This window comes from Lactuca virosa, chromosome 1, assembly GCF_052849685.1.
Source record: "Lactuca virosa cultivar CGN04683 chromosome 1, Lactuca_virosa_CGN04683_v6, whole genome shotgun sequence".
NCBI lineage: Eukaryota > Viridiplantae > Streptophyta > Magnoliopsida > Asterales > Asteraceae > Lactuca > Lactuca virosa.
This window is the reverse complement of record NC_136426.1, coordinates 131,838,321-131,903,778: the sequence shown is the minus strand read 5'-3', so window position 1 is coordinate 131,903,778 and position 65,458 is coordinate 131,838,321. Positions and strand designations below refer to the sequence as shown.

The 65,458-nt window shown below is 36.3% G+C and overlaps 1 protein-coding gene across 2 annotated transcripts; it reads right to left on the bottom strand.

The window, feature by feature from the left end:
* Window positions 1-27,005: 27,005 nt before the first annotated feature.
* On the bottom strand, window positions 27,006-29,912 carry LOC145158243 (translocase of chloroplast 34, chloroplastic-like). 2 transcript variants are annotated; one of them, XM_079077168.1, is made up of 8 exons: window positions 29,798-29,912; window positions 29,263-29,366; window positions 29,080-29,187; window positions 28,868-28,992; window positions 28,461-28,725; window positions 27,593-27,661; window positions 27,352-27,513; window positions 27,006-27,271 (listed from the first exon to the last, which is right to left on the bottom strand). In XM_079077168.1, the coding sequence occupies exons 2-8, from the start codon at window positions 29,359-29,361 to the stop codon at window positions 27,194-27,196; spliced, it is 906 nt and encodes a 301-aa protein (XP_078933294.1). In that variant the 5' UTR covers window positions 29,362-29,366; window positions 29,798-29,912; the 3' UTR covers window positions 27,006-27,193. The 2 variants fall into 2 exon arrangements, with proteins under 2 accessions (XP_078933294.1, XP_078933302.1); XM_079077176.1 differs by having other exon boundaries at window positions 29,263-29,369; window positions 29,798-29,902.
* Between the last annotated feature and the right edge of the window lie 35,546 nt (window positions 29,913-65,458).

Here is a 65,458-nt window from a genome sequence, read left to right as displayed (position 1 = left end):
AAAAAAAAAGTTCGTTTTTTATATATCATCATTAATCTCTATGGAAAGATGACGAAAAATCGTAAACAACGGTATATTCGGTTTTTTTTTTTTTGATAAAAAACATGGCGTAAAAAAAATTTTAATGAAAAAAAGTGGTGGGTATTTTGTAAAGGGTGGATTTTTTGGTATATTTCGGTGTGTACGTCCAATGTAAAAATGTACATCTATTTCCTTGGCCGTTGATCGTTATGATTTCCGATGCTCACTATTGGTTCATTGGTTCCTTGGTTAATTATGGTTCTCTATTGAACTTCACCCTATATATATATATATATATATATATATATATATATATATATATATATATATATATATATATATATATATATATATATATATATATATATATATATATATATAATAAATGTCAATTTAAAGGACAATAACTTAACAACAAACTGACAATAATTCGATAATAAAATAATTTTTGATTTTATACTATTTTAAATTAACTATACCTTAATAATGAATTAAGTATGACGCAATAAAACAGATTTTCGAATGAATGTAGGATTATTTTCAACGAATATAATTTTTATAATAAATTAATAGCTATCACCTAGTAACTTGTATTAAATTAAAAGGGATATTTAAATTTAAATTAAAAAATATATGGCCGCATGATCTTAGAGTAGATTGGGTAATGATCTAATTTTTTAAACATTTAAAAAAATAACTATCTTTTTGGAAATGATCATTTTGGGTTCAATTAAATATATAATATTGTTTTTTAATATACTCCTTCCCTCCTAAAATGATAGTCATAGAAAAAAAATACAGAATTAAGAAAACATTAATAATGACTAACTTTTTATTATGAATTGATAGTTTTACCATCTAGGCTACAATATAGAAGCAATTTTTTCCCACTACTTTTTCCCCCATTTTTTTTTAAAACAAAATTCTAATTTTCTCCCTCCATTTCTTTTACAAAAACTTTGTGTTATTAAAAATTGGAGCCAAAATTTTTGTTTAATCATAACACATGGAGCCAAAATTTTCTTTTAATGTGAAACAAGAAGCCAAAAGGTTACATCGGACGTATTCCGTATTTAACTTTCATCCACTCATAAGCTAAACTTATCCACCCATAAACTAAACATTATCTCTCTCTCTCTAACCGAATACTATCTCTCTCTAAGAATAAGGAGACGATTTCATAGCTTCGATCACAAAAAAAAAACTTTAAGAAAACGTGTTGGTTAGTTCTCAGATTCAATCATTCTATGTTCGATTTTTCGTTTTTAACGGAACCAACAAAACATTCATAACACTTCTGTGGGTCTTGTAGGTTCGATTCTTCGACGATTTTATGAGTTAGGTCGCAAACGGTTCATCCAATTTCAGAGATTCTGTCATTCTGTGCGCTCGATTTGTTGTTTCTCTGATTTTGATTTGCTGTTAATCTGATTATCACAAGTAAGTTCATCTGAATTTCATTTTATTGCTACTGTAGGTTTCGCTTTCAGAACATATTTTTTGTTTATCTGCTATTGTTTGGTATCACTTTTATGATTCCAATTTGGCACAAGCTAGGAATTTTTGTATGGTTGACCTCAAAGTCAAAGTTTATCTTTTGTAGTACTCCGTATGTTAGACTCTTGCATGTTGGAAATTTCTTGTTCATACTTAAAATGTTGACTCATTTACTTAATTACCTTTTGAAGCGACAAAAGAATAGTTGGTCTCTTGTATGCCACGACCAATTGTTGAAAACAATGCATCTAATTTGTTGCTCTATTGTTACTGTTGTTTATTTATTTGCTTTTAAATTTTGGTTTATTTGGAGCTGCTACTGTTAGTGTGGTTTAACTATAACTGGTTATGTTTATTCCAAGTTCGTATGGAGCATTCTGCGATTATAGTCACTAAAATAAAATACATTAGTGTTGTACAACGTCATGCTATATATGAAGCCTTATTGCAAGCAACTGATTCCGGAGAGTTAAAAAGGGGTGCCATAGGTACTATTGCTGCACATTTCTCAGTATCGAACCAGACTGTTAGTCACATTTGGCATCAAGCTAAATCTCAGTTTAACCAAGGACTACCGGTCGATCTATCTTCAAATTTGCCAATGGTTGTTGGATGAAAAAGGGTGCAAGTAAATTTAAATCAAGTTTTAGATATTCCATTACGTCGTCGAACTAATATATGGTCTCTTGCAAATTGTTTAAATGTTTCTAAATCAACTATGCATAGAGAATCAAGGAAGGTGCCCTTCGACCACACACAAATGTCATCAAGCCGACTCTTACTCATGAGAATAAGAGAGCAAGATTAGAATTTTGTTTATCTAAGCTTAGTCGGTCATTATCAAGCCAAATTCCCACATTCCATGATATGTTCAATGTTGTCCACATTGACGAGAAGTGGTTTTACATGTCAAAACCATCAAGACGTTACTACCTTGTCCCCGACGAGGATGAACCATTAAGAACATGTCAAAGCAAAAATTTTATCAACAAAGTTATGTTCCTAGCGGCTGTGGCAAGACCAATATTTGATGCATCCGGTGACGAAATTTTTTCAGGAAAAATCGGTATCAACCCGTTTACAAGATTAGAACCCGCTAAACGTTCAAGAAAAAACTGTGTTGCGGGAACGTTGGAGACAAATCCTATTTTTATCGGTGACTAAAGAAGTAACAAGGTCATGGCTGATAGAAAAACGTTTTGCCAGATATTAGAGCTAAGTGGCCGGGAAGTCAACTTGGTCCCATATTTATTCAACTAGACAACGCAAAGCCCCATATTGATGTTAATGACACCGAGTTTCTTGAAGCGGCATCTCGAGATGGATTTGATATCCGTCTAAGATTTCAACCCCCCAATAGTCTGGATTTAAATGTGTTAGACCTTGGATTCTTTCGAGCAATCTCATCACTTCAAGAGCAAGAGGTTTTGGGTACAATTGATGAGTTGGTTCATGCGGTTGAAACATCTTTTGACAGAATGGAATCTCAACACCTTAACAATGTATTTTTAACTCTACAAACATGTATGAAGGAAATCATAAAGGTTCAAGGTGGCAATAATTGCCAAATACCGCATATTTTTAAGAATAGGTTGGAACGAGAAGGTAACCTACAACTCCAATTTGAATGTGATCAAAATCTCATAGATGAAGCTCTATTGCATTTGGCTGCCTAGTTAAAAATTTGATAGATGTTGGTCTTTTGAATTTTGTGTGTTTGTAAGTGTATTGTATTTTGTGATTTGGAAAGTTAAAAAAAAATCGCATAGTAGCCTTAGTTTTCTAAAAGAGATACACGAGTAAGTTTATTGTTTAAAATAATTGAGAATTTGATTTTGATTAAAAATTCTAACAAATGTTGCAATAAATTGAAAACGGCGAAAAGCAATAACTTGAAAACAACACTGAAAAGTTAAAAAAAAAAAAAAAAAAAAAACAACAACCATTCAAGTTGTTTGGAGAAAAAGCAGCGAAGGAAAAAAATAAAGAGATTACTTTTATACTTTTTATGCATTTAATACGATTAATAAACATATTGTGTGTTAGAAGATTAATTTGGTAAAGATGCTATTTATTTATGGAAATGGACTGTCATTTTGGGACATATGAAAAAGGAAAGATGGACTATAAATTTTGGACGGAGTGAATATGTATTAAATAATTGTGTTCTTATATGTATTAAATCATTGTTAAAAACTTTGTCTATCCATTTTATGAACAGGCCATTTCGAATATATAATATTACCAATTTTTCAACAAAATGTCGAATTTTAATATTTTATGTCTTTCTATCGCATCTATTTCCTGATTATGTGTTTTCTTTATATTTTTGTTAGATTTTAGTAAAACAAAATAAAAAAAATTCTCAAAATTGTTGGGGTGTAAAGTTATTTATAGAGTGACTTTGTAATGGCTTGACTTGAAGACCCACTTGCATATTATAACGTCCTCGTTTCTGGCTAAACATTAATATTATGATATAATAGTTAGAGTCGACAAATGTAATCTATTTTGAAGTAATGAACACAAATTATTTGAGTATTATGTGGTTTATGTGCTACATATATGTCTATAACGATGTAATAAAATTATAATAAAAATATGCGTCAAAAATAAAAGTAGATAGACCCAATATCTTTAAAGGAAGTCGAAGTAGTCGTGACAAGGATTTCAAGGATATAAGGAACACTGAAATCTGACTTATAACGAAGAAGTTATGAACCGTCGAAGTTTTGCGACAAAACCGACACGACGTTGTGTATGAACCTATAAACAAGATTTATCAGCGGTTCAAAGCCGTTATACTGATTCATCTACTTACGGGAGAGGTGTATAGAACGGTTACGTTGGCTTGATTGTTGGATTTCAGAAAAGTTATATGCTGAAATAGTCTTGCCTCTCAACTGTCCTACCTAGTTAATCCTTAATTAATGATAAATCCAGACTAATAATTAGTCACAATAAATATCAGACTAAAATCTAGTAATAATGATACTAGGTTTCGTCGAAGGAAAAAAAAAATTGTTAGAAGCGAAATGCTACCCGAATTACGAGTCATCACTTTAACAAGTGAGTGCATAATTACTTTAATCTTACACATAAATATGAAGTATTTAATATAAATTATGTACTATGTGTGCATATTATCTGTGTTCTTGATATTTATGTTGGATGAACAAAATATAAATGTTTTATTCGATTTAAACTGTATATGTATTCTATACCTATAATTACAAAGTTGGAGATTCGGTATTGCTCAAAGTCTCACCATGGAAGGGACTTATAAGATTTGGAAAGAGAGGAAAGTTGAGTCTAAGATTTATTGGGCCATTCAAGGTTCTTCAAAGGATTGGGAACCAAGCATACAAGCTGGAATTACCGGAAGAACTGGATGGTATTCATAACACTTTCCATGTGTGTTATTTAAGAAAGTGCATGGGAGAAGTTCCTGATATAATTCCACTTTGGGAGTTAAGGATGGGGGATATCTCCAGAAAAGTCCCAACATTTTAGGCAAATTTTTAATAAAGTCCTAAATTTTATTTTTTGAATAAAAAAGTCCTGACATTTTCACCTTTTGAATAAAAAAGCCCAAGAAACCGGCTAATTTATTCACTTTAGCCATTTTTGACCTGTTCAGCAGGTCATGAGACCAAATTGTTAATTTTTCGAAAATAATGAGACTTTTTTGCAGATTTCGTCAAAATTTTTATATAATGTATAAACATATTTTTTACATATCTATATCTATTTTTACGTATTTTTGTACTTTTTATGTTTTTATATGTATATATTTACGTATTTTTATGTATTTTAAATGTATAAACATATTTTTTTAACTTATTTATATGTATTTTTAACCATTTTACATATTTTTTATGTATTTTTATGTGTTATTTTTTATGTATTATGTATTTTTATATATTTTTACGTATTTATGTATTTTTTAAGCTTTTTATATAGATGATTATGTATTTTAGGTGTATAAACGTATTTTTTACGTATTTATATCTATTTTTAAGTATTTTACATATTTTTTATGTATTACGTATTTATGTATTTTTTAAAAGTTTTTTATATAGATGTTTTTGTATATTTATGTATTTTAAATGTATAAACGTATTGTTTTACGTATTTATATGTATTTTTTAAGTATTTTACATATTTTTTGTGTGTTTTTATGTGTTTTTTTATATATTATGTATTTATATATATTTTTGCGTATTTATGTAATTTTTTAGTTTTCTTATATAGATGTTTATGTATTTTTATGTATATTAAATGTTTAATCACGTAAAATTAATACAATTAATCATTTAATATACATAAAAATACATAAACATCTATATATGAAAACTAAAAAAAATACATAACTACGTAAAAATACATATAAATACATAATACATAAAAAAACACATAAAAACACACAAAAAATATGTAAAATACTTAAAAAAATACATATAAATACGTAAAACAATACGTCTATACATTTAAAATACATAAATATAGAAAAACATCTATATAAACACTTAAAAAATACATAAATATGTAATACATAAAAAATATGTAAAATACTTAAAAATAGATATAAATACGTAAAAAATACGTTTATACATTTAAAATACATAAACATCTATATAAAAAACTTTAAAAAGTATATAAATACGTAAAAATACATAGAATTACATATAAATACATAATACATAAAAAACACATAAAAGTACATAAAAAATATGTAAAATGGTTAAAAATACATATAAATAAGTAAAAAAATATGTTTATATATTTAAAATACATAAAAATACGTAAATATATACATATAAAAACATAAAAAATACACAAATACGTAAAAATAGATATAGATATGTAAAAAATATGTTTATACATTATATAAAAATTATGACGAAAGCTGCAAAAAAGTCCCATTATTTTCGAAAAATTAACAATTTGGTCTCATGACCTGCTGAACAGATCAAAAATGGCTAAAGTGAATAAATTAGCCGGTTTCTTGGGCTTTTTTATTCAAAATGTGAAAATGTCAGGACTTTTTTATTCAAAAAATAAAATTTAGGACTTTATTAAAAATTTGCACAAAATATTGGGACTTTTCTAGAGATATCACTTAAGGATGGATGAAAATAAGAGGTTAATCGAAGAGCCTGAAGCAATTGTTGACCGTAAGACAAAGAAGTTGCGACGTAAGATGATCGAATTAGTGCTTCTGCGATGGAAACATACGAATGAGCCTAACCTCATCTGGGAAAAAAAGAGTGACATGATGAGTCGATATCCACATCTGTTTGCTGATGCATGATTCCGGGACGCAATCATCCTAAGAAGGAGAGAATTGTAACGCCCGCGTTTCTGGCTAAGCATTAATGTTATGATGTAATAGTTAAGGTCGACAATTATAACCTATTTTGAAGTAATGAAAATGAATTATTTGAGTATTATGTGATTTATGTGCCTATAACGATGTAATAAAACAATAATAAAAATATGCATCAAAAATAAAAATATATATACCCAATATCTTTAAAGGAAGTCGAAGTAGTCGTGACAAGGATTTCAGAGATATAAGGAACGCTGAAATCCGACTTATAACGAAGAAGTTATGAACCGTCGAAGTTTTGCGACAAAACTGACACGACGTTGTGTATTGTAAAAAGTTATGATTTTTCGTTAGAGAAAGTTATGATTTTTCATTAGAGAAAGTCATAGTATATGTTAAACTGAGAGTGTGCATATAGAGAACGTCCAAATCTGACTTCGTTAGAGAAAGTTGTGATTTTTCTAAGATTTGGCATAGCAGTGTGCAGCCCGGAAATCGAATTTTAGATCGATCGATTTGTAGCCGACACAATCTAAACGAGAATCGAATATCTCGTTAATAGGAGCTCAACGATATAAAGACAGATGAAAACGGTCGTCGGATGACAAAGTTATGAATTTTTAACGGACTGTAAATGTCTAAGCCTGTTAAAATATAACTTTCAAAATAAATTCAAAATTAGCCTACGGAGTCTAAACGAAATTTGTAGATCACGTCCCTACCTACACGTGGATATAAATAATGTCAAAAATGGAGCTCGTATGCGAAAGTTACAGATTTTAGAAGATAATTAACTTTTCAATTTAATATGGAGGTGACACGTGGCGCGATCCCAGCCACTACTTCCTCTCCACGGCTTCGCACCGGATTGCGACACCTGACACTAGTATGCCCCGCGTAGGGTTTGGTACGCCCTGTGTACGTCGGAATTGCGCCCCGCGTAATGCATTTTGTCAGCCTATAAATACTGGCGCAAATCTCTCATTTTTTCACACCATTCTTATCCCACTCTTTCCCAATACCCCCAAACCCTCTCTCCCATTCCCTAGAACTTCCTAAGTGTTAGAGGCGATTCCCGGAGTGCCAGAAGGCTCTGATAAGAAGAGCTTTCGGCTCAGAAGTTCTGCCCACACAGAGCTCGATTCCTCGCTAAACCTCCCTGTAAGTGAGTTATGCTTACCATACTTTAAGTATAACTTATGTTTAAGTTCATTATCGTTATCATGAACCTATAAACAAGATTTATCAGTGGTTCAAAGTCATTATACTTATTGATCTACTTACATGAGAGGTGTCTAGAATGGTCACGTTGGCTTGGTTGTTGGATTGTAGAAAAGTTATATGTTGAAATGGTCCTGCCTCCCAACTGCCCTACCTAGCTGATCCTTAGGCTATGTTTGGCATACTAGCTGTAAAGCTAGCTGTTAGCTGAAAAGCTAGCTGATAGCTGAAAAGATAGCTGTTAAATAAAAAGCTAGCTGATAGCTGAAAAGCTAGCTGATAAAAAATAACGTTTGGTAAAACTAGCTGAAAAACTAGCTGAAGTATATAAAATTACATAAAAGGACATGTAGGAGTATGTGTTTCTATAATTAATTAAGGGTTGTGTTTGGAAAATTTTAAAAAAGCTCCTAAAAAGCTAGTCTAAGTAGTTTTTCAAAAAGCTAGCTTATAAGCTACTTTTTGGCTTACCAAACACGACAACATAAAAAAGCTCAAAAAATAAGCTAGCTTATCAGCTAGCTGTGGCACGCCAAACACAACCTTACTTAATAGATCATGAAGTAGACCTTGAATTAATGATAAATCTAGACTAATAGTTAGTCACAATAAATATTAGACTAAAATATAGTAATAATGATACTAGGTTTCGTCGAAGGAAAAAAAATTTTGTTAGAAGCGAAGCGCTACCCGAATTACGAGTCATCACTTTAATAAGTGAGTGCATAGTTACTTTCATCTTACACATAGATATGAAGTATTTAATATAAATTACGTACTATGTGTTCATATTATCTGTGTTCTTGATATTTATGCTGGATGAACAAAATATAAATGTTTTATTCGATTTAAACTGTATATATGTATTTTATACCTATAATTATGATGGGTAAAGATGGGTAGATGATATATATATATATATATATATATATATATATATATATATATATATATATATATATATATGATGAAATAAATGATGAGAGACCTCAGATTTTAAGCTGATTTAGTCATCTAGCAGAGTATAGATGACGACCATAGACTATTCTAGATAGTCCAGTGGAACGCTGGCAGGCTCACAACCTGTAGGTGTTTTTGAACTACGTGTTCACCAGGTGTACTCCATCCCCCTCATGGTTTCCTTTTTGACATATATTGCTAAGGAATCCTCTAAGCAGTGTTGTCCATCCCGATGATAATCCTTAGGTTAGGTCCGTTAAATTAGATGCTTTATGGACATAAAGTGAGGATAACAGGAATGGGTAATTGGGTTGAATGATTTGATGAAATTAATGAACTTAATTATTGTGTGTTGAAAACCCTATGTGCTCACCAGGATCCCAAGCCCGACCCACTCAGTTTCTTGTATTACAGATAGTGGCAATAAAGCACATGAGTAACGATCTGATGAGAGATATGTGGACTACATGCCATTAGAATAATAGATGTTGTAAGGCATGTACTATTTCCGTTTATGCTTATGTACTGTATTAAGGGGCTGTTTGGCAGGATCTGAATTTTTAAGATCTAAATTTTTAAGAGATCTGAATTTCTAAGAGGGTCTGAAATTTTAAGAGCTGACTGTTTAACATGTTGTTTGGTTGGGACCTCTGAATTGTTGTGCTGAATTATTAAAAAATTTTACCCTTCTATTTTATTTTTTATTGAATTCAATTGTTTGTTTAGAAAATAACCTAATAAATTTCTTAAATATGTATCAAAAAAAAAATATAAACACCATATAAAATCCAAATTTAGCATAAATCAAAATTAAACACAAATCCAAATCAAACATAAATATTTTTAAATCCACAAAATCATACTAAAATCCCAATAAAATCCTACAAATTTAATTTTACCCCAATTGATTCGCAATCTGGTTACGCAAATTATCCATGTATTCATTGCCTTGTGAACCCCATTCCATATCGTGTATGTTTTGTCCATCATTCTCCCCCCCTTGTGCTTGAGCATTGTTCTCCTCGAACGCCATAAATAACTCATCATGAATATCACATTTCCTTATGAAATTGTGGACTGCAAAACAAGAAACGACTATATCTATTTGCACTGAAAAAGGGAAAGGAGCCATTCGCTTTAGGATTGGAAATCTCGCCTTCAAAACATCGTAAGCACGTTCAATAACATTTCTGAGTTGCACATGTGCATAATTGAATTTTTCTTCCTTAGTTAACGCATGTCGTCGTCGATAATCGGCTAACCAATACTTCTTAAGATTAAACACGTGGAAGGTATTGTGAAATTTGTTGAGTTCTTGAGGTTAATTGAGTTTGTAAGCCATCGGGCCAACCCTTTCCAGGATTTCAAAAGGTCCAATGTGACAGGGGTTTAGTTTACCTCGTTTTGCAAATCTAATGACATCTTTTCATGGTGATACCTTGAGTAGGACACGGTCTCTTACTTTGAATTCTAAGGGTTTGCATATCACGTTAGCATAACTTTTCAGCTGATTACGTGTGGCATTTAATCGTTCTCTTTTATGAACGATCTTCTCCGCTGTTTCATGAATGATCTCAGGACAATTAAGTAGGGTATCTCTTGTATGCTTTTATCTAGTTAAGTATCTCCAACTTCTGCCCAACATATCGGAGAATGACATCTATGTCCGTACAAGGCCTCGAATGGAGCGGACTTTATGCTAGTGTGATAACTATGGTTATATGAAAACTCAACTAGTGGTGAGTGAGTATCCCATGAACTACTGAAGTCTATCACCAAAGCATAAGGCATGTATTCCAATGTTTGTATCTTTATTTTACTCTGGCCATGTATCTGTGGATGATACGTAGTACTCATGTCTAGCTTAGTTCCTAGGTACATCTGCAATGATTGCCAAAATATGGAAGTGAATCTGCTATCTCGGTCTGCGATAATAGTTATTGGCACACAATGCATTCTGACTATCTCCTTGAGATAGGTCATGGTAAGTTTCTCCACCTTGTCAATTTCTTTGATGCTAGGAAATGGGCGGACTTGGTCAAACGGTCAACCACTACCCAAATGTGTAACGCCCGCGTTTCCAGGCTAGACATTATTGTTGATGTAATAGTCTAGGTTAACCCTTGTAACTCTTTTTGAAGTATTAATGATGAAATATTTGAATATTATGTGAATTAAGTGATTTACGTGTTTGTTTTCTTAATTATTATAATTTAATGGATTAAGAATAAAATAAGCGTCAAAATTAAAGTGTGAGATAAGCCCAATATCTTTTCTTGAAGATGTAGTGGTTGAAACAAGGATTCCAGAGATATAAAGAATGCCGAAATCCGAGTTATAACGAAGAAGTTATGATCTGTCGAAATTTCGCGACAGAACCGGCACGACGCTGAATGACGTAAAATATGAATTTAAGATAGAGCAAGTCCCGAAGCCCGTGAAAATAAGTACTCCCGAAGCCCCGGTATCATCTCGAGACCCGAAGCAAGTCCCGAAGCCCGAAGATCCCGAGAAGAAAAGAGTTTCCAAGCCGAAGCTCTGCCCGCGAGAAGCCCGGTGTGCGAAGTGATCCCGGTTTCACCGAAGAATACTACTTCTACAGGCCGTAGTGCTGTCCGATCATCTTCTGATCAAGTGAGTGTGTAGTCACTTTCTTCTAATACATAAATACGAAGTATTTACTATGAAATATGTGTTATGTGTTTATATATTGGTGTTGATTTGAAGGGGGTACATAATCTCTTTTAAATGCACGATTTTATACAAGTATCGATTTAACATACTAAGTATATGTGTTATGTGAGTGTATCGATGTTATCTTCTAATCTCATAGATATGATTTATTCTGTATGAAATACGTGTTATGTTTATGTGTCTCATCTTTTATCTGGAATGTGTTTTGAATGAACATACTATACAGGTTTTAAACTATGTATAAAAATGTATATTTTATCTACTAAAATGTTGGGTAGAACATGGGTAGATAGTTGTCTTGTGATAAAAAGATGAGAGGCCTCGATGTTTTTGATTTAGTCATCTAGCGGAGTTTAGATGACGACCACAGACTTTTCTAGACAGTCTTGTGGAACGCTAGCAGGTTCGCCACCTGTAGGTGTTAATGAACTTGGGTGTTCATTCGCTGTACTCCATCCCCCTCATGGTTGCCTTATTTGACTTATATTGCTGAGGAACCCCCGAAGCATGTGTTGTCGCCCCGATGAAATATTCTTAGACTAGGTCCCTTATGTTAGTTGTCTTAGGGACGTAAAGTGAGAATAACGGGAATGGGTAATCGGGTTATTGTTGGTTGGTGGAATTAAATATAATTATTTATTGTGGGTTGAAAACCCTATATGCTCACCAGGCTCCCAAGCCTGACCCACTCAGTTTTCTTTGTATTACAGGTAGTGACGCCAGAGCATAAGTTGGATGACTTGTCAAGTTATTTTTGGATTATAGACCTGTTGTTTTATATAACTGTTGTAAGGTCTGTATTGTAATGTTTATGCTTTTGGTCTGTTTATCGGAACATGACATCCCGAGTTTTGTTATATAATGAAAATACATTTCTTTATGAAATGCTTTGGTAAATCTTATTTTATCATATTTCGTTTTGGGAACAAATTCCACAACTCTTTTAATCAAAGGATTACTCTGAAATTATTTTAAAAGCATAAATTAAACTGGTCTTTTATGGCCGTGATTTTGGAGATGTCACAGTTGGTATCAAAGCATTAGTTTAAGCGAACTAGGAATTTGTAGGATTTCTAGACTTAAACTTAGAATGCTAAGTGAAATTGTGAGATGTGTGTCTGTTATATTTTAGACACGAGCACTAGTTTATTTTAGGAAAATTGCCTAAAATGCTTTTATGTGCTAAATGTTATATGTTTGCCATATATGATATTATTTGTTCGGATCTATGGTCTGTTGCCGACCGGATCTAGAAACCTTATGTGTGTAGGATTCTAAGCGTACGTCTACGATATTAGAACTAGCATGTAAACGTTTCGGAGTGATAAGGATGATTTGAATATTTATCGTGAATGAGGATCTAATTTCACCTTATTCGGTGTATAGATCAAAAATGGTGAGAACGAGGAGTGGAGTTGGAAATGCTGATGAAAACAGGAATCAAATACCAGTGATTGAGCAAATACCTGTTGTAGCAGCAGCACCTGAGCCAATGACAATGGCTGGTGTACAAATGATGATTCAAACAATGTTGGATCGTCAGATGGAGGAGACTTGGCGGTTGCTTCAATAGAATCGTGAAGAACTGTCAATTCAAGTGGAAGAGCCCGAATTAAATGAAGGGCACTCGGAAGGAGGAAACTTCAGTGGATCTGTTGGTCAAGCCAACCCACCGATAGTTAGGCAAAACAACCAGGATGGAAGGAATGATGGAATGGGGTGCAAGTACAAGGACTTTTTGACTTGCAAACCATCGACCTTCACTGGAAAGGAGGACCCGATCGGAGTCATGGATTGGATATCGGAAATGGGGCTAGCCTTCATGACGTGTGGCTGCAGAGGCAAGTTGCATACCACTTTCGCAGTACGCCAGTTCAGGGGTGGAGCTGTTCGTTGGTGGAACACTTTAGGGAAGAACCTAAGCCCTAATGAGCCACTGCAACTGACATGGGCAGAGTTCTTGGTGCAGTTCAAGCGCAAGTTCTGTTCGGCCCAAAATCTGTTGGAGTTGGAAAACAAGTTTCTGACATTGACGAAAGGTAGCATGTCAGTTGCTGAATATACTAATAACTTCACAGACAAGATGGAGTTTGCTTTGCGCATCGTCCCAGACGAGCTGACTAAAGTTGACCGGTACGCAAAGGGACTTCCATGGGAGTACGCGGTACCAGTACGTCAGGCACCTACTCTAGAGGCAACTATTTGGGCTACCAAGTCTGTTGAGGATATGATCAAGGGAAGAACCGCCAGCAAGGTTGAAGTTGGCGAGAAGAGAAAGTTTGAATGAACTTCAGGTTCCAATAAGAAAAACAAATTTTCGAAGTCTGATTCGAAAAAGTTTGGAGGAAAAGGAGGCGAAGCGAAATGGTGTGAGAAGTGCAAGAAAAAGCACTTTGGGAAATGTAGTGAGGATGTAACCTGCTACAAGTGTGGAAAAATTGGGCATTTTGCCAATGAGTGTCCGTCCAACAAAAGGATGTGTTTTGGTTGTAATGAAGAGGGGCACATTTTGAAAGACTGTCTAAAGAAGAAGGAGGCAGCTAAGCCCAACATTTCACCAAAGCCGAAGGCGAGAGCCTTTCAGATGACACTGGAAGTTGCGAAGGATGAAGCTGATGTCGCTTCAGGTACCTTTCTCGTAAACGAATTGCCTGCCCAAATCTTATTTGATTCTGGAGCCAACTACTCCTTTATTTCGCATGAATTTGGTAGAAAACTAGCTTTGCCTGTCGATAGACTAGATAATGCTTTATTTGTCGAAGTTGCTAGTGGCAAGTTTGTACCTGTTAGCCATCGTATGAAAAACATCTTAATCGACCTAAATGGGAATAAGTTTCATGAGGAACTATTACCTATCGAACTTAATGGTTTCGACATCGTGTTGGGAATGGATTGGCTTAGCGCCAATGATGCCGAAATTTTATGCAAGAAGAAGATAGTAAAAGTAAACCCGCCAGGGAAAGAGTCATTTATGGTGTATGGGGACAAACGCAGAGTAAATTCTGGAATCATTTCGCTAATGAAAGCCAGAAAGTGTTTGGCCAAGGGATGTACATCGTATCTAGCATTCGTGATTGATGCTAAGAAGGAAAAGAAGGAGGTGCAGAGTATTCCAGTGGTATGTTATTATCCGGAAGTATTTCCCGAAGATCTTCCTGGATTACCACCTGATAGACAAGTGGAGTTCAGAATAGACTTGTTACCAGGAACCACGCCAATAGCAAAAGCACCGTACTGACTAGCACCGACGGAGATGAAGGAGCTAATGATGCAACTTCAGGAGTTATTGGACAAAGGTTTCATTAGACCTAGTTCATCACCCTGGGGAGCTCCGGTGTTATATGTAAAGAAGAAAGATGGGAGCATGAGAATGTGCATCGATTACAGAGAGCTGAATAAGGCAACGATAAAGAATAGATACCCGTTGCCAAGGATTGATGACCTGTTTGATCAATTGCAAGGTTCAAGTTATATTTCAAAGATCGACCTAAGGTCAGGATATCATCAGCTGAAAGTAAGAGAGCAGGATATCGAGAAAACTGCATTCAGAACACGATATGGACACTACGAGTTTTTGGTTATGTCGTTTGGACTAACCAATGCTCCGACAGCATTCATGGATTTAATGAATCGGGTTTGTAATCCATTCCTTGATAAATCTGTGATATTGTTCATAGACGACATTCTGATTTATTCGAAAAGCCAAGAGGAGCATGGCAGACACTTGCGAGAAGTGTTAGAAGTCTTGAAGAAGGAGAAGCTGTATGCTAAGTTCTCCAAATGTGATTTTTGGATTCGAGAAGTCCAATTCTTGGGTCACGTGGTCAACCAAGAAGGGATAATGGTTGATCCAGCAAAGATTGAGGCTGTAATGAAATGGGAACAACCAAAAAGTCCGACGGAGATCCGAAGCTTTTTAGGATTAGCCGGATATTACCGAAGATTTATCCAAGGCTTTTATTCAATCGCTATTCCATTAACAGCTTTGACCCATAAAGGAGCTACTTATGCTTGGAGTGATAAACATAAGGAAGCATTCGAGTTGCTAAAGAAGAAGCTATGTGAAGCACCGATTCTTTCTCTACCCGACGGAGTTGAAGACTTAGCTGTTTATAGCGATGCGTCTGGTGTTGGATTGGGTTGTGTTTTGACCCAAAGAGAAAAGGTGATAGCATATGCGTCTCGACAGTTGAAGGGGCATGAAAAGAATTACCCGACTCATGATTTGGAGTTGGCAGCGGTAGTTTTTGCTCTGAAAATATGGAGGCATTACCTCTATGGCACGAAGTGCAAACTTTTCACTGATCATAAGAGTCTCCAATATCTCTTTAATCAGAAAGAGTTAAATATGAGGCAACGACGCTGGCTAGAATTACTCAAGGACTACGACTGTGAGATACTTTACCACCCCGGTAAAGCTAATGTTGTTGCTGATGCTCTCAGTCGGAAAGTCAATGTTGAGAGAAAAAGGCCAAGAGCGTTGAGAATAGAAGTTGTCTCGACAATTGTGGAGAGTATAAAGAAAGCTCAAGAAGAAGCTTTAGAGAAGAATGACCGAAAGGAGGAACGTTTGGGTAAAACGTTAGTGTTCGGTATAAACAGTCACAGACTGAAGGTGTTCCAAGATCGGATTTAGGTACCTAAGTCCGGAGGAATTAGAGATCTTCTGATGGAAGAAGCTCACAAAACCATGTACTCGATTCATCCTGGCAGCACTAAAATGTATAGGGACCTGAAACCCTACTACTGGTGGCCGACGATGAAGCTTGATATTGCAAAGTATGTGGCCGAGTGTGTGATCTGTGCAAGAGTTAAGGCACAACATCAGAAACCGTACGGGAGTTTAGAACCTTTTCATGTGCCTATGGGTAAATGGGAGGACATTGCTATGGATTTTGTCACTAAACTGCCCAGAACAAAGAATGGTCACGACATGATTTGGGTGGTCGTTGATCGCTTCACTAAGAGTGCGCACTTCATAGCAGCCAAGGAGAACTGGTCTATGGATAAGCTTGTGAATTCTTACGTGAAGGAAATTGTGAGGCTTCATGGTGTTCCGTTAACGATTGTGTCAGATCGTGACAGCCGTTTCACCTCAAGATTTTGGAGAAGTCTACAAGAGGAATTGGGTACCAAGTTGTGTTTGAGTACAGCTTACCATCCACAGACTGATGGTCAGAGCGAAAGAACGATACAAACACTTGAAGATATGCTGAGAGCATGTACCCTGGAATTCCAAGGTAACTGGGATGAACATTTACCTTTGGTAGAATTCTCCTACAATAATAGTTTCCACTCGAGCATAAAGATGGAACCTTATCAAGCTTTGTACGGACATAAGTGTCGTACGCCGTCTTGTTGGCTTGAGGCTGGGGAAAAGCAGTTTATGGGGCCCGAGATGGTCCATCAAACCGCTGAAAAGTTGAAAATAATTAGAGAAAGAATGTTAGCAGCTCAGGATCGTCAAAAGAGCTATGCTGACAAGAAGCGAAGGCCGATGACTTTTGAAGTTGGAGATTCGGTTTTGCATAAAGTCTCACCGTGGAAGGGACTTATATGATTTGGTAAAAGGGGAAAGTTAAGTCCAAGGTTTATTGGACCGTTTAAAGTTCTTCAGAGGGTTGGGAACCAAGCTTAGAAGCTAGAATTACCCGAAGAACTGAATGGAATTCATAACACTTTCCATGTGTGTTTTTTGAGGAAGTTCACGGGAGAAGTTCCCGACATGATTCCACTTTCGGAGTTGAGAATCGATGAGAACAAAAGGTTGATTGAAGAACCAGAGGCAATCGTTGACCGAAAGACTAAGAAGTTGCGACGCAAGATGGTCGAATTAGTGCTTGTCCGATGGAAAGATAATCGGCTAACCAATACTTCTTAAGATTAAACACGTGGAAGGTATTGTGAAATTTGTTGAGTTCTTGAGGTTAATTGAGTTTGTAAGCCATCGGGCCAACCCTTTCCAGGATTTCAAAAGGTCCAATGTGACAGGGGTTTAGTTTACCTCGTTTTGCAAATCTAATGACATCTTTTCATGGTGATACCTTGAGTAGGACACGGTCTCTTACTTTGAATTCTAAGGGTTTGCATATCACGTTAGCATAACTTTTCAGCTGATTACGTGTAGCATTTAATCGTTCTCTTTTATGAACGATCTTCTCCGCTGTTTCATGAATGATCTCAGGACCATTAAGTAGGGTATCTCTTGTATGCTTTTATCTAGTTAAGTATCTCCAACTTCTGCCCAACATATCGGAGAACGACATCTATGTCCGTACAAGGCCTCGAATGGAGCGGACTTTATGCTAGTGTGATAACTATGGTTATATGAAAACTCAACTAGTGGTGAGTGAGTATCCCATGAACTACTGAAGTCTATCACCAAAGCATAAGGCATGTATTCCAATGTTTGTATCTTTATTTTACTCTGGCCATGTATCTGTGGATGATACGTAGTACTCATGTCTAGCTTAGTTCATAGGTACATCTGCAATGATTGCCAAAATATGGAAGTGAATCTGCTATCTCGGTCTGCGATAATAGTTATTGGCACACAATGCATTCTGACTATCTCTTTGAGATAGGTCATGGTAAGTTTCTCCACCTTGTCAATTTCTTTGATGCTAGGAAATGGGCGGACTTGGTCAAACGGTCAACCACTACCCAAATGTGTAACGCCCGCGTTTCCAGGCTAGGCATTATTGTTGATGTAATAGTCTAGGTTAACCCTTGTAACTCTTTTTGAAGTATTAATGATGAAATATTTGAATATTATGTGAATTAAGTGATTTACGTGTTTGTTTTCTTAATTATTATAATTTAATGGATTAAGAATAAAATAAGCGTCAAAAGTAAAGTGTGAGATAAGCCCAATATCTTTTCTTGAAGATGTAGTGGTTGAAACAAGGATTCCAGAGATATAAAGAATGCCGAAATCCGAGTTATAACGAAGAAGTTATGATCTGTCGAAGTTTCGCGACAGAACCGGCACGACGCTGAATGACGTAAAATATGAATTTAAGATAGAGTGATATCTAGCCTTAGTGATCTAAACGGAAGTTGTAGAGTTCGTTAAACCGAGAGTGTGCATAAAAAGAACGCCCAAATCTGACTTCGTATGAGGAAGTTATGATTTTCCAAAGTTTCGACTTAGCGGTATGCAGCCCGAATACTCGATTTGAGATCGAGCGGTTTATAGCGGAAACAATCTAAACAAGAATCGAAGATCTCGTCGATAGTAGTCCAATGGTAAAAAGACAGACAAAAACAGACGTCGGACGAAGAAGTTATGTATTTCTAACGGAGTTTTCCTGTCCCGGCCTACTAAAAATAATATAATAAAAATATAATAAAAATAAATTCAAAATTAGCCGACGGAGTCTAAACGATAGTTGTAGAGCATAATCTCACCTACGCGTCGATATAAAGAATGTCGAAAACGGAGTTTGTATGCGAAAGTTATGAATTTCTGAAGTTCGGGGCGCGAAACCCCAAAACTGTCAGAGACCACGACGTGGCAACAGTGGGCACGACGTGGCAGGGCTTCTGACACCTTCTGACGCCTTCTGGAGCCTGACAGATCAAGTGGACGATGACGCATGCAATGACGTTCAAGCCCACGACGTGGGAGAAGTGCCCACGACGTGGAAAATGAGAAAACAACCCTATAAATAGATTTCAAGGGGCAGCCGTTTGTGGTTGCCAAATCTCTTCTCTCTCATCCATATTACCTCGATTTACGTGCAAAGAAGTACTCCCGAAGCCCCGGTATCATCTCGAGACCCGAAGCAAGTCCCGAAGCCCGAAGATCCCGAGAAGAAAAGAGTTTCCAAGCCGAAGCTCTGCCCGCGAGAAGCCCGGTGTGCGAAGTGATCCCGGTTTCACCGAAGAATACTACTTCTACAGGCCGTAGTGCTGTCCGATCATCTTATGATCAAGTGAGTGTGTAGTCACTTTCTTCTAATACATAAATACGAAGTATTTACTATGAAATACGTGTTATGTGTTTATATATTGGTGTTGATTTGAAGGGGGTACATAATCTCTTTCAAATGCACGATTTTATACAAGTATCGATTTAACATACTAAGTATATGTGTTATGTGAGTGTATCGATGTTATCTTCTAATCTCATAGATATGATTTATTCTGTATGAAATACGTGTTATGTTTATGTGTCTCATCTTTTATCTGGAATGTGTTTTGAATGAACATACTATACAGGTTTTAAACTATGTATAAAAATGTATATTTTATCTACTAAAATGTTGGGTAGAACATGGGTAGATAGTTGTCTTGTGATAAAAAGATGAGAGGCCTCGATGTTTTTGATTTAGTCATCTAGCGGAGTTTAGATGACGACCACAGACTTTTCTAGACAGTCTTGTGGAACGCTAGCAGGTTCGCCACCTGTAGGTGTTAATGAACTTGGGTGTTCATTCGCTGTACTCCATCCCCCTCATGGTTGCCTTATTTGACTTATATTGCTGAGGAACCCCCGAAGCATGTGTTGTCGCCCCGATGAAATATTCTTAGACTAGGTCCCTTATGTTAGTTGTCTTAGGGACGTAAAGTGAGAATAACGGGAATGGGTAATCGGGTTATTGTTGGTTGGTGGAATTAAATATAATTATTTATTGTGGGTTGAAAACCTTATATGCTCACCAGGCTCCCAAGCCTGACCCACTCAGTTTTCTTTGTATTACAGGTAGTGGCGCCAGAGCATAAGTTGGATGACTTGTCAAGTTATTTTTGGATTATAGACCTGTTGTTTTATATAACTGTTGTAAGGTCTGTATTGTAATGTTTATGCTTTTGGTCTGTTTATCGGAACATGACATCCCGAGTTTTGTTATATAATGAAAATACATTTCTTTATGAAATGCTTTGGTAAATCTTATTTTATCATATTTCGTTTTGGGAACAAATTCCGCAACTCTTTTAATCAAAGGATTACTCTGAAATTATTTTAAAAGCATAAATTAAACCGGTTTTTTCTGGCCGTGATTTTGGGGATGTCACAAAATGGTGTCATAACCGCCTGATATTTATGGCAACTTTGTTATGAAGTCCATGATTATTTGTTCCCACTTCCATTCTAGGATTGACAGTTGTCGTAGTAGTCTTGATGGCTTTTGGTACTCTTCTTTGACTTTAGAGCAAGTCAAGCATTTACCGACATAGGTGGAAATCTCTACCTTCATGTTGGGCCACCAATAAATCTTCTTGAGATCAAGATACATCTTATCCAGTCCAGGATGTATTAAATAACTCGATTTATGAGCTTCATATAAGACTACTCCTGACTTCACCAAACTTTTGGGGTCCAAATTTGGTTCATGAAATATCGTGTTCCGTCTTCCTTGAGGTCGAAACGTTTGTCCATACCTCGCAGGTTTTCTTCCATGATATTCTCGGTTGTGAGTGCTTCTAAGTGAGCATCTCGAATTTAGGTGATGAAATTGGAGTGGATGGTTAGGGTTAAGGCCTTTACACGAAGTGGTTTTGCTCGTTCTTTCCTATTTAAAGCATCTGCCACGACATTTGCTTTTCCAGGATGATAACAAATTTCACATTCGTAATCATTTAGCATTTCAAACATCATTCGTTGTCTCATGTTCAGCTCCTTTTGGTTGAAGATGTGTTGGAGGCTTTAGTGGTCGGTGAACACAACACACTTCGTTCCATAGAAGTAGTGACTCTAAATCTTTAAGGCAAACACTACAATTCCCAACTCTAAGTCATGGGTAATTTAGTTGGTCTTTTTTGGCTTAAGCTGTCTGGATGCATATGCAATGACTTTATTTCTTTGCATTAGTACGCATCCTTACCCTTGGTGTTAGGCATTGCAAAATACTACAATTTTTTTTGTTCCCTCTGGAAGAGACAAAATTGGTGCACTACACAATAATCATTTCAATTTCTAAAGGAAGACTCTTGTCTGTTTCCCCTATTGAAAATGTTGTCTTTATGGGTTAGAGTGGTTAGAGGCTTGGCTATTTTGGAGAAATTTTAGATGAATCTTCGGTAATAGCCCACAAGCCTTAAGAATTGGCATACTTCGGTTGGCTTCGTTGGTGCTTTCCAATCCTTAACTGATTCGATCTTTGCAGGACCGACATGAATCCTTTTATTGTTGACCACATGGCCGAGGAAATGCACTTAGTTAATCCAGAACTCACACTTAGAGAACATTGCATAAAGTTTCTCTTTTCTTAACAGTTCCACAATTAAATGCAAGTGTTGGCCATTTTTTCCTTGGTCCGTGAATATATCAATATGTCGTCGATAAAGACGATCACAAATTTATCCATGTAGGGTTTACACACTCGATTCATTATGTCCAAGAATACGGTTGGTGAGCTGGTCAGTTCGAATGGCATAACTAGAAACTCGTAGTAATTGTATCGAGTCCTGAATGTTGTGTTTGGAATGTTTGCTTCTTGTACTCTAAGTTGATGATACCCGAATCTTAGATCTATCTTTGAGTGGTAGCAGTATCCTTGTAGTTGGTTGAACAGGTCATCGATCCTCGGGAGTAAATACCGGTTCTTGATGGAACGTTATTCAACTCTCTATAATCGATGTACATCCTGAACGATCCATCCATCTTTTTGACAAACAATATTGGAGCTCCTCATTGAGAGAAGCTTGGTCGGATAAAGCATTCGTAGAGAATTTCTTGGAGTTGAATGGATAGTTCTTTCATTTTCAATGGAGCTAGACGATAAGGAGATCTTGCCACTGGTGCTGCACCCGGGATTAGATTGATTTGGATTTCAACATGTCTGACTAGAGGTACTCCAGGAAGATCCTCTGAAATATGTTCGGGTAATCGCACACTTGCAGAATATCTTTGATTTCCTTACCCTTGTCTTGCATATCTACCACGTAGGCCAAGAAAGTGAAGCATCTCTTCAGCAAACACCTTTTTGCCTTCATGCAAGAGATGGTTCTTGGATTCTTTCCTGATTTATCTCCGTAAATCACGTGAGCTTCATTATTGGGTAAAGGTAGTCGAACGGCCTTTTCATAACATAAGATCTTCGCTTGATGTAGTGATAACCAATCCATTCTAATGATTACATAGAAACTTCTGACAGTCATAGGTATTAGGTTAACGTGAAAAATGTGGTTATTCAGGGTGAGAAGGCAATTAGTGAGTATTTCTAAGGTGCTTTCTAACTAGTCGTTTGCTACTTCTATCGTGTAAGCTTCATTTGGAGAGAATAAGGCATTCTTTTCATTGAACTAATAAATCAAAAAACTGAAACACAATTCTTAACCAACGGTTTTTCTATTTAATTGATTAATATCTCAATTTTTTATACAAAAATCATCCTATATTTTCTACTATAGTTAAAGGCTAATCAAAATAGTGTAATCAATGTCATCAATTAAGATGATGCTATGTATTTACATAACGATAGAAAACAGAATGGCATAAAGAGTAGAAATTAACACATTTATTGTAGGTGAATAGGGGTGTACTTGAGCTGAGCCAATTCGTGAGATACTCGAGACTGACTCGAAAATTATTGGAGATCGACTCCATTGGAATCGAGTTAATCTCAACTCGAGCAACTCGAGTATATTATCGAATCGAAATCGAGTACTAGAATACTCAGCTCATAAAGCTCACGAGCTTAATCAAGCTTAGTTATATTTACATTATTATCCCTATGGTTATTCTTATTTTACATATTCAAGTCAAGTCGAGTAGAAATCCTGAGCTTAATCGTATTTTTATTGAAATTTAATGTAATTTTAAATTTTAAAATGACTGTTCGAGTCGAGCTTATCCATACTCAAAAGTGTCGATTACTTGATTGAGCTTAAGCTTGACCATGAAATTAAGGCTCGAATCGATTTTCAAGCTTGAGTTTTAGTCGAGTCGAGTTTTGAGCTCTACAACACTCGACTCGACTCAATTACACCCCTAGTTTAAAACAAGGTGAATGATATCTTGTTAATTATCATTTAATATTACTATTAGCATGTCTTATTTAATTGTAATCTAAGTCACACTTACCTTCCCTGTGGTAAAACGTGGCATAAGTAAAAGTGAATCACTGCTTCACATCGATGCAGATCACAAGCAACAGTACATGCAATAAAACTTTACAAAAACCGAAATAAAAATGAAGAGGCTAAAGTTAATCGACTGAGGTGTTGTTTGTTTTTTGTCTGCATGTCTTTTTGACCTCTTTGTGCGTGTTGTATGCGTCGCACAGACCACGCTCGCAGACATTAGGCTTGACTAACTGTTTTTTTTTTGAAGACCGAAGACCTAAAAAGGTATGTTTGTCCTTTTATTGGCGCAGATGTGGACCAAAGTCTTCAAACATTTTTAGACATCTTCTAGCTTAAAAACACATATATCTTTGTTTTGTTTTTTTTTTTTGTTAAAAAAAAACTTTGATTTATCCCAACTTTATCTATGATAAATAATTTTTAATAAAAAAGTTATAATACTTACAGAAAAAAGGTTCAACGACACAATCATGACTTTTATGATAAATTTATAAATAAAGATTTAATTACAATAATTGTTATTAGAGTTGTTTATATAGATATGAAAAAAAAAAAAATCTAATATTGTATTATATTTTTATGCCAAAGTTTATAAAATATTATTTAATATAGTATCATTCATTTTATGAGAAAAATATTTATGCCTACTTTTTTATTGATTTAATTGAAAAAGTAAAATGAAAATTTTAAAAATTTTCGTTTAAAATCAAAGTTTATTTTCATCAGTTTTATGTGTTAAATTCTTTTATCCCTAATTACAATGTTTAGTATAACTTTGCTGACTAAAGTTTGTTGGTTTTTATCAAATATATATGTTAATTCCTACTATTTTATTTACACTTTTTATATAATAATACATAAAAGTTAATTTATATTTGTTAATTATCTATAATAAAATCATAAAATTATTGAAAAACTCTTTTAAGTTTTTTTTTTAAATCAATTTATTAGATGTTAGTTTATTCTTACAATATGCACATAATAAATAAACAAACAGTCTTTTTCTTTTATACTGTAAACATTTGATTCATCCATTCTACTGCAGACTGCACACATTTTGCCTCAAAAAATACAAGCAACATCTAAGCCTTCGGCATTAACCTATTGTCGTATATTCCCTTTTGTAATGAAAAGTACTTAAAAAAATAATAATGAACATAGATATTTTGGATTTGGATATCAGAAATATCTGAAAGTTTTGAAAATGACTATCCAAACTCAAATTTGAGAAATTTGATAACTGAATTTCGAATAATTCTACATGGAATTTTTGGATTTGGAAAACCATGTTTTTGAACACCCCTAACTCCACCACTAATTTAGGGATATTTGAATATTTCTCCTATAATAAACCAACATTTAAAATGTTGGTGCCAGATCGTTCTCAAGAATCTTAGATAGATTTTGGCTTAAGACTAAAGGGAGTGGGAGGAGCTAAGCCTCGCCACTGCCCTCGCTACCAGTTCGTTACTCCATCCCTTTGATTACGCTAAATGCCTCGCTAAGAAGAAGTCGCCAACAAGCAAGCGAGAGGAGAGAGAGATAAAGGGAAGAGGTGATTGGTTCTTTCCTTTTTTTTGTGATTCACTTGACTCTTGCTTTCACAGTTTCAAAGGTTAGAAAAAGGGTGAGATGAGTAATGCAGTCCATGTGTTCGACGAAATGCAGGGAAGGACAAGACACAAAAATCTGAATTTGACAGAAATGGACCTCCAATAATCCCAGACTTACACATCACATCCCTATCTTAGTTCCTCTCACAAACCAATTTTCTGAAATTACCAAGAAGACCCTGCATTTAAATATTATACTTCTTTTCATATAATTGATTTATATTATATTAATTGTTGGTGGTTTAAAAAAATAAAATTTGATTAATATTTGTACATAAAAAATATTTGTGTATTAAAATAAAATAATTTAGTTAAATTAGGAAAAAAAAATAGAGTGCTAGAAGTGTTACCATTCCCTACTAAATGCTAAGACTAAATGCTAAACGGAAAAAGATGAGATGGCAGTCAAAAAACTGATGTGACAAGGTGTTAGGAGTGTTACCACTCCTTTTAGCCTACGTAGACCTCGTTATGCCTCGTTGACAATGGTATGATTTCAAGGAGGACTTTTTGAGACGCATAGGCGTGCACCAACTCTTACGTACCATGAATTTTAGACCACATCTTGGTTATTATAAAATGTACATCAGCTATGTCATATTTTTTAATATATTAAATGCTTTTTATAATAATAAATTATTTCGTATTAAATGTTTTTATAATAATAAATGATTTTCAATCGATACCAAACACATCCAAACCCAAATACGCATTATTCAATTTGGGGTAAGGTTATAAGGCATGTGTGTCTTTCATTACACATTAAACCAAGTCTAACATTAATAATATTTAACTTTTTTTCATTAAACTAATTAATATCTTAAAATAACATAAAATAACTAAAAATGACACAACTAAAATAGGAAAATAACTTAAAATGACAACCAATAACTCGAAATTTGTTCTGTAGGTCATTAAATGTTCAATTGTATCCCATAAGCAACCCAACTTTTTATTTTTGTTTTAAAATACCATCAATTACTACTTTTATCGGTTAAAACAACAACAAAAAATGTCATTGTCATTGTCACATCTAACTAAAAGCCTATTCTAATCATTTTTTCAGATCACAACTTCAACTACATGTATTTTTACCGATTAAAATAGCAATATCACAAAAAAAATATGACGTTGCTAATGGTTATCAATTGTGGTTTGAGAAAAATGACTACAGTCGGCTTTTAGTTAGGTGTGGCAAGGACAATGACGGTGTTCATTGTCATTTTAGGTTTTTAACCGACAAAAATCATAACTGTTGGTATTTTAAAACAAAAATAAAAAGTTTGTTTTCTTATTGGATACAATTAAAAGTTTAATAACCTAAATAATAAATTTTGTATTATTAGTTGCCAATTTGCCATTTTAAGTAATTTTCTCTTAAATATATGAAAGGTTACGTAAACTAAACTAAAAATTACATCTAATTACATCTCATTATGGCATTATTTCTTTTTTATAAATATTTATTTCGTTTCTTTATTAAAAAAATATTACTTGTGATTTATGCACTTCAAAATAAAGTTACCTTAATTCGAATCTCACAGGTTTCAACCTTGATATTTGCCACCGTTCTAATATATTATTTTCCTTTCTCATAAATTATAATCATTTTCTAAATTGATAATTAAAAAAAATTAAAATCCAACCCCTCCAAAAAAAGCCTTGACATGACAAAAACAACACACTTTCCTCTACATTGTGATATCAATACCAACAACATCAATTCAATTTTAAGAAATTGTAAACTTTTAGATTTAAACAAAAATTGTTCTCTAAAATTAAAATCCAAAACTAATTACCATAAATCTTCCTTCTTTGTTGCTCAAGCCCATAAAGGCTTTAGCTCTTTCGCGACATCATTCTTGATTGATCTTTGAAGCGGTTTCACAACAAAAAAGTACTGTCATTACACACAATGATCAAGTTAGAAATCAAGTTAAATGATTAGCTAGGAAATGACTATTTTACCCTTCTACTTACTTGAAATGCTATGATGAAAGGAATGAATAGTTTCCCTCTTTCATTCGGATTAGGCCCATCAATTAACTTCTGGTCAACCAAAATGCTTTTGCTTTCGGTCAAACTGACTTCTGTGATTGTTTCCACTATGCTTGGAATCCAAGCACTCCCATTTGGAAGAATCTGTAAAAATTAAGATGCATTGATTAATTGTCAAAAATAAATAAATAAATAAATATCAAAATGACTATTAAGTACTAACCTTTTCATCTTTCTCATTTTTGTTGCATCTGCTACTGTTTTCAACCAAACCAATAGGAATAGGAAAGTGCTATAAACAGCAACAAGAACAGAGTAAAAGTTAGTAAATTTTTCTTGATACAAAAGAATGAGTAAACTGCAAAAATGGTCCTTGTGGTTTATAATGTTCTTTTGGTTTGGGTTTAGAAGTGAATCTGTTTTCATTTTTGGTCCTTGTTTCAAGGTTTTGGACCCTGACTTTAACTCTGTGAATTAGAAACTGTTGAGTCCTGATAAAGTGACCGATTTACCCTCCATTTTATACTTCTATTTGGAGTAAATGACACTTTGGTCCATGAGTTATGAGTATAGTTGATTTTTGCATTTTTGGTCCCAATAGATTTTCTCTTGCAATTTTGATCCTTATTATTTGAGGTTACAAGTAAAATGATTATTTTTGGTCCCTGAATATAGCTGGTTTTTGCAATTTGGTCCCAAAAATATAGTCATATTATTTTGAACAGGGACAAAAAAATAATTACAAAATGGTCATTTTACCAAAAAATGCAAGAGAAACTTTTTGGGACAAAAATTGTAAAAATCAACTAACCCCGGGACCAAAAACGTAAATTACTCTTTTATTTATGATTATTATTATTATTAACAATTGTTATTATTATTACTTTACATGATCATTAACCGAAATATATAACAGGGGTAAAATGGTCATTTTATCAAGACAACAGTTTACACTTCACACAGTCAAAGCAAGGGGCCAAATTAGAACAAAGATTGCAATCTTTCAACCCACCTGAAAAGGTGATAAAGTATTGCAGAAAATATGTTGGCATGGGTAAGGGCAAAAGGGTAATTTTGAAGAAAAGACGAACCTCGATATCTAGTTTTCTGAACCTAGCACCACGATACACAACCTTGAGAAGAGCTTCAGATCTTTTTGCTAAAAATTCATCATAAGAAAGACAATCTGGAGGTGATAATTGAGCATGTGTGAGAACTACAATTGCTTTTCTCCATATTTCTTGACCAAAACTATTGCTTATAGCTTTCACAATTTGTCCATCTAATGTATCAACTCTATATGCATCTAATCGATCCACATAGAGCAAAACATCTATTGTCTTGTTCAAAAGAAACCTGCTCAAACAACCATACAAAAGAAAACAGTGCATCGTAATCATGTGTAAATGTCAAATATTTGAAGTTTCGATTAGTGTAAATCTTTCAAGACAAAAGCTTTCTTTCATATGTATTAAAAACCATGGAAAGTAAAGATAACCTTTTGATGATTTCAAGAGCTTGATCATTAACATATCCTCCTTCAACAATGCCTGGTGTGTCAATGATGTTCAATGTAAACCCTGACCTCTCTCTTGACACCATTGTAGGCCTCAATGCTTCTGACTAAAAATTCATGTTGTTCTATAAGCAATTCAACATGTACAATAAAGTTTAGGTCTAAAAATATCTTTAGAAACTTCTTAAAAGTACCTGAAAAGCACTAACAGTAACTGCTCTTTCACCAATGATAGAGTTCACAGTCGAAGACTTTCCAACTCCACCTTTCCCCATTACAAGAATCGTTAACCTGTCCCTTTTCTGTAACATTTGAACAGGAATTAGATAAGAAAATTGGTAATAATATTGCTTGTAATGTGAGTGTAGTGAGTATACCTTCTCCTTTAGTTTTCCCAACAGTTGTAGCAACTTGTCCTGGGTGGCGGGAGGGAATTGCTGAATCCCACTCCATTCACGGATAAACTGAGACGCCATGGAAGCTGCTGTAAGAAAAACGTAATTAAACCACTATGCAAATCAATTACGCATAAACCCTCAACCCAAAAGCAGTAAAATTCAAAAGCGACACTAAATTACATTCGGTTTTGTGAGATTCTATTACTATTTAACAATTGTAGCTCAGAGTTTATTGAACCCCAAAATTAACCAAACTTCGAACACAAGCCCTGTCGAATCAAGTGTATGATCAAAACAAACCTAATCTAGCTTTCCACATTTATCATTTCAAAAATCCAAACAGGTAAAAAAAATCACACCGAGCATATAGAAATTTCCACCAAAATTCAGTTATTATTTCATGCTCATCTGCAAATTTACGATGATTATCTATTGTGAATTTCACAGTAGAATTTGAAAGCGTGAGAGATAAGTGTTCAAGGAAAATGTGAGAGGAGGCGAAGGGGAGTCTTGCCGGCGACTGGAGAGAGAGGTGGCGGTGATGCCTGCGTGAACGGATAGAGCTCCGATGGATAACCTTTTTCAGAATTGAGCTACCCAATAGACAAAAGCTTCGAGGAGTATTATGAACCCTGCGAAAGGGTATATCCGGAAATACACTAAATTGGGGCGGGTACAAGTAGGTCTGTCAATGGGGCTGGTTTTGACCCTGATTCGCTCCAAACCCGTAAGAATTTTACGGGTTTCGATTTTAATTTCGATTCGTTTACCCGTTTACGATCTATACCCGTTTACCCTATTAATAAATGGGTTGGGTATGGATCATTGTCGATCCGTTCCACTTATAATCCGCCCCATTATATATATATATATATATATATATATATATATATATATATATATATATATATATATATATATATATATATGACAACAAAATATACAACTCGATGTCCAAGTAAAATGTGATTTTTATTGTATTGGACTTTGAGTATTAATTAATGCACATCTTGTTTAAGTAGATATTTTATCTTTTTGAGAAATATTACTTTCTGGAACCTATAAAAATTATGAAAATTTAATATTATAAAAGGGTCGGGTTAATGGGTCGGGCATTCATTGATCCGGTGGATACGGGTATGGATTCGACTATTCAAGACCCTGAGGGTTATTGGAGCGGGGCGGGTCCTGTTTTTATTTTTTTTAACGGGTTTGGATTAATGGTGATTCGCTCCAAACTCGCCTCATTTACAGGTCTAGGTACAAGATAGAAATTGCATCCGAATCGAATAACATAAACGAGTTCATTTATAAAAGATGATTTATTCATTTGATTTATATGATTTCGTAGGTTAATACTCGTGGAAATCATGATTAAGAAAGAAAAACACTTTTGATAATTTAAACTCGTAATGACAGGTCAAATAAAATGACATTATTAAGGAAAAAGCTTGGGTTAGGAAGATTTATTTTTGGTTGACTTTATCATGTAATTTAATGAAAGTAGAATGATATTAAGGAAAAACAATGAATGTAAGATGATATAAAATAAAATGACAGTAAAAATAGTTAAAAAAAAAAACCTACGGTCTTATAAACAGTTTGTTACATAAAAGCACACATACACCGTATAATATTTGTTATTCTTTTTCCGGTACATAACTTAAAGTTTACAGAAAGTAGAATGTCATATAAGGATATGTTTTTTATTTATTGTCTAATCCAAGTTCGAAATCGTTAAAAACCATTTTAAAATGCTAAATGTTATAAATGTCGGTTTTCAAAAAAGTAGAATGTTATAAAAGAATATTTTAAAAAAAAATCCACTTAATGTTCAAAAATCCTCAAAATGATGCCATTTTACAAAGTACGACGCTATAAAAAAGATGAGAATGTAACATAGTTGTACCCTGATTCTGCCATCTTTTGTAATTTACATCATGTAACATAGTCGTACCGAACTAATGAAAGTTTCATACCCTATAAATTGCATCATCTCAGTCAGTATTTCTTTTAGTTCAAAAAACAAAATGTAAAAACGAAAATGTGCTTATTCTCAGTTATGATATTCACCTGAAATTATCATGATAAAAGATTTACATGAAGACTAAATATCAATCGATCTACCAGGAAGAAGCTTTGGAACCTAAAACACCAAAAAAATCCAAATCAAGATACATAGTACCAGATGAAACACCGAAACCGAAAAACACAAAAAGATCTAGAAACCTCAAAGACAAAATCTAGATTAATCTCGAAAACCTGATAAACAAAAAAATACTTTCGAAAAATTAAAACATTAGCCTAATGTTATTTGCAACAAGTCACAAGAATGTAAAACACTATAGTAAATTAGTAATTGAAAGGCCTTCCGAATTGAAGTCGCTCCATCCCTTAACATTACCTTATGATAGAGCCGATTCTCAAGATCCCATATCTTTGGAAAGTTGTTTTGTATTTCCTTATTTTATTATGTTGTTGTATTATAAATTGATATCAATATACTCATCACGAACATAAAGTGATTTTCACAAACCCTATTATGGTATCAACTTAATTTCTTCTTCATCTTCACTGATCTCCATGGTCGTTGGAACTAAGCAGACTCCCTTCTTCCTCTTGCTACAACTCTTTACATGCTTACCATTAAGCTTTCTTCATCCAACTATTTATTATGGCGACGACAGATGTTGCCCCTTCTTGGTTATCAAAAACTTACAGGTTATATTAATAGGTCTATCCTTGCTCCGCCAGCCACCATTATTACCAATAATGTCTCTTCTCCAAACCCTTCATATGCTTCCTGGCTCACTGCTAATCAACACACACTTATTCTCATACTATCATATTTATCTGAAGAAGCTATGGCTAAGACCTTCGGTCATGATACTGCTCATTATGTTTGGAAGGCTTTAGAAAATACCTACAGTCATGACTTTATTGAACAGGTACACACTCCTCGTGATTCTCTTCATCATCTTCAGAAGGGATGATCTACTGTTGTTGATTATAGTCGAAAATTTAAAGTTGTATGTGATCGAATCAGTGCTCTCAGTCATCCCCTTGAGGAATCCGATAAGATTCATTGGTTCCTCTTTGGTCTTGGTTCATCGTTTGAAATGTTCTCAACCACACAACACTTGATCGGTCCTCGTCCCTCGTTTCATGATTTTCTCTCCCAAGCCGAGATTCACAAGTTCTTTTTATCTACTATGACAAATAGCAACCCCCCTCCTGTGCCTTTACTGTTGCATCTTCTGGTCGTGGTTAGTCAACAACTAATCGAGGGCGCGGATCTTCCCATGGTGTTTTTTCACGAGGTCATGGTAGTGGTGGCTCTTCTCGACGACCTCCACACTATTAATAATGTCGTAAAGACGGTTATTATGCAAATCTGTGTCCTGATTTGCACACATTTGTTAGTGCAATGTGTGGAACCTTTTCAAGCCTAGTGCAATGTTTCAAATAGCACACCTGATTGGTTTGTAGATTCTGGTGCATCTACCCATATGACTTCTTCTCCTTCACATTTGGATTCAGTCTCTACCTATTTTGGTAATGAAATGGTCGTTTTTGGTAATGGCAATTCTTCTTCTATTTCTCATATTGGTACATCCACTATATCTCCTACTATTAATTTTCTTGATGTTCTCGTGGTATCATAACTCACCAAAAATATTTTATCTATCATCACGCTTACCAATGATAATCTTGTTGATGTTTTATTTTCTAATAGTATGTTTATAATTCAGAATCAGGTTTTAAAGGAGACTCTAGCTCAGGGCAGAAGTAAAGATGCATTATATGTGCTACAACAAAGGCAACATGCTTTCTTGTCAAGTGTTTTCTCCAGGCGGTTACGAGTATTTTATGAACTTTGGCATATTCATTTAGGACATGCTTCCTTTGACATTATTTCTTTGCTTAATAAAATTGGTTGTTTAAGTGTTACTTCTGTCTTACCGACCCCACGAAATTGTGCTTCATACCAATTATCTAAAAGTAAACATTTACCATTTGATCTTAACTCCAAGCATTCCTTGCATGTTTTAGATATGATACATTGTGATTTATATGGACCTTCTCCAATTGATTTCACGGATAGGTATCATTATTATGTTGTTTTTGTGGACGACTTCTCATGATTTTCATGGTTTTACCCACTAAAAGCTAAATCTGATTTTTATGTGGTTCTTCAAGCCTTTATCAACCTGGTCCAAACTCAATTTTCATGTAAAATCAAGGTTTTTCAATCAGATGGAAGAACCGAGTTTGTAAACAACCCTGTACGCACATTCTTTGTGGAAAACGGAACACATCATCGTTTATCTTGTCCTTATTCACCTCAGCAAAATGGACGAGTTGAGTGGAAACATTGTCATATTACAGAAACCGGGTATAGTGCCCTCAACCATGAGTATGCACAAACCCTTGTTTCGTCTTCTGTGGGTCTGTATACCCATCTTTTAAAAATCCAAAATAAACTTGACTACGAACTTTCTAGTTAGCCTTCCTCATCCCTTGCTTCTGGAATTTGGAACATATATCAGAAGATGCTGACCTGAATATAGCCAAAATAAAAACTAAAGAATTAACAAAAAAAAAAGTAACAAAGTATTTGTGCAATTACTACATTTTAGATACGGAGTATTCACAATCAAGTACAAATTTGTTTGCATTCATTAGAGGCTAAAACGCCAAAACCAACTACCACATACATCTTGAACAATGTAACATATTAATTTCAAAGCAATCCCATATGAAAGCCTGTATAGATACTAATATATAAACTTAACATCATCTTCAATTGTCATGCATTTATTAAATTCAAGTAAATCCAAAATGAGAATGCAACACATGTGTTTGTTTTCATATTAAACAAAATGAGGGTAGAAAAGAACCTGAAAACACTTAGAAATAGCTTCCTCTTCAGCTTTTGTTGGTTCAAAAATTTTATTGCTTAGGTTATGACTGCCAAAATTCACATCCAAATCGCAGTTGCATCCTATAAAAACAAATAAATAGATCAAAGATGAAAGTAATTAATATTTGAAACTTATAAGTTATAACCGGTAAAGTTTCTTCTTGTTGGTGATTTTAGTGTCACCATGTCTATTTATGTAACTGGAACTAACATGTGAGCTAAGGGGATTCATAATTTGTACTCTAATATATGTACGGGGGTTTGTGCATAGTGCATGCATGTATAAGATCAAAATAGAAGCTAGTTCGACGACAAGTCGGGGGGTCCGGGGGCAGCGTCCCTGGGTCCGGGGTTTCCAAAGGGGCAGCGCCCCTAGCGGGGTCCAAGGGGCAGCGCCCCAAAAACTCTTCGAACAATACATATGAGAACATAGTGGGAAAAACGAATTCTTGATGGTGATTATGGTAAAACTGACGAAATTCGTCAGTTTTGGAAACCCTAAATCCTCATTAAATTTCGGATTTCTTGACTTGCTTCCAAAGCAACTCATGACGGCCAGCCCTAATGAAACCCTGATCTCGTTTATTATATAAACGACTCTTCTCTTTGAGAAGAGACACACGAAATTCTTAAGCTCTCGTTTTCATCAAACAACACAAAATCCTTCTAGCAATTTGGCTTACGATTTCTGTGCCTAGTATCGTAAGTGTCCTCTTGGATTATCCTAGGCTGAATTTCTTTCAACCCAGGCATAGGGTAGAAATATCAGTTCGGAAAGTGTTTTTACGATCCAAGTGGTATCCAGATCTCCACTACAAACCCTACTTTTTCCAACACTTCTTTGACTTTAGCATCATCTGATTTGTTTGAATTCAACATGATTAAAGTTTACAATAACCACTTTATACCATTATATTAATACCACAACATGGAAGGCGCCTCTTCCTTATCTTGTAGTAGCGAGAGAACGAGGGAGAGTGTGATTAACCTTAAGTAGTTGTGTCCGATTGTTGCAAATAGAATGGTGAGATCGTGAAATCGTTTGAAATCTTGGTAGTAACAGTGAAATCATGGAATCCTTCGGGTTGAGAGAGGGCGATGAGTTTGAAATCAGAAATTTTTTTGGTGTTTTTCAAAGCTTTGGCAACGGCCTATGTTCCCAGAAACCACCATCTTTATCAAGAGAAAGTGTAGAAGAACTACTTCTACTGTTATAAAACTTCAGCCCGTGTAGGAGAAATATGATTTCAAAACTGAAATTAAATTCCATCCAGTTTTCAAAATGAAGACGGCGAAACCGAAGAAAAGACGTGATAATTCATTTGTTTTCATATGTGAACACTTCCAACAACTTTGTTTACCTAGATGTGAACAAAACGAAAAGGTAATTACCTTGATAATTCATTTGTTTTCTTTTTTATTTTACTATAAAAATTAAACATTATATTCAAAAGTAGTAGAGATTGAGATCATGAAATTGAACATTATATTCAATGAAGTTTGTTCCATGTATTACATGAATTTAAAATACAAAAAATAAAACTAGATTTTATCTACATCGATAACATTGCTTTTATTTATATATATATATATATATATATATATATATATATATATATATATATATATATATATATATATATATATATATATATATATATATATATATATAGGTTCAAATGTTTCTCACATCTATTGTGTGCTAGAATGCACCAATAGGAATTTAGTATTAATTATATGTATATTAAATGCTATCCATACTTATAACTCATTTTTATGGAAACTAATTAAATTCGTTATTAATGTCAACAATAATATTCTTTCAGAATGAATTCATATCTAGAAGAATGAGAGTGTATTCTAGCAGAATGAGAGTGTATTCTAGTAGAATACACTCTTGTTCTTCATATTCCATTCAACTTTATTGTATTTTAAGTGAGTGAGTCCTGAAACAAAATACGAACTCATATATAAAAACCTAGATGCGAATTCATTCTGAAAGAATGTTATTGCTAGCATTAATGACGGATTTAATTAGTTTCCATAAAAAGAGAATTATAATTATGGATATCATTTAATATACATATAATTATGGAAATCATTTAGTATCTATATTTATTTAATTAAATAATTATTTAATTTACTAAATTCCTATTGGTGCATTCTAGCACACAATAAATGTCAGAATCAAAATAACCTAGCCCTATATATATATATATATATATATATATATATATATATATATATATATATATATATATAGAGAGAGAGAGAGAGAGAGAGAGAGAGAGCTATTTGATAATGTACCGTCCCAAAAATACCGAGTAAAATTTTCATTTTATAAATAAGTGAAAATCATTCATTCATTATCTCAAAGACAATTAGAATAAAAGTATTCTCAAAACATCAGAGTAATTCGTAAACAGGTGCAGAATAAATCTCCAGGGATTGCAGTGCGATCAAGTCGGACACTTCCTTTTGGAACTACAAATATCTGAAAACATTTTAAACATAAAATGTAAGCACAAAGCTTAGTGAGTTCCCCAAAATATTGCATACCATACATACATATCAACACAAGGCTATAACGGGTATATTTCGCCCCCGGGACTATTTCACCCATGAGTCCCTTCTGACTCAATCAATATTTTTCAACCGAACATGTCTATTTCACCCCTAAATCCGTTTTGACTCAATCGGTGTTTTTCAACCACACGTATCTATTTCACCCCAGAGTCCCTTCCGACTCAATCGGTGTTTTTCAACCGAACAGGCCTATTTCACCCACGGGTCTATCTCACCCCACATACATATAACATACAGGCATACATGCATACAACAAGAGTAAAAAAGATAACAAGCACATACGACACCTAGTGTCTTACAGCATAGTGAGAAGACTCACCTCAATCCGAAGATCATACTCCTTGTTTCTACAAAAGCTCTTCACACTGAACATATCCAAACTACCCTAATTAACAATTAAGGTGATAAACCATAATCAAAGTTCCATTTCATACTCTCTCTCTCTCTCTCTCTCTCTCTCTCTCTCTTACTCTCTCTTTCTCTTTAGGGTAAAATACCATTTTACCCTTCCAAGGCTAGACCCCACCCAACTTGACCTAATGCTCAAAAATAACCAATAATACCTTCTGATCGTATGACATGCGTACTCTAGCTCTACGCCTTGCGTAGAGCCTTCCCACAAAAGACGGGGCAAGGTCACGCTACGCGCAATGTAATCCAAGGTTACGCCATGCATAACCGAGCAGATGCCAAAATCAATTTTCAAGTCCTTAATACATTAAGACATATCACTCAAAGCTCATGTCAGGTTCCTAATCATAATGGATAAAGTTTCCAAATTTATCCATTAGGATGATCTAAACAACTAAGATCTAGTATTTAAGTTTCAAAGGGACCAAATGTTGGATTGAGTGTCTAAGCCCATAACTATAATTGGTATAAACTTGAATTGATAGTACCACACTCCTTTTGGGTTGCCCTCAAACCTGGGAATTGAATAGGATAACTTTTAGAGTGAGAAGATTGATTTATTAACTTATTATATGGTTAATAAATTAATTAGAAATCAAAATAAATAATTTGTTAATATATTATGAGAATAATATATTAATTGAATTTAGTATTATTTAATTAAAGGTAGAACCGCTAGTACGCCTCATTCACGAAGCCGATCTATAAGAGGGGGGGGGGGGTATAAGGTGTTTTTCACAGGATTTATCGTTACTCATGTCAGCATTCTCACTTCTGATATCTCCAGGTCTTGTCACCAAAAACCTTCCCCGATTGATAGAACGTTCCGCTACTGACACTTGAAAAAGCTGCTTTCAAGGTCTCGTCGCTTCGGTGAATCACTTGAGCCCTGATACATTTTCGATGCCATGGAGCTAGACCAATGAGCTATTACGCTTTCTTCAAAAGATGGCTGCTTCCAAGCCCACCTCCTGGTTGTCATCGCTCGATCACTTCCTTTTCCACTAAGTGATTGCTTAGGGACCTTAGCGTACGATCTGGGCTGTTTCCCTCTCGACTTTGGATCTTAGCACCCAAAAAGTCATTGCCTATAAAATCGCGATTGAATGGGTGTCCACTCTCACCCACCGCTTCCTTGATTGGTGGAGGGTCGTTAGCCGAACGAGTTTGATAGGACACTTAATCCTCATTAATAAGTATAATGATCTATAAAGTAACTAAATACTTTTTAAAATTCCCAATCTTAGTTAATTTCGGAAAAATTGTGAACTTTTATGCTAATCCATGAAATTGCACATTGCACGTTATTGTTTGTTAGTGGAGCGTGTGTGGTTAACCGACATACTAATAGGGACTAATAAAGAGTGGCAATGGGTGTATCATAAATTATCATTGATTAATGGAGCGGGTGTGGCTAACTGACACATTAAAATGAGATGATAAATGATATCGAGAGTACTGAGCTAATTTACATGGTTATTCACATCTTGTTTGTGATCCTTGGCATCCCAATCACAAATAGAAGAGCATAATCGAGATTAAACATGCCATTGAAAAGTTCAATTCTTCTCAAAAGATCTAGGAATTTCATTCAAAACTTAATCCGTTCAAATTTCGTTTTTGATGGAGAAATTAGTAAATCGTCATTTACCTACCTTTATATAATTTGTAATTAGATTACGACATCCCTTTTCTAAGTTGTAAATTATTTAGTTGGATCCTAGCCTTGATATTTCATTTGGGTGTTATATTGAGGATTGTTCTTATCTAACTAAAAATTTCCTTTCTACTCGTTCAGATGTCTACTCTTTTTGATGCTCCTGGTTCCTCCTCCTCCTCCAACAACAACTTCTCTCTGTTGAACATCTGCGCAAAGGTGCAATTGGATGGCACCAACTACAACGACTGGATGCACAACATCAAAATGGTACTTCGTTTTGAGGACAAAGAGTATGTCCTCGAGAAACCACTCGATGAGATCGATGAAACGAAGGCCGCCTGTTTCGAATCGTTTCCTATTTCGGGGCAGTGACCAAAGATCGAGAATTATCAGGATTAGGACCATTGATGAAATGAGATATGGACCTATTTGGATATGGGTGATGTAAATCTAGATGATCGGGGGTGCGGTTTGTATTTTGGAGACAAGGGGTATTTTGGTAAATGTCAGCTCGAACTTTGATGGAAATTGTATTTTTTGTTCGGGAAATTTTAAGGCGATTATGAGATGATAAAAGCGTAGAGCTTCTCCTTACCTTTTCATGGATATAAGGATCGTCGGAATCAGATTATAATGAAGAAGTTATGGCCTTCGGAGAATTTAGGGTTTTGGGAAAAACCCTTGTACACGGGGCGCACATGGGGAGTACGCAGGGCGTACTCGTGCGAGGACCCTTACACGAGGCATACCTTGGCGTACACTGAGTGTAGTCAACAATTTGATCGCTAAGCTTCGGCCTCATACGCTAGGCGTATGAGGAGTTCAAGAAACCCTAATTTCCTTGTGTTGTACCCTATATAAGCACCTTAAGACCCTAGGGTTGGCCTCTTTACCAGCCCCTAAACCTCCTAAAACCTTAAATCATCCCGTAAGCCTTCTTGGTGGTGTTATTGAGCCCTTGAGAGGATTTTAGTAGGTGTTTTGCTCATTATGAAGGAAGCTTTGAAGATTGAAGGTGCCTTTGTTGGAAGGAAGGTCATAGATCCATAAACATCACACTTGTTGCAATATATTTGAGGTATCAAGTTCATACCTTGGCTTGTAGATGTTTAGATCTCCTCATAGTTTGTTTTTTATGCTTTTGGTCCCATTTTGGGTTGATTGAAGAGTTAAGACATTTTAAGGGCTTGTTAATTTAGATCTGAGCTTGTGGTGGACTCCTTGAGCATAAAGGTGCAAGCTTTATGAAATGTTTAGTCACATGCACGCATTAAGTCACTTGTTAAGTCCTCTTTAAGATTAAGAGCTTCATTTAGACATGCATGAACGTAATGTTAGCAACTTTACGTGATAATCTAGTTCAAGGAAGGCAGATCTGTGTTTTGGAGCTATGTCTTAAGGGATTAAGTGATGAAATCAAGTTTTGGGCTGAATGGATGAGTATGCTGGATGTACAAGCAGGTACGCTTAGCTTACAAGCCTTCAAGCGAGTACGTTGCACGTACGTGCTGCGTACGTCCTTCATACTTAGTCTGGTGGGCTTCGCATGTTTGGGTCTCGATTTTGGGCTATTCTTTGGGCTTTGTGGCTTGGGGATTTGTTGAGCCACCTGAATGCAAGAGTTTGGAGTAGAGAAAATTATTAGGCCTTAGGGTAAGGCCCATGTAAGGGTTTGGGCCCAATTTAGAAAATTGGGCCATGTATGGGCCTTGAGTATTTATTTGGATCTTTGGACCTTTAGACTGTTGGTTTGGGCCTAGGTTTGGGTCATGCTGAGTAGGGGGTAAAAAGGTCTTTTACCCCAGTTTGGGCAATTAGTATGGACCAAATCCGATTATTGATGGAAGATTATTGTGGTGATTTGTAGCGCTGATTCTTTTCTGTGAGATTCGGCAGTGCGAGGTGAGTTTTCTTCACTATACTTACGGGTCGAAGGCACCAAGGTCGGCCCTTTGGATTATTATCGTGGTATCGTATGATTGTGTACTGTAGTGATCTTGTAACATCCAAAAATATGGTCCCAAAAATTTCAATTTAATAATAGATAAAATAGTATTTTTTCCATAACATCCAAACATTTGAATAAAACCAATGTATCAATTTATCACCAACTCTCCCCCACTTGGGGTCTGAACCTGCACTAACTGCTGCTCACAGTCGATGATTGCCCTATTAGGGCTCAACCAATCCATCCCTATGATAACCTTATTCCCTCGTAAAGGAATGGGAACCAGATCCACCGGATAATGCTCGCTGAATAACTGAAGGGTACACCCTCGATGAACCCTCGCAACCCGAATAGACCTATCATCAGCAATCTCTACATCAAGAGGACGATCTAGCTCCCATGGAGCTCTAGCAAATCTCTTGCTAAGCGCAAGAGATACAAAAGATCGGGTAGTCCCCGAATCAAATAATACCAAGGCAGAGATACCTTTCACGAGGAATGATCCTAAAATAAAACACATAAACATAAGTAACAATTCGATATAAATAAAGAGATAAAGAGAAGATACATACCCGTCACAACATCAGGAGCTGCTCGTGCCTCCTATGCTGTTAGCTGGAATGCCTTTCTCTTCGCCACTAGCGCATCTGCCTAGCCCTGACGGCCGTCAGTAATCCTCAATGTCGCGGGATCGGGTGCTGACACCGGTCGTGCTGCAGCCAAACTCGGACAATAGGCCTTCTTGTGGCCCCTCTGATTGCACTCTAAGCAAATCAGATCAGATACCAGAGTGATGGGGATGGTAGCAGTAAAATCTCTACTGATGTGACCAGTCCGACCGCACTTGAAGCATCCAGAACTGTCACACCCCAAAACCGGAACGGCGGAAACGTTCGGGGGTGGAGGACGTCATGTTTAGTATCACAAGATATGCATTATAGTAAGCAAGTAATGAACAACCATTTCATTGAAAGAAAGTGTTTACAATGTGTGTGTTCACAAAACATAGAATTCATAAGCAAATAACAAAACAAGACTTGAAGCTATTATGCTCCATCTTCTGAATTCCCAGCACAAGTACATGTCTACTAGGCTCCTGAGAATACAAGTTATTTGAAAGAGTTGATCAGCAATTAAGCTGGTGAGTTCATAAGAGTTTAGTGATGTAAGTAAGTTGTTGTGAAATGTTGTTGAAAATGTAGTTGAAAATGTATTAAGTTGTAAGTTCTGTTTAGAAAAGTTCGCCTGTTCCCCTAGAAAATCCTATATTTCCTACTTTAATGAAAGATAAGTAAAAATGGCTCTACAATCCTTTCTATGAGTACTAAATGGATACAAGTTATATAAGACTCAGAGTAAACAAACAACCGATTGTGCGCATCTGCCTTAAGGCGGAAAACACACATCCCATTGTTTGTTTGGTCATTGTGGTACATAACCCTGGTGTATTCACTTGTTACTCATGGAGTTAATTGTAATGGTTCCTTTATATTTAATGAAAAGATTCTTTAAGAAAACCCTTATTTCTTATAATAAAATGGTGACCACAGTGATTAATTTTATAATAACTTAGTTTATACTGGATATATATGATCTAATATCGGATAGAAAGTTAATTGGGTGAATCTGCCCTAAGCCCACAACCAAACAAGGAACAGGAAGTAAGGCAGAAAGCACACATCCAACTACCTATTGGGTATTAATTATATATAACCATGATGTATAAACTAAAGTATTATAGAGTTAATCACCTAAGGTCTTTTAAGTTTATACTGGTTTAATAAAATGGATTAAACCCTTAATTGGTAAGTTTCTAGTTTTGTATACCAAAAGTTCTGATTTGGAAAGTATGTTTTGTACTAGAAAACTGTGCATTGACTCTATGTCCTATGACTTGACCCATACTTGGTACCCTTATGATGACTTAATGTATACTAAGCATATATATATATATATATATATATATATATATATATATATATATATATATATATATATATATATATATATATATATATATATATATATATATATCTAGAATCGAATAGAAAATAGACTGGGTGAATTCGTTCCAAGCCCACAACCAAACAAGGAACAGGAAATGAAGCGGAGAGCACACATCCTATTACCTGTCAGATCCTATTAATATATATATATATATATATATATATATATATATATATATATATATCCTTTGATGTATACATTAAGGAATCATAAGGTTAGCATTATGGTCCTCTTTCTACTGAATGTACTAGACTCGACTGTTCTGTTTGTCGTTTGTAAAATGTAAGTTTTCCCTAGTTTATAACTATCTTAACTCGAAAATAGTTTGCGTTTGACTTTCAAGTGGTATTGTCACTTTATGAAAGAAATGAGAAATAAAAGTACACAGTTGTCGTTTAAAATGACATACGGATGCACTGATGACCTTAAAACATGTTTGTTTTATATTGGTCATAATGTGAAGGCTAGCACCCCTGCTAAACGCTCTCCTTGTCATGAGATTAAGGGAACCACACACGACCTCTGCAATCAATTGCAAGCCGTCTAATTCACATTAAAGTTATATGATCATGTATACCCAATATAACTATCACCTTTTGTTTAGAACAATGAGTTAGTGATTCATTGGTATAATTAGATCCTGTAGTAGTTTCATGCTATAGCATCTTAGTATGTTCGTTCTGTTTGTTTCTCATCATAGTATGTTCTCTTGTATAATGTATAGTATGTACTAGCTGTATTGTATGTTCTCTCTGTCTAGTATGTATGTTCTGTTTGTTTCTCATCATAGTATGTTTGACTTATGTATGAACTGACTCTTTGTATGCTTCATTGTAATAGAAGTAATGAATAGTATCTTCCTAAACTATACCTATTATAGTTTACTAAGGTTTTACTTGAACTGTTATTGAAAAGACTCATTTTACTACGAAGTTATACTTGTACTTTAAAAACGGAGTTTAATTAACTATAAAGTAACATAACTTTAAAAGAGTTTTTGAAATGTTTTGATCACTTATAAAAGACATAAGCAACATTTTGAAAGATGTTTATAACAAACAATTACACAATTATCATTGTGTTCAACTTGTATTCCCCCCCTTAAAAGCATTTAAAATAGTTAAAAGATTCATTACGGGGTATGAACTCACCTGATGTGGGTGATTCAACTTATACGCGTGTAAGGATGAGAAGTTCCACGAATGAAGTCCCGAGACACAATAAGTCCTAAATGACATATATTGGCATGAATATAGTGTTTATAAGCAACTATATGAAAGGAAACACCTTCCGGGACTAGGAAACACTTTGACCAAGTGTTGGAATCACATGTGATTCATCAAAGGAAAGTGGAATGGCACTATCATGAGTTTACTACCATGGGTTTACGGCCAAAGGGAGTTTATGGCCGTAAACTCATGTTCAAACATGCATAAGTGTTGGTTTGAATGCTAGGGAAGCTTGAGGGACTTTTGCTCTACACAAGGATGAGAAAGACCAACTCATTGGATGCTTTTGATGAGTTTACGGCCCAAAGGAGTTTACAGCCGTAAACTCATGGTCATTATGCATTTGAGAGTAGTTTAAGGTCCTCTTCTCATCAATGAAGGGTTCTAGGTCACAAGCTTTGCATCTAGGAGGGTTTATGGCCAAAATGGCACCCTTAAAGGGGTTTACGGCCATGGGAGTTGGCTTGGCCGTAAACTCCTTTTGTTCTTGTGTTCTTGATGTTTTCAAGGCTCTAAGCATGAGTCCTAACTAGATATCAAGTGTAGGGAAGAGTACTTACGATGTAGAGGCTTGAAATGGTTGATTTTGGCCAAGAACACTAGTGTGTGTTGTTGGTGTAACTTGAAGATTTGAAGATCTAGTTGAAATGAATGTTTTCATGGATGGAATCAAAGAGTGTAACTAGGAGATGAAGTGTAACAACAAATCAAGGAAAGAACACTTACGTTTTTGATGATCTAAGATGATGAACTCGATGATACTTGAGAGGATTTGGAAGTGTTCTTGAGTTGGAAATGAGATAATGAATGAAAAGTGAAGGAAATGAGTCTTTAAGGAGGAGTTTACGGCCCACCTTGAGTTTACAGCCGTAAACTCAAGTGTTGTGGCCGTGAACTCTAAGTGAAGAGGTTAGGGCTTGATTCGTTGTACAGTGTCTCTAGCAGGTTTATTCTAACACTCATTCCTTAAGTGTACTAGGCTTAAAACTACTTAGAATGACCTTTAACCAGGCTAGAACTCATTACCAATGAGTTTGACACTCAGTTGAGTTGACTGACTGAGCTTTCAAAACAAAAAATTTTCGGGTTGTCACATCATCCCCCCGTTAGATGGAATTTCGTCCCGAAATTAGCTTTCTTAGCAGTACTACTGGGGTTGCGCTCCTTTGATTGGCATAATACCTACTCGTAGACCTGGCAACTTTGCCCTGGTGTTCATGATAGGATTTTTACTTGGTCCATCTATCATTACCTCATGTATACAAGTCGTATATAATTAGGATTAGTAAGACGTTCGGATGTGCGCCTCTGCCCCAGGTCCACAACCAAACAAGGAACATGAGATGGGGCGGAAACACACATATTAAATATGCGTAATCATAATCATATACCACCCTCGCGTATACACTAAATAGTGATAGGTGGGCTGTATTCGTCCACACCCTCTGTGCTCGAACTTGGTTTGTTGGACGAGTGGTATTTCGTGACGGTCTGCGGACATCTGACGATATGGCTTCAGAGGACAAAGTGCTCTTCGCACGAGTACTTCGGGGTTTCGAATACAAAAGATAAAATTGCGGTTTAGTTCGGACTGTTGATACAAATGACGAAAGTTTCGAGAACTTGCCGATCGAGGCGATAGAAACATATGAACTTAGTATGGTGAGGACCATGCAAATTCATGACGAATGATAGTAACGGACTCTTTACTGAACAAAGATTTGGCCAATTTGAAAGAAACGTCTGTTATACGATGATGTATCCCTAGTATGTTCGACAATGTACTCCTAGTATGTTCGACAATGTACTCCTAGTATGTTCGACAATGTACTCTTTGTAAATGATCCAGGGCTTTCTGTTTTCCCATTTTGATGTTAACACTCCTACGTATCGTACCGCTATGTGCGCATACATACAAATGAAAGTGCCTTGATAACTGGTGATGATACTTTATATCATGATCCTCCTTGGTACCACTACGATCGCCTGTCATATACAAGTTATGAATATTTAAGATGAATAAGACAGTCGACTGAGTAACTCTGCCTCAATTCCTCACCCAAATTAAGGAACAGGGATTAAGGCGGAATCACTCACTCTAAGCCTGCAGCCTCTTAGTTATTTACAACCATGATGTACATGCTACGCCATCATAGCTTCTCTAAACGGATCTTTTAGTTCTCTTGAATACTGTGATCTATTTCAATATGTGAGTTATTATAATTACTTTTAAGTGTTATCCCCCAAGTTTTAATCTTATATGAATATAAATTAATTTTCAAAGTAATTACTATTTCGAAAACGTACCGCTGCTCGTCGACGACTCCGGGGTAGATTCTCCTGCGGTGATCATCAGAATGCATCCATCCGCTCCTGAGTTCTTTGTTATCGGGCAATCCCTCTGATAGTGTCCAGTCTCACCACAGCCATAACAGGCTTGGTTTTCTTCAGCTCCGGGGACTTGGGAGATCGGTTGAGCCGGTGCCATGCAGAAACGGACTGTGTGTCCCTTTCTGTGGTAGTTCAGATACTGCATTTCCCGGCATACTCCGGTGTGGTGATAGTTGCACTTTCCACACTTTGGGAGGGTTCCAACATATCGACTGGCAGGTGCTGGAGCAGCAGGTGTTGTAGCGGCGTACATAATACTCGCTTGTTGCTCTTTCGGGTTGTCCTATGTTGTTCGCTTCTTCTTCCTCTTGTTCCCCGACTTCTGATTATAGTCCTTTCCCTTTGATGGCTCGGGAACGAGGACTTCCACACCATGTCGGACTCCATGGTCGATGAGTCGCTGGGCCAGGCGTTTGGCGCTATTGAATGTGGCTGGGTTAGAAGACAACACATCTCCTTGGGTCGGGACAGTCAGACCCCAAATGTATCTTTCTATCTTCTTGCTCTCCGGGGTAACCATCCCGGGGCATAGCGCTGCTAGGTCGCTGAACCGGTCAGTGTAGGTCACTATGTCTGAGCCGACCATAGTGAGCTCCCATAGTTCTTGTTCCAGCTTTTGAACTTCGCCCCTCGGGCAGTATTCTTCCAGCATTAACTCTTTTAGGTTCTCCCAACCTATTGAGTTAGCCATTGATAGGGTCAGTGACTTAACATGGCTTTTCCACCATGTTAGGGCTTTGTCAGAGAAGGTGCAGGCAGCAAACTTCACTTTGCTCCCTTCCGGGCACAAACAGATTTCGAAGACCGAATCTGTTTTCTCAAACCATCGCATCAGAGCGATGACTCCACCATTTCCATTAAAGGAATTTGGTTTGCAGTTCATGAAGTCTTTATACGAACACTCCCTTGGGTTTCCGTGAGTAGCTCTGGGGTTGGCTAAGTGGGTACCGCTACCAGATCCGAGGGTACCACTTTCACCGAGGTAAGCTATAGCAGTTGCCACTGCGGAGGGTATCGCTGCGTGAAGAATAGCAGCATCGAATTGTGACGGTGGAGTTGGAGTTATCGGAGTAGTGCGTCTGTTTGATCTACGAGGAGGAATCTTTGCTAAAAGAATACAAAGATGAGACGGAATAAGTCTAAAGCAATGGACACAAGCCGAAAGCTAAAAAGACAAGGTTATCCTAGTTCTGGGTGTATCGGGTCCTGACTTCCACAAGGTTCTAGAAACAATTCATAAAAGAGTCTATACCTAATAAACTCTATGAATTTGAAAAGGGCTATCCTCGAATGAATATCTGTTGCCTGAATAACTGTTACCAGCTGCATGTAAAAAAATAATCCTAACACATAATGCGAGCAGTGTCTCCACTCGCTCATTAAGTTAACAAGATTATTATTTATTAGTGTGACATGTAAGACGTTTTGGTTACTTCTGTTGATCCCTCTTTGAAAGCTTCTCATGAACTTGTTCTTGTTCCTCCTGGAATCTTCTGTTGTCTACTATGAGGAAGTGGTTACATCTATCTGGGCTTGTCGTGCGAGAATGGAAGTGACTAAATAATCTATGAGATTAATGGTAACTTTATGGGGTGATCCTTACAGAGTCCTCCTATAATTGCACAATGTATACAAGTTGTATATAACTTAAGATTAAATAGACCTTCGAATAAGTGATCCTACTCCAAAACCACAACCAAACAAGGAACAGGTAGTGGAGCGTAGACCGCAAATTCTAAGTCTATAAATTCTCAATTATATATAACCTTGGGAGTATACATTGTAAAATTATAGACCTATCCGCAAGGGTCTTTTATGTTATCATGTAAGTTGTTTATATAGAGCCTAAAATACTCCTATAGTATTTTAATGTAATCTTCTTGGTATGCTTTAAACTTGTTATCGCGTTATAGTATCATAGAATACTCCTATAGTATTCTAACTCTAATGTACTTGATCTAGTATTCTCTTGACTGGTGTTTAGGTAAGTTTTAAGACTGTTGCAACACCACATCCCTCCCAAACACATATCGGTCACATCTCGAATAAATATAGTTGATCAGGCTATATTGATCCTAGCTATGATTACATAACTGTTCAGGTTTGACGACAGTGTTCAACCTTTAAATACTTTAGTTCTGTTCTTCTTGTGATACTTGGTCTAGTATGTACATGTATAAGCAAGTAGGTATATTTTTATAACTTATCGTTATACTCTTAAAATATATCATTATCCAGAGCACTTCAGCCCCATTGTATTTATAGTTGTATATCTTTTATCGGTTGATAAACTTAGTTCACTATAAACAATGCTCTGATACCAATCTGTCACACCCCAAAACCGGAACGGCGGAAACGTTCGGGGGTGGAGGACGTCATGTTTAGTATCACAAGATATGCATTATTGTAAGCAAGTAATGAACAACCATTTCATTGAAAGAAAGTGTTTACAATGTGTGTGTTCACAAAACATAGAATTCATAAGCAAATAACAAAACAAGACTTGAAGCTATTATGCTCCATCTTCTGAATTCCCAACACAAGTACCTGTCTACTAGGCTCCTGAGAATACAAGTTATTTGAAAGAGTTGATCAGCAATTAAGCTGGTGAGTTCATAAGATTTTAATGATGAAAGTAAGTTTTTGTGAAATGTTGTTGAAAATGTAGAAAATGTATTAAGTTGTAAGTTCTGTTTAGAAAAGTTCGTTTGTTCCCCTAGAAAATCCTATATTTCCTACTTTAATGAAAGATAAGTAAAAATGACTCTACAATCCTTTCTATGAGTACTAAATGGATACAAGTTATATAAGACTCAGAGTAAACAAACAATCGATTGTGCGCATCTGCCCTAAGGCGGAAAGCACACATCCTATTGTTTGTTTGGTCATTGTGGTACATAACCCTGGTGTATTCACTTATTACTCATGGAGTTAATTGTAATGGTTCCTTTATATTTAATGAAAAGATTCTTTAAGAAAACTCTTATTTCTTATAATAAAATGGTGACCACAGTGATTACTTTTATAATAACTTAGTTTATACTGGATATATATGATCTAATATCGGATAGAAAGTTAATTGGGCGAATCTGCCTTAAGCCCACAACCAAACAAGGAACATGAAGTAAGGCGGAAAGCATACATCCAACTACCTATTGGGTAGTAATTATATATAACAATGATGTATAAACTAAAGTATTATAGAGTTAATCGCCTAAGGTCTTTTAAGTTTATACTGGTTTAATAAAATGGATTAAACCCTTAACTGGTAAGTTTCTAGTTTTGTATACCAAAAGTTTTGATTTGGAAAGTATGTTTTGTACTAGAAAACTGTGCATTGACTCTGTGTCCTATAACTTGACCCATACTTGGTACCCTTATGATGACTTAATGTATACTAAGCATATATATATCTAGAATCGAATAGAAAATAGACTGGGTGAACTCGTTCCAAGCCCACAACCAAACAAGGAACAGGAAATGAAGCGGAGAGCACACATCCTATTACCTGTCGGATCCTATTAATATATATATATATATATATATATATATATATATATATCGTTTGATGTATACATTAAGGAATCATAAGGTTAGCATTATGGTCCTCTTTCTACTTAATGTACTAGACTCGACTGTTCTGTTTGTCGTTTGTAAAATATAAGTTTTCCCTAGTTTATAACTATCTTAACTCGAAAATAGTTTGCGTTTGACTTTCAAGTGGTACTGTCACTTTATGAAAGAAATGAGAAATATAAGTACACAGTTGTCGTTTAAAATGACATACGGATGCACTGATGACCTTAAAACATGTTTGTTTTATACTGGTCATAATGTGAAGGCTAGCACCCCTGCTAAACGCTCTCCTTGTCATGAGATTAAGGGAACCAAACGCGACCTCTGCAATCAATTGCAAGCCGTGTAATTCACATTAAAGTTATATGATCATGTATACCCAATATAACTATCACCTTTTGTTTAGAACAATGAGTTAGTGATTCATTGGTATAATTAGAACCTGTAGTAGTTCCATGCTATAGCATCTTAGTATGTTCGTTCTGTTTGTTTCTCATCATAGTATGTTCTCTTGTATAATGTATAGTATGTACTAGCTGTATTGTATGTTCTCTCTGTCTAGTATGTATGTATGTTATGTTTGTTTCTCATCATAGTATGTTTGACTTATGTATGAACTGACTCTTTGTATGCTTCATTGTACTAGAAGTAATGAATAATATCTTCCTAAACTATACCTATTATAGTTTACTAAGGTTTTACTTGAACTGTTATTGAAAAGACTCATGTTACTACGAAGTTATACTTGTACTTTTAAAAACGGAGTTTAATTAACTATAAAGTAACATAACTTTAAAAGAGTCTTTGAAATGTTTTGATCACTTATAAAAGACATAAGCAACATTTTCAAAGATGTTTATAACAAACAATTACACAATTATCATTGTGTTCAACTTATATTCCCCCCCTTAAAAGCATTTAAAATAGTTAAAAGATTCATTACGGGGTACGAACTCACCTGATGTGGGTGATTCAACTTATATGCGTGTAAGGATGAGAAGTTCCACGAATTAAGTCCCGAGACACAATAAGTCCTAAATGACATATATTGGCATGAATATAGTGTTTATAAGCAACTATATGAAAGGAAACACCTTCCGGGACTAGGAAACACTTTGACCAAGTGTTGGAATCACATGTGATTCATCAAAGGAAAGTGGAATGGCACTATCATGAGTTTACTACCATGGGTTTACGGCCAAAGGTAGTTTACGGCCGTAAACTCATGGTCAAACATGCATAAGTGTTGGTTTGAATGCTAGGGAAGCTTGAGGGACTTTTGCTCTACACAAGGATGAGAAAGACCAACTCATTGGAGGCTTTTGATGAGTTTACAGCCCAAAGGAGTTTACAGCCGTAAACTCATGGTCATTATGCATTTGAGAGTAGTTTAAGGTCCTCTTCTCATCAATGAATTGTTCTAGGTCACAAGCTTTGCATCTAGGAGGGTTTATGGCCAAAATGGCACCCTTAAAGGGGTTTACGGCCATGGGAGATGGCTTGGCCGTAAACTCCTTTTGTTCTTGTGTTCTTGATGTTTTCAAGGCTCTAAGCATGATTCCTAACTAGATATAAAGTGTAGGGAAGAGTACTTACGATGTAGAGGCTTGAAATGGTTGATTTTGGCCTAGAACACTAGTGTGTGTTGTTGGTGTAACTTGAAGATTTGAAGATCTAGTTGAAATGAATGTTTTCATGGATGGAATCAAAGAGTGTAACTAGGAGATGAAGTGTAAAAACAAATCAAGGAAAGAACACTTACGTTTTTGATGATCTAAGATGATGAACTCGATGATACTTGAGAGGATTTGGAAGTGTTCTTGAGTTGGAAATGAGATAATGAATGAAAAGTGAAGGAAACGAGTCTTTAAGGAGGAGGTTACGGCCCACCTTGAGTTTACGGCCGTAAACTCAAGTGTTGTGGCCGTGAACTCTAAGTAAAGAGGTTAGGGCTTGATTCGTTGTACAGTGTCTCTAGCAGGTTCATTCTAACACTCATTCCTTAAGTGTACTAGGCTTAAAACTCCTTAGAATGACCTTTAACCAGGCTAGAACTCATTACCAATGAGTTTGACACTTAGTTGAGTTGACTGACTGAGCTTTCAAAACAAAAAAATTTCGGGTTGTCACAAGAACCCACCCCTCTGCATGAACCCTCAGTCTAGAATCAGATACATTGGGCCTCTTACCCGAACCCTCAACACTTGCAGCAAAATCTGGCTTCATGTTTCTTTCCATCTCCAAGTCAGTCTCCCTCTCCCTAGCTCTTTCTATCTTGTCTTCCAGCGTCTTGCAGCTGGATCGGCTAACAAACTGTCGAATGTCACTTTTTAGCATCTCGTGGTACCAGACCTTCTTCATCTCCTCGTCTGCCACATACTGCGGAACCAGAAGTGTCCTCTCCCTGAGCATAACGGTGATCTCAGTCACCGTCTCAGTAGTCTGACGGAGATCCTGAAACTCTCGCGCCAGCTGCTGCACCTCAATCACTAGTGCAAACTCGGCTTGGAACCTGGTCGAGAAATCACTCCAGGTCATCAAATCAATAGCATCACCTCTAATAGCATGTCCTACCTCCTCCCACCAATAACGAGCCCTGTCCTTCGGGAGGCAGGAAGCTAGTCTGACATTGTCCCCCTCGGGACAACGGCTGGTACGCAAGGTGTTGGCAACATCTGCCAACCACCTGCTGCTCGCAATGGGGTCCCTAGCCCCATGATAGTCTGGCACTCAAAATTCCCGAAACTCCCTGAAGGTCAGAGAGCACGTCCGATCAAAGCGATAATATCAGCGCGAAAGGCGCTCAATCTCTCATCAAGAATATCCAAAATATCCTCCTTGACCGTGCCAAAGATAACAGGAGTCTGATCAAGGATGTTGCGCGTAATCTCAGATGAGATAAACTCCCTCGTCTGGTTATCAAGCTGCCCGGCTCCAGAACCCGAGCCTGAACCCTCCCTGACACCGGAACTTCCCACTGGCCTGCCTCGCAATACCACCATACTGAAAATAGACCAGCTATCAGAATAACATCAATACGCATATCGGGGAAATCATAACTACACAAGTTCTCTGGCTTCATTGCAGCCCTCCTTGAATCAAGTATGGTTCCTCTTCTTCCAGTAGTACGGGCTTATACTTCCTTCCACATCTATCCGTACTTTCCTCAAGAAGTGCCTTAACTCAGCCAAATTGCTCTATAACCAATAGACCCCTCATAGACAAGGCTCCCAACACTAAATCTTATCATAGGTTTTGCTAGGGCAAACCCCACACCACTATTTGCCATCAGCTGTAGAAGGAACTCATGCTAACCTTCTCTAACTAGCTCATGAATACAATTACATATTACAAAGACTAGATAATTCTTCGAATGAGAGGTCTCTCCCTACAACGGTTGGACTCAAACAAGAGCTGCACAATAGAGCTAAACCTAACCTTCTGAAATTATTTAGTTTCCATAATATGTAACTTATCATATTCGCTTACTAACTAGCTGAGATTAGCAAGAACTCCTAAAAGCACAAAGCAAGCAACATTCGAGCATCAAGTAATCAGAACTGAGCATAACCTAATCAGGCCATCCTATCACTGACTGATCAGTACTAGCATGCAAATCTATAAGCTCATATAACAGGCATACAAAGGCATCTCTCCTACATCCACACCCTTTCCTCTTTTAGAAATCCTTTTTATAAAATGTTTTTCTTTTAAAATTTTATACCAAGTCCTTAGTTTGAGTTCATAAACACCCGAGAGTGTGCCCGAATCCCTCAAACCAAGGCTCTGATACCAATTTGTGACATCCAAAAATATGGTCCCAAAGATTTTAGTTTAATAATAGATAAAATAGTATTTTTGCTATAACATCCAAACATTTGAATAAAACCAATGTATCAATTTTTCAAAAATCAGAGTAAAACATCATAGCGGGATCTCAATGGTGTGTACGATGCAGTCATCCCGAGCTCTTCCCTTTACAACCGGAAGTACCTGAAACATAAACTAAAAACCGCAAGCACAAAGCTTAGTGAGTTCCCCCAAAATACCACACATAGCAACATACAATAAACAGATAGTGGGCCCCGCCCGGCATCGAGCTGAGCTCGGTAAAACGGGCCCCGCCCAATGTACAATAACATATATCAAATAAACACATACAGATGCAATAATCACAGAGATACAAAGCATACAAATATCTATCAGGCCCCACCCGATATCAAGCCTTAGCCCGGAAACATATAAACACAAGCACATGCAAGAGTCACAAAGACAACTAGCATACTAACAACATAACATAAACATGGGTCGGCATTGGTGCCTTCGACCCGCTAAACCCAGTAAGGAAACTCATCTCGAATACAGAAAGGTAGCTGAACGGATCCTGACCCCGAATATCGACTCTACTCAGCCTCCTAAACATAAAAGATTTCCCTAACTACAACACAAAATGCCCAAAAGCCCCTTATAGGTCAAACTTGGTCAACGACTAAAGTCAAAGTCAAAGTCAACAATCCAAGTTGACCCAGCTCGCCGACTTGTCCTTCAACTCGCCGAGTTTATCCATTAGTCTGCAAAGTCGGGAATAAACCGATCCAACTCGCCGAGTTCATCCATAAACTCGTTGAGTTCACTAGAAATCCAACATCTAAATCCATTAAGTCCTCCTTAACGAAAGTAAGAGCTTCATGACTCAGATCTTAACTGAAATGGCCTCAAGAAGGGTAAAGTTTCCAACTTTACCCCTAAGAACCACCAAAATGGGTTCAAAACCCAAACCCTAGGCTTAAAATGGTAAAGACTTAATCATTAAGCACTAAATCACCAAAGGCATAACCCCAAACTGCCGATCTGGCCCTAAAAGCTGAATGACCTCGTAAAGTTTCCAAATTTACACTCATGCATGACTAGAAGAAGCTCAAATGTTCAAAGGAAGCCATAAGAGGGACTTAATGAATGAATGAAGCCCTTAAGACCATAAAGTTGTCACATTTATGCCAAAAGAGCTCATGAGAATCATAGATCTGAAAGAATAACACTTGTGACGTCCTACAACCCCATCAACCACCCAAAAATGGCTAAAAGCATATAAACCAACCCAAAAGAGATCTAAGAAAATATTAAGCAAGGTTGGAACTTTATACCCGAAATGTTCTGGAAATGGTGAAAAGAATCAAGATCTGAAGGCTCCTACTTGAACCACCACCTTGCACCAAGCTTCTCTTCCTTCAATGAGCTTCAAACACACCAAAACACACCTATAATAAGCTCACAACACTCAAGGAGGCTCTTGGGTTTCTAGATTAGGGTTAGGGGATATGGAGGCTGGAAATGAGGTCAACACCTGGGACTTAAGGTGTTTAAATATGGTGCAAAACCCCAAAATTAGGGTTTCCTTCCAGCGGCCAACTCGCCGAATTGAGGCACCTCAACTCGTTGAGATGACTCATTATACTTCACGGCCAAAACAAGTTCGACACGTTGAGTTGATGCTTCCAACTCGACGAGTCCTCCAAGAAAAATGAAAATAATTTGGAATTAAATTCATACCAGGAACCAGGCGTTATAGATCTGTTAGATCTGTATTCTGGTAGATAGGATGATGCTACGCTTAGTGATCTGTAAGATCTGTCAGTTTGTTTATTGGTTGGTTATTTGTATACTTATCTGTTATATATGTGTGTTAAAATGGTGTATGTGTGGTTGGGTTGTGGCGGTCCTACTTTGTGCTGAAGGCCAACAGACCTAGGGCGTCTCGGATAGACTAAAGGCCAGTGGGGCGTACCAGTCAGGTCGAAGGCCCGGAGAACGGTCCAGATAAGCTGAAGGCCTGGTGTGGCATACCAGTCACGCTGTAGGTTCTGCGAGCGTACCAGGTAGACTGTAGGACGCTGGGGCGTTCCAGTCAGACTGAAGGCTCTGTATGCATGATGTTTGCTGTTATTGTTATGATTATGTGTTGTGTTGGTATTTTGGGGGAACTCACTAATCTCTAGGCTGACAGTTTTGGGTTATGTTTCAGGTACCTCAGATGATCGCGGGAAGGCAAATGTAACACTCATAGAATTCTTGAAAATTTTTAACTTTTTAAAACAACCAAAAAACAACATTGTTTTTAAAATAAGTTTCACATCAGAGAAATCCCAAAATCATAAAACAAAAACATGAGGAGGTGCACGATCATGCCTTCGCCTTGCCGTGATCCTCTAAAGTACCTGAAACCCAACCCAAAACTGTAAGCCCAAAGCTTAGTGAGTTCCCCCAAAATACTGGTACATTTACAAATAGAAAAAATATAATAACAACATGTTATGGGTCCACAACTTAACATACTGGATTACCCCTGAGCCGATAGCATAAGTCTAGCTTGCCCTCGACCCACAGCTTATGTCTGGCTTACTCCCTGGCCTGATCAGTCGTTGGACTGAATACCGCTAAGCCCTCAGTACGAGTTTGGCATGCCCTTCCCGACCCTCAGCTCGTATCTGGAATGCTCATGAGTCATCAATATGAGTTTGGCATACCCTACCTGGCCCTCAGTTCATATCTGGCATACTCCAGGGTTTGTGTTGGGTTTTAAGCACTATAACACTCCTATGGTGCACATGCAACCCTAGATGCTTTGGATCTATGTTTTCTATCATTATACATGCAGTTTCAATTTTCCAAAGCACACATCCTAACTAGCATACAATAGAGGATATACAACATAAAAACCAAGTTAGATGAATACCTCTTGATGTAATTGTAGTTATTGGCCTTTGAAAGCTTTAGCACCTCAAGTGTGATGCCTCTAATGTGTCACACCAAATGCAAGAGTAGTTCTCTATGCTTAGTGATCTGTAAGATTTGTTAAAAGATCTAAATTCTGAAGAACCAAAAAGTTGAAGATACCGAAAAATCAAACAAAAAGGTGGTGAATTCAAGAAATCAAAGATCAAATTATCAAACAAGTGAAGAATTCCAAAGAGCTCCATAGTGGTATCGAAAAGTTGTAATTTTCAAGATTATGTATGCTTGGGTTGCTTGACCAAAAATACCTTGAGGTTAAGAAAGTTTTCAGCTGATGGATTCGGAGGGATACATAAAATGAGCGTTGTTCAAAAGAAGTGGGTGAGTGTTTATGAGGATTGTAAGTATTTAAGATTAGGGGGGTCCTTAGGAAAATTTTAGACACAAATGCATGCGTTGCGGTCTTGGCATAATGGCTGGGTATGATTGGGATTGTCTTATGTGATGCTAGTGTGTTAAAATTCAGTTTTTCTTGGGGGCAAGCAAAAGTCAAGTGTGGGGTATTTTGATATGTGCATATTTAGTTATATATTTTGTGTAGAATCTTAATACTTTTTGGCTATTTTATTGCAATTATTGAACAAAAGATACTTAATTATGTTTAAATTGTATTTTCAGCCTAAAAGACACGCTCGGAAGCAAAAGAAAGTGGGAAATGCAATCGGAAGTTCGGGAATTGAAGAAATAATAAAAAGAGTCAAAAACCTGAAGAACTCGGTGAGTCGGATACCTACTCAACAAGTAGGCACAAACATTCGCGAAGCAATAAAAGTCCTTGCCGTACACGAATTCTTAATGAGGGACTCGGCGAGTCGGTTACTGGACTCGGCGACTCGCCCCTGTTTTCTAAAATCTATAAATATGACATAATAGCCCAAAACTAAAAGCCTCTCTGGAACCCTTGGAGACTGAATTGCGATTGAGAGTATTGCTGGAGCCCTGAAAATCGAGAATCAACCCTAGCATCCAATTTGAGGAGATCAAAAGGCATAACTTTATTCTCTTTTCTTAATAGTGTTTATACCATGTTTAGATCATTAGGTTCAGTTTGTGAGATATTTTCTGCCATGATTATGAGCTAAAAACTCTTAGCTTCTGTTTAGGGTAGACAAACTTATTACTATGGTTTGAATTTTATGGCTTGGATTATTTAATTTGGTGAATTTTGTTTTGTTGAGCTTGTTAAAGACCCTTATGTGTTGACAATAACTATTTTCTGTTAATTATCAAGTCTATTAAGTTGCATGAACATCTCTTAATTGCTTGTCTCATATAATTTATGTGAAAACAATGTTATATACCTAGGAATAGTGAACATGAAACTAGGGGTTAATTAGAAAATAGGTAAGTCAATGTGTGAGCTTGTGTGACGAACCATCATACAAGAAGTTAATTAGTAATTTAATTAGCTAACTACAAGTCTTACTAAACCCGAATCAAATAACTAGGAAACTCATTAGTCTAACCAATTGGCCACTGTTTGAATTGATCTTTTTCTAATGATTAGTAATAGTGAACATGAACCTAATCACATTAATCGGTAGCCAATGACAAATTAATCCATTGCATGTGCCATAAATTCAACCATAGGAATAAGTAAGTCGAACCTGAACAGAAGTCCTCCTTTATTATTGAATTTAGTTGATTTTTACTTGTTTAGCTGTTAATTGCTTTGTTTAAGTGTTAGATAAGAGCTTAATTTTCTAGCCTTGCAAAACTAGATAAAACCCCTTTCCTTTTATTATTTGTTTTTTTTTTTTGATAATTTTAGTAGTTAGTTTATTTCCCGTTCCCTGTGTTCGATACCCTGCTTGCTTAATTATACTACCAACTGACAGGTACACCGCCTTTTGTGTGTCTAAATCATATTTAAAAAAGTAGGACTAAAACTAGTGAAATAAACACACATCATTGATAAATACTAATTAAATAATATGATTTCTCAATTAATATATTATACTTATAATATATTAATAAATCACAAATAACCTTATTCTCAAAAGTCCATCCTATCAAATTGCACTGGTGGAGGCAACCCAAAAGGACCATGCTACTGTCGGGTCAAGTACATCCCAATTATAGTTATGGGCTTAGACACCTAATCCAACAGTCTCCCACTTGGATAAGTCTAATAACTATAACTGCCACTGTAACTTCAGGATCCGATTAACAATCGTAGCTTTCCAAAGGCGCTGTCGAACTCTGACCTAGTCAGTGACGTGTCCTTTAGATAAGGGATCATATATTCCTCTGTTCTCAAGATATCATGCGGACAAATACATGGAACATCGTCATACTTATTGTCCTGCTGTTTGTTTCCCGATTTCCGATTTTTCTGACATAGAACATAATTGAACACATCAATTTAGTCCTGATCGGGCCCGACACATAAGTCAAAACAAAATCATCGAGGGGCCCAAGATATCGCTTTTAATCCTCTTAGGATAAAAGGAACATATAAACTTCGACATTATATGCTTGTACTAAGTACTTATTAAATCATGCACAACGATACGTTTTATAACATCAAGTTACTGATGTGTTTTCATATCATCAATGCACAACCAACTCGTAGTCAACAACTCATATATCTTGGTTTGAAGACTATATGATATTATCGTCTCACAACCACTCGTGATAAATTCCATGAAGTGATTCAGGTGAGCGTGGGTTTAATCCAATACTCAAATCTTATTTCAGGAGCACTCATGAACGTTGTAGCATACTTTTGCTAAGACAATCTACAAGCCAAATTCATGACAGTCTAACCTCATAACCTACTTCCAAAGTATGATTGATTGTGGATAGTTTGAATAATCTTATTATTCTGGAAGTCAAAACATGCAAAAGTGAAATAATAGTAAATAATTGACACAAGACAATAACTTTACTTATAAATAAAACTCCTTTTATTGAATCATCAAATGTCAATTAGAAGTTAGCTATTACAAGTTTCTAAATATTTATCTAATCACTAAAACTAATATCGCCCGTTAGCCCAATGCCCCTCGCATGCTGCAAATACCTAACCCTACTCAGTCCCTTCGTAAGGGGATCTGCTGGGTTGTCCTCTGACGATATCCTCTTCATAACGAGGTGTCCTTCTTCTACTTGATGTCTTATAAAGTGGTACTTTCTGTCGATATGCCTGGATCTACCATGATCTCCCGGTTCCTTGGTTGAGGCAACCGCCCCTTCATTATCACAAAAAATCTCCACAGGCTCCTTTATGGATGGTACAACTCCAAGGTCTCAGGTGAAGTTTTTCAACCATATCCCCTCTTTCGATGCTTCGCTCGCTGCTATGTACTCTGATTCACACATTGAATCAGCCACAGTCTCCTGCTTGAAACTTTTCCATGTTACTGCTCCTCCATTTAGGGTAAATACCCAGCCCGACTGAGAGCGCAAATTATCTCCGTCGGTTTGAAAACTGGCGTCACAATACCCTGTCACTCTCAAGTCATCACTCCCACCGAGGGTAAGAACCCAGTCCTTAGTCCTCCGCATGTACTTAAGAATGTTCTTTACTGTAGTCCAGTGAGCTCTACCAGGATTCCCTTGATATCTATTGACCATGCTCAAAGCAAATGCCACATCAGGGTGGGTACAAGTCATAGCATACATGATTGAGCCAACCGCGGAAGCATATGGTACTCGACTCATCTCTGCTATCTCAGCCTCTATACACGAACTTTGAGTCTTACTCAGTTTGGTATTGCTTTGGATATGTAATTCACTTTTCTTGGAGTTCTCCATGCTGAAAAGCTTCAACACCTTGTCCAAGTAGGTACTTTAACTAAGTCTTATTAGTCTTTTACTCCTGTTTCTCATTATCCTTATCCTTAGAATATAGGCAGCTTCTCCAAGGTCCTTCATAGCGAAACACTTCCCAAGTCAGGACTTTACTTCCTGCAAGGTTGGGATGTCGTTTCCTATGAGTAGTATGTCATCCACATACAATACCAGAAAGCTAACTATACTCCCACTAGCTTTAACATATACACATGACTCATCCTCACTTCTCGAAAATCCAAACTCTTTTACTTTCTCATCAAAACAAAGATTCCATCTGCGATATGCTTGTTTCAATCCATAGATGGATTTCTCAAGCTTACACACTCTATTAGGGTAATTTGCATTGACAAAACCCTCTGGCTGACACATGTAAACATCTTCAGCCAACTTTCCATTAAGGAAAGCGATTTTGACATCCATTTGCCATATTTCATAATCATGAAATGCGGCTATGGCTAACATAACCCTTATAGATTTAATCTTTGCTACTGGTGAGAAGGTCTCATCATAGTCAACTCCCTGAGTTTGAGTAAATCCCTTCGCAACCAGTCACGCCTTATATGTGTGTACTTTCCCATCCATGTCGGTCTTCTTCTTGAAGATCCATTTTCACCCGACTTTCTTGTGACCTGGTACATTCTCAACCAAGTTCCAAACTTGATTGTCATACATGGACTGAATCTCGTTGTCCATTGCCTCTTTCCATTTAACAGACTCGAGGCCTGCCATGGCTTCCTTGTAGTTAGATGGTTCATCCAAATTTACCAGTGTGCTATCACTGATAAACGTATCACCTTCAATAGTAATATGAAAGCCATAAAACTCAGTTGTCATCCTAACTCGAGAGGAACGTCGAAGAGGTAATGACTCGTCAATAGGTTCAACAGGAGTTTCCTCCTCGGGTTGAGTGCCAATGTTTGAGGTTCCTTCATAACTTAACTCTTGAAGCTCTTCAAGATCAATTTCCCTCCCACTGTCCTCTTATCATATGAGTTCTCTCTCTAAAGACTCATCTCCTCGCAACGAAGACAACATTGTCACTCAGTCTGTAAAAGAGATATCCAAAGGACTTCTGTGGGTAGCCGATGAAAATACATCGCTCACTACGAGGTTCGAGCTTTTCGTGAGTCTCTCGTCTTACGAAAGCCTCTCAACCCCTAAGCTTGATGTGATCTAACGAGGGAAACTTCCCTGTCCACATCTCGTGAGGTGTTTTGGCAACCTTATTAGTAGGGACTAGATTAAGGATATGGGTGGCAGTCTCTAAGGCATACCCCCAAAATGAGATAGGTAACGAAGCTCGACTCATCATGGAACGAACCATATCCAACATGGTTTGATTACGCCTCTTAGCCACACCATTAAGTTGTGGTGTCCTGCGTGGCGTCAATTGTGAAACAATTCCACATTCCGTAAGATAGTCGTGGAACTCGATACTAAGATACTCTCCTCCTCAATCGGATCGCATCATCTTTATCTTCCTGCCCAATTGATTCTCCACTTTCTGTTTAAACTCTTTGAACTTTTCAAAAGTTTCTGACTTATGCTTGATTAAGTAAATATACCCATATCTACTATAATCATTAGTAAAAGTCACATAGAAGCGGTTAGCATCCCTTGTGGCGGTTCTGAAGGGTCTACACACATCTGTGTGTATGAGATCCAACGAATCCTCACCCCTCTCACAAGTACCAGTGAAGGGTGACTTGGTAATCTTCCCAAGTAAACAAGATTCACAAGTGTCATCCGATTTCAAGTCGAATGACTCCAAGATTCCATCCTTTTAGAGTTGGGCAATGGGCTTCTTGTTGATATGTCCACGACGACAATGCCACAAGCATGCCTTGTCCAAAACATTGGATGAATCAATATTCAACACATTATTTCCTAGCTTATCTACAACCATTACAGTTTTATATATACCATTACAAGGTAATGCTTCAAAATAAAAGACACCATTATAATAAGCATTAATACCACCACTTTCATTATTAAAAGAAAAGGTAAAACCTTGTTTATACAAACTATAAAAGGAAATAATATTTCTCGTCATATCTGACGAGTAACAACAATTATTCAAATCTAAATTTAACACATTACTAAGAAATAAAGAGTAAACTCCAATATTGGTCACATGCAAAACTTTCCTATTCCCCATGATTAAGTTTATCTTCCCGTGCTCCACATCCCTACTTCCTTTTAGTCCTTGCATATCAGAACAAATGTGAATACTACAACCTGTATCAAGGACCCAATAATTAGCATGCGATGAGTTATTAGATAGAATAGTGTAAATACCTGTGAAGGTGGGCTTTATTTTCCCATCCTTAATATCCTGCAAGTATTTGGGGCAACTTTGTTTCCAGTGCCCTTTTTCATGACAATGGAAGCACTCTGCATCCTTTGGATTGGTAGAGGGATTAGCAAAACCAGCTTTGGTCCCACTGGAAGAGGATCCATCAAGAGACTTTCCCTTGCGGCTCATAGAAGGAGCCTTCCTCTTCTTCCCTTTCCCATGTCCAATTGCCAGAACAGGGGCAGCAGCAGTAGGAGTAGGTACAACCGACTTGCATTTCAAGTTGCTTTCTGCACTTCTTAGAAGGCCTTGAAGCTTGCTAAGAGTGACCTCCTCCTTGTTCATATGATAGGTCATAACAAACTGATCATAACAAGAAGGCAACGAGTGTAGGATGATGTCAATGGCCAACTCTTCATCGAAGTTCACATTCAACTTCAGCAAGCGGTCCACATATCTCTACATCTTTTGCAAGTGGTCCGTGATGGACTCTCCATCCTTCATTTTGGTTGTGATCATGGAGGCAATGATCTCATACCTTTCCTGCCGAGCACTTTGATGGTACCTTTCTATCAAATCTTGGTGCATTTCGTAGGGAAAGAAGTCCTCATAGGACTTTTGAAGCTCAGCAGTCATGCTAGCAATCATAATTCACGACACCTTTGTCGCGTCACTCTCATGAACCCTGTATTCCTCGATTTTTTCGGGAGTAGCAGTTTGTTCATCAATCTCCTTTAGCTCTTTATCGAGGACATATTCCTTGTCCTCGTAGCGAAGGTCCATACAAATGTTTCTTATCCAATCGTTAAAGTTTGACCCATCGAAGATAGTTCTCCCAACCAAATTCATGAGGGAGAATGAGCTAGAAGGGTTTGATCCTGAAGCATTGTTTGGGATAGACATCTGAAAAGAAAAGAACAAAGTTTAGATTAGATGAGAATCCTTAATATAACACCCAAATGAAATATTAAGGCTAGGACCCAACACGATATTTTACAATTTGGAAGAGGGATGCTGTAATCCAATTGCAAAATATTTGAAGGTAGGTAAATGACGATTTACCAATTTCCACCATGAAAAACGAAATTGATTATTAAGTTTTAATTGGATTGAAATTCCTAGATTCTTTTGAGATTCATTGAACTTTTAAATGGCATGTTTAAATCTCGATTGTGCCCTTCAAGTTTGCGACTGGGATGCTAAGGATCACAAACAAGGTGTGAATAACCATGCAAATGTACTTGGTACTCTTAATGTTACAAATCACCTAATCAATGTGCCGGTTAACCACACACGCTCCATTGATCTATGATTAACATCAAGCTACCCTTTGCCACCCTTGTAAATCCCATATTAGTGTAACGGTTAACCACACACGCTCCACTAACGACTTAACAAGGTGCAAAGTGCAATTTCATGGAATAGCATCATTTTCACATTTTTCCTAAAGTAACTAAGATTGGGAATTTAATAAAAGTTTAGTTACTTTATAATTATCATTATACTTTTAACGAGAATTAATGTCCTATCCTACCCTTTCGGCTAACGACCCTCCACCAGTCAAGGAAGCGGTGGGTGAGAGTGGACACCCATTAAACTGCCATTTTATAGGCAGTAACCTTATACCCTCCTTATAGACCGGTTACGGGAATGAGGCCTACTAACGGTAAGACTGACTTGTCTTATATATATATATATATATATATATATATATATATCATTAAACTTTTAATATTATAATAGTATAAGGGTTGAATTTTAAACTTTTAAAATTCTAAGGTTTGGAATTAAATGTTTCATTAGTGAGACTTTACAAATTCCAAAACTTGAGGGCAAGTTTTGTAACTTTCAAAACTTTTGGTTTCCATAACTTATGAAAACTTATGATTTTTTAATGTTCATGAATGAGACTCTTCATATAACTTGAGGACAAGTTACAAAAACTCACTTCAAGAACAACTTAGATCAATTTTAACTAATCACATTATCATATAATATACTATTGATCTAATCTAACTCATATAGCAAGGCAATTCATATCAAATAATACAAATAATTATCTTATTATCTTAAAATTTGACAATTGTCCTTTAATTGGATGAGGATCATCATTACCAAATCAAAAAATACATCTTTTATGATTAGAAAATAGTTTGTGGTAATGATCCTAGTCCAATTCTGGCCAAGAACTCGAAATTCTGCAACCAGAAGCCCCTACTCGACGAGTGCATGATCCTGAATCGTCGAGTTGCCCTTTTACTGAGTGGACTCGTCGAGTCAGCCAGTGGACTTGGCGATTTCATCAGGCAGAGGCCATAAAATCGATTTTCAGCTTTGAAAATTAACAAGCATCAAATATTACAAAAAACAATCCTAGCCTCTGATACTACTGTTGGGTTTTAAGCACTATAACACTCCTATGGTTCACATGCAACCCTAGATGCTTTGGAGCTATGTTTTCTCTAATTATACATGCATTTTTCAATTTTCCAAAGCATACATCCTAACTAGCATACAATGGAGGATATACAATATTAAACTCATAGTTAGATGAATA

Coding starts and splice junctions, on each gene's coding strand:
- LOC145158243 (XM_079077168.1), bottom strand. CDS start 29,361: ATGGCGTCTCAGTTTATCCGTGAATGGAGTGGGATTCAGCAATTCCCT. Junction 27,514..27,592: donor AAAATGAGAAAGATGAAAAG/GTTAGTACTTAA, acceptor TAATTTTTACAG/ATTCTTCCAAATGGGAGTGC. Junction 27,272..27,351: donor CTTTCATCATAGCATTTCAA/GTAAGTAGAAGG, acceptor GTGTAATGACAG/TACTTTTTTGTTGTGAAACC.